Source organism: Lotus japonicus, chromosome 2 (genome assembly GCF_012489685.1).
Source record: "Lotus japonicus ecotype B-129 chromosome 2, LjGifu_v1.2".
In the NCBI taxonomy this organism is placed as follows: Eukaryota; Viridiplantae; Streptophyta; class Magnoliopsida; order Fabales; family Fabaceae; genus Lotus; species Lotus japonicus.
The window spans coordinates 65,572,598-65,634,330 of NC_080042.1; the positions used below are offsets into that span (position 1 = coordinate 65,572,598).

General features: G+C 36.8%; 5 protein-coding genes and 2 long non-coding RNA genes across 22 annotated transcripts; 4 read left to right on the forward strand and 3 right to left on the reverse strand.

The window, feature by feature from the left end:
• Positions 1-2,807: 2,807 nt before the first annotated feature.
• LOC130738898 (uncharacterized) lies at positions 2,808-6,853 on the reverse strand. 2 transcript variants are annotated; one of them, XR_009019681.1, is made up of 3 exons: positions 6,040-6,853; positions 3,751-4,883; positions 2,808-3,404 (listed from the first exon to the last, which is right to left on the reverse strand). It is a non-coding gene; the product is annotated as an uncharacterized LOC130738898 (long non-coding RNA). The 2 variants fall into 2 exon arrangements; XR_009019680.1 differs by having other exon boundaries at positions 3,701-4,883.
• Positions 6,854-8,071: 1,218 nt separating this feature from the next.
• On the reverse strand, positions 8,072-9,834 carry LOC130738899 (uncharacterized). The gene is made up of 2 exons (XR_009019682.1): positions 9,540-9,834; positions 8,072-8,560 (listed from the first exon to the last, which is right to left on the reverse strand). It is a non-coding gene; the product is annotated as an uncharacterized LOC130738899 (long non-coding RNA).
• Positions 9,835-11,239: 1,405 nt separating this feature from the next.
• On the forward strand, positions 11,240-13,065 carry LOC130735564 (LOB domain-containing protein 40-like). Its single transcript, XM_057587504.1, has 2 exons — positions 11,240-11,518; positions 12,345-13,065. Exons 1-2 carry the CDS (start codon positions 11,293-11,295, stop codon positions 12,884-12,886), a joined length of 768 nt encoding a protein of 255 aa, XP_057443487.1. The 5' UTR covers positions 11,240-11,292; the 3' UTR covers positions 12,887-13,065.
• A 596-nt stretch (positions 13,066-13,661) lies between these two features.
• LOC130736861 (uncharacterized) lies at positions 13,662-14,432 on the forward strand. The gene has a single exon (XM_057588637.1). The coding sequence runs from the start codon at positions 13,662-13,664 to the stop codon at positions 14,430-14,432; it is 771 nt and encodes a 256-aa protein (XP_057444620.1).
• A 5,559-nt stretch (positions 14,433-19,991) lies between these two features.
• LOC130738900 (NADH dehydrogenase [ubiquinone] 1 beta subcomplex subunit 10-B-like) lies at positions 19,992-22,757 on the forward strand. Its single transcript, XM_057591074.1, has 3 exons — positions 19,992-20,363; positions 21,539-21,593; positions 22,494-22,757. The coding sequence occupies exons 1-2, from the start codon at positions 20,075-20,077 to the stop codon at positions 21,568-21,570; spliced, it is 321 nt and encodes a 106-aa protein (XP_057447057.1). The 5' UTR covers positions 19,992-20,074; the 3' UTR covers positions 21,571-21,593; positions 22,494-22,757.
• A 4,238-nt stretch (positions 22,758-26,995) lies between these two features.
• On the reverse strand, positions 26,996-29,895 carry LOC130738901 (zinc finger protein CONSTANS-LIKE 16-like). The gene is made up of 2 exons (XM_057591075.1): positions 28,613-29,895; positions 26,996-27,749 (listed from the first exon to the last, which is right to left on the reverse strand). Exons 1-2 carry the CDS (start codon positions 29,594-29,596, stop codon positions 27,528-27,530), a joined length of 1,206 nt encoding a protein of 401 aa, XP_057447058.1. The 5' UTR covers positions 29,597-29,895; the 3' UTR covers positions 26,996-27,527.
• Positions 29,896-38,292: 8,397 nt separating this feature from the next.
• LOC130738902 (carbon catabolite repressor protein 4 homolog 5) lies at positions 38,293-60,276 on the forward strand. Of its 15 annotated transcripts, XR_009019686.1 has the most exons (20): positions 38,293-38,464; positions 38,577-38,820; positions 39,508-39,671; positions 40,073-40,138; positions 40,235-40,287; positions 40,437-40,518; positions 40,750-40,796; positions 41,139-41,226; positions 41,430-41,522; positions 41,625-41,657; positions 42,471-42,568; positions 42,891-43,023; positions 43,223-43,308; positions 43,388-43,472; positions 43,571-43,651; positions 43,827-44,141; positions 48,897-48,982; positions 54,176-54,318; positions 54,436-54,477; positions 54,595-55,179. XR_009019686.1 is itself a non-coding variant. In XM_057591076.1 (16 exons), the coding sequence occupies exons 2-15, from the start codon at positions 38,589-38,591 to the stop codon at positions 43,637-43,639; spliced, it is 1,329 nt and encodes a 442-aa protein (XP_057447059.1). In that variant the 5' UTR covers positions 38,293-38,464; positions 38,577-38,588; the 3' UTR covers positions 43,640-43,651; positions 43,827-44,322. The 15 variants fall into 15 exon arrangements, 1 of the variants encoding a protein (XP_057447059.1); XR_009019694.1 differs by lacking the exon at positions 54,176-54,318 and having other exon boundaries at positions 48,884-48,982; XR_009019684.1 differs by lacking the exon at positions 54,176-54,318.
• Positions 60,277-61,733: the final 1,457 nt, after the last annotated feature.

A 61,733-nucleotide genomic window follows, 5' to 3' on the forward strand; every position in this document is an offset into this window, starting at 1 on the left:
TTTTGTTTCGAAGCTCTAGACCGTTACACTCCGAGATTCAATGAGGTTGAAAAATGAAGACAACGTAAATAAATCTTTTGGAGGAAAAGTAGTAATATTTGAAGGTGATTTTAGAAAAATACTACCTGTAATAACTAGAGGAAGCGAACATGAAGTTGTAGAAGCTACTGTAAACTCTTCATCAAATGAGACGAGTGATAAAGCAAGAGAAATCAAAGAGTTTGCAGATTGGATTCTTAAAATTGGAAATGGCGATCATCCTGATTTCAGAGAAGGAGAGTATGATGTTCAAATCCCGCCAGATATGCTCATCCCAATTAGTCTTGGCCCTTTAATGGAATTGATTAAATATACATATACCTTCCGCACAAAATGAAAGACCCGTAATTTTTTCAAGATTGAGCAATATTGGCCCCGACACTAGAGGTTGTTGAAATGATAAACATTTACATGCTTGACATGATAGCTGCATCAGAATGTGAATATCTGAGCTCCGACTCTGCCTTGCGATCTAATGAGGATTTTGAAATCCAATGTGAATGATTTACCACAGAATTTTTGAACGACACTAAAAGTTCATATATCCCTAACCACAAACTATTATTGAAAGTTGGTACTTCAATCATGCTTTTGAGAAATATAGACCAAGCATTATGTTTATGCAATGGTACCATGTTAATTGTGGGTGAACTTGGTGAATGTTTTATTGGTGCAACTATTATCACGATAACAAATGCTAATGACAAAGTGCTCATTTTAAGAATGGACTTGATTCCTTCAGATTCCAAATTTCCAATTAAATTCAGAAGAAGACAGTTTCCAAGAGCATGCTTTGCTGTGGCCATAAATAAAAGCCAAGAACAAACAGTATCTCAGGTTGAACTCTTCCTTTCGAGACCCGTCTTCACTCAGGGTCAGTTATATGTAGCTCTCTCTAGAGTACGCTTAAGAAAGGACTTAAACTTTCGTATTATGGATGAGTCGGGAAAACAACATATCAATACTGTAAATATAGTGTTTAAGGAAGTTTTTGGAAATGTTTGATGTATACAACACAATTTCATTTTCTTATTCCATTTTTCTCTTCATATATTATTACACGGTTGACTTATACATGATTGACTTATTTATAATTTAAAAATTACATATATATGAAAACTAATTTATTTATTACAAAATTCCAATGTAAAATTCCGTGCAGCGCACGGGTTATCGCACTAGTATCAGTCCATTTCCCTAGATAAATAAGTCAAAAAAAAAATAATGGTTATGAGTAAACACAAATTAATTTTTCAATTTTGAATATGTAAAAAGAACAAATATTTTATTTATTAGTTTTAAAAAAAAAATTAAATTCGTTAATAAAAAACACTACTGCCAATAATTGTTAAAATTGCACTTCCTAATTTTCAAGTTGCAATCAAGATAACCCATTTTTTCATTGTTCTAAAACCTTTCTCAAGTCTTAGTAGTATATACATATTTACAGGAATCCCGTGATTTCTCATTTTATTCTTTCTCATGATCCACAATATAAAAAAAAATGTAATGCTGAGATTATAATCCATTAAAATTTAAAAGATTTTTCCTAATTATTTAAGATACTGCATCAATCATCTCCTCCTCCATATATTAATATTAATATATATTAGAAAAGAATTAGATAACTTATCTTTTGTTGACACGTGTTTCCTAATTCCAAAACAGATCTTCAAACTGAATTTTAAAATATTTGCCCTAATTATTATCTAAGATTTAAACAAACACGCATAATCACATTCATGATTAATTGATATATCAAATATAATAAACATATTCCCCGTGCAACGCACGAGAAAAAAACACTAGTGACAGTCAATAGAAAGGAAAACTTGGGAGTTGAAATGTCCAGAGTCTAGAGTATGTCATGAGAGGATCAGGCAAGATTCTACTAGAGCTCTTAATTGCTCTCTGTCCTCCTCTTATTAACTTTTTTTAATTTTTAACATTATCAGTTGAAATATTCGTGTAGCAGCTTTACAAAGTGTTTCTCTCCTCCCTAAGGATTTGGTTAGAAGACACTTAAGTGAGTGGCACTCTAGTTCCTACGTACGTTGTTGAAAACTTTGGAGATGGACACTTCTTTTATTGTGGAAGCTGAGGGGTTCTTTGGTGACATCTGGATTCTATGGAACACTTAAACGACAAAGTTGAGGTTATGGCTTCTCATAAACAATTTGTTCATATTAAAATGTCCTCGGTTGGGGGGACGAACCTAGCTTTTTAACTACATTTGTTTATGATTGTCAAAATGCGGCGACGCGCAATGCCCTTTGGTGCAAGCTTGTTGACCTCTCTCGTGGGGTGGTGTTGCCATGGATGGTCCTTGGTGTCTTTAACGCTTAACTCAGTATGTTAGAGAAATTGAAGGGTGCTCCTCCTAACTTGCTCTCCATGAAAAAGTTCAAGGAGTGTTTGATGCGCGTGCTTTGCTAGACTTGTCATTCAAGGACCCTTCTTTCACTTGGGAGTGACCAGGATTTAAGGAGATGATGGACAAGGTAGTGTGTAATAACAAGTGGTGAAAGTCTTTAACAGAGGCTTCTATTTTTCATATGCCTTAGTTGAAATATGATCATAAACCTCATCTTGGTGATTAGACTCAATGTCCTTTCAAGTTCCTTTCTTGCTAACTGACTGACAAAGACTTCTTAAAAGTCTTCGAGGAGGCTTGGTCAAGTGAAGCCTCCTCGACAAATCAATCAAAATGTTCTACGTGCACAACTAAAATATAGCATGAAGACCAAGAGAAAACCATCAAATTATAAGCAAAGGAACATGATTATATATGGGCTAAATCAAATAGAATACATACTGGTGCCAACAAAGAGAGATTAGTTATCCATTGTGATGAATAACTTTATCAACATAGAAAATAAACGACAAAAACCGAAGACTCCGCGATTATCTCGTCGTCGAATCCGGCACCCAAGCCTCCTCTCCAAGTGCTCCTAGCTTTTTCCCTTGCTTCTAAGGTCTGGAAGTGAACAAGATTAATAAAAAATCAAAAAAATATGTTATACATGTGTTCTGCCCTGCTCGAGCAAGTATCTTTCTTCATGGTGGGTTTCCTACACCACCATTGCTCGCTCGAGTGAGATTTAGCTTCGCTTGAGCGAGTTCTTCCGACTTGAACTTGGCTCAAGTGAGTTTTTTTTGGGTGAGCGAGTTTCACACTGAAAAATATTTTCTTCTCTGGTTTTGGCTTGCTCAGTGCTGGCTCGAGCAAAGATCTTCTTTCCTGGAAGCACCATATCTCACTTGAGCAAGCATAGTTCTCGCTTGACCAAAAACCAAACCTTTCAAAGTGGGGTTTCTCCATTTTTGATGCTTCATTTAGGATCTTTTGCCTTCTTCATAATCACCTTTGTACATAAAACATAAGGATTAGAACCAAATTTTACATAAAAACTATACTAAACCTAGATATTTAATAAACTACACAATTGAGGGTTAAAATGATATCACAACAACGACTTGAGCGTGTCTTGACGGGCTGGGTAAAAACAATGTTGATGGTTCAGTTTTTTTTTAGAAAGCAAAAATATTAATAGATGGAATGATCGACTGTACTAACAAGACTCAAACAAAGTGAGTATAATAAACACATACCCTGCACAAAGATATAACTTTAAAAATCCAGGACCTAATAAACACCTACCCTGCACAAATTGTAGGAAAAACCCTAAGTGACATCGACAAGGTCTAAACCTGGATCAAGCACCAAACGACCAAAGAGAAGGAACATCCGTCATGGACCGAGATATGGCAAAGAAAAGCCACATAACCCAACAAAAGCATGACCCATCTCGCTATTAGAGGGGACACAAAACAGCACAGGACATCAAGTGGAAAGAAAAAGCTGCCACAAGATTGGGCGCGCTGCTGACAACCCCAATCAGCACAAGATTGTCCCATAACCTTCACTGACGACCTCGGGCAGCACTTCGTAAGCCCACAACAAAAGCGCCCAAACCAGATCCGTGACAAAACGACGACATCGACACACCGAAAGCACCATTCTTGCGTCCAAAACTCTACCTTGCAACACCTCACGAACATAGTTGGAAGAAGTACTAGATCTGCCACCGACACCAAATTTGCATAAAGGTGGAGGAGGAGAAACAACAATTAGCACTCCGCAGGCACCAGATCCGAAATAAAAGCCAGAACGCATGAAGCATCATATCTAGAGCAACAAGAATGGACGCGTCAAGAAAGAGATGAGATCGCAGACCAACAAAATCGGGAAGACCGCCGCCACGCTCCAAATACGAGCCTCCTAGATCTACGCCACATGCTCAGAGAACCACATGCCAGCCACCGCCGGACCTGAGGGAGAAACAGAGGCTGCATGCGCGTGAAGCTAGATCTGGACGAATCACAACTCCAACGAAGCCTGTGACGACCAAACTCACACCCTACCTAAACTATAAAATAAGAATACCTTCAGAAAAACAGCACTTTTATTGATGAACCTTGAAAAATACAAGACTTTTGGGTCAGAATTCATCGTTGTCCAATTGATAGTCTGAGAACGTCTCTAGGAAAGTTAGCCGCGCTAAGCGTCATTAAAAGCAATTCCTTTCCTTAGACAAGACATCCCAGAGTCTCGCATGGATTCCTCTGAATCTTTCCCGATTATTTTGACAAACTTAATTACAAAAACCCACTGCTTTCACCCTTATTTTACAGTCTGATAGAGTACGAGTCCAGTCGCACACGTCTTCTTCCATCAGCTGGTCTTTATTCTACTCGAACACTCTCGTATATTCACAACTATTTACAGCTCTTCCTGCCTCGGTCACTTTTTCATTCTAGTTCTTTCTCCTCGGTCTCCGTCCCTAAGTTATTCAATTAGAACAACCAACCAAAACAAGAGGGGTGAGAAGCAATCCAACACACTCGAGCAAGAGGAATAGTGTAAAATAAATAAGCAAGTAAATCAAGTGAAAAGTAATAGCATAATCAATAAATCATTAAAAATCTGATTAGAAATAGTTTCGGTCTCTAGACGAGGATGTGGGCCCAACATTCTCCAGGAAAGTCACCGAGAAGCCGCTCGGTTGGGACGATCATCAGGGGGCCTGCAGTGTGATTAGGCTCCGGATGGGACAAACCTCATCTTCCACCTGTTGGTAGGTCCCACCTAAGCACACCCCAAGGACCGCAACCATAAAGGTATCCCTTAGATCTCACAACGTTACCCAATGGCACAGCCTGGCCTTGACTGTCCAGTTGGGGCCACTGACCTTTCCTGCTCATAGAGTACCTGCAAGCCACTAGAAATCTCGTGGAAATATTCTGAGAATTGATCAAATAATAATTTCTTTAAAAATCGGGATGCCTCGTAAAAAAAAATGTTTAAGAAAAGATTCGGAGGCTCCTATCGAATTAATTCCCAGAAATAAATCCTGTTTACAATAAATATTTCAATAAAACAAAAAGGGACCCAAGGGAGGTCCAACACCTATTTATTTACACTACACTCCCTCATGAGTTGAGCATTCTCCCCCCCCCCCTACCTTTCTTCGGAAAAATCCTCCAATTGATAATTATCTGCAATATTAATATCGTAAGGTATTTTAGTCAATTTTTTCCACCTTAAAGTTATAAAATTCCATGTTATTCTTCTTAATTTCAATATTCGTTTTTATTAAATAATTAGGCGGCAAGGCCGACCATCGTTATATAATTTTAAATAAGGCGGCATAGCCGACCATATATTTTTGATAAGGCGGCAGAGCCGACCATTAGTTGATAAGGCAGCAGTGCCGGCCTTTATGTGTGTGGCGGCAGAGCCAGCCAATTAAATAAGAAAATAATTATAAAATTAACTATTTTAGCTTAAACTTAAAAATTTCATAACTTTTGTTCTAGACCTCTAAAATTCATTTGTTTCTTTCTAAATGTTCATTTTAATCCCATGAATCATAATCAACTCTTACTTTGCATTGAATCATTAAGAATAGTGAGTTATAAGGCCGGGAAGTTGCATACCTTCTCGTCTCTTGAAACCCTATCAAACCAAGTTAATTTTCCGAACCGAATATGTATATGGAACCTATGGAAGACAAGGATTTGAACTATGCAAGAAAATCCAAGTTCTGAACAGTTTTTCCGGTGAGCTCGCCGGAGAAGGTGGTGGTTGGCGGCGGAGCTCCGGCGGGAGGGTGGAGTTAAGGGTGGAAACCGGTTGGAAAAGCTTGCTCTCACTCCCAGGAACTCAATGGTATAGGTGGGTAGCTGAGAAGGTCTCTGGTTTGGCCAAAACGATGAACACCGTGAAGCTTTTCCGGTCAACAATGGCAGAATGAAATCTAGACCTCCAAACTTCAAAATTCTTGCACGAATAGCTTCCTGGTGAAATTCTAAGCAAAATAGACTCTTGGTTTGACAAAATTGATGGAGATTTGAGGGAGAACCGAGAGCTCAAAGTTTCGGAATTTCTTGAGCTCGGTTGGGTGTTTTGTGGTGGTTGTTGGGCGGATAAGAGGTTAGGGAAGGCTTTAGGAGGCTGAGGGGAAGGTTTAGCAAGTATTTGGAGGCTTGGGTTGCTCTAATTTGAGCTGGTTTGAACTTGAACTCGGTGGTGGTATTTATAGACAAAACCAGGGACCTGAATTTGAATTAAAACTATTTCTGATGTCACAGTGAGGTCCCTATAGAATAGGTCGGTTATTAACTTTGGTCCTTCAGAGTTAAATCAGTTTGCAGTTTAGTCCTTCCTGAAATAATTTTTTATTCTCATCCTTATCCTTTGAATTCTCTAGAACTTGATTTCATCCTTATCCTTATCTTGACTTTTATTTTTATTATAATATAATAATTGCATTAATAATAATACTAATTAAAATACTCCTATTATTTCTAGTTGAGGGAAAAATTTAGGTCGTTACAAAGCCAGCTCCGAACAAGCCATGACCCCAGCAAAAAACCGGCAACGAAGAGACAGAGAACCGGGTGAAGAGCATTGGAAAAGGGAAGGAGAAAAATGAAGTGACCTAAGCACGAATCCGGCAACAAGAAGGAGGCTAGGAAGAGGAAACAAAGGGGAGAAAGTGAAAGGGGATAATCGAAGGGGTTGTCGCTGCGCCAAGAGGGTGGCGCGACAACCGCCCAAGTAGGAAAAATGTTGACAAAGGGTTTAGGGAGAAAGTTTTAGAGAGGAGAGAATATTTCCTAATCTCGCAACTAATTGCGGCGGCATATGGCGAGGGACTGGACGGGTCAATAGATCATGAGCTTTTGCAGGAATCTAGGCATCTTTGGTTCTACCAATGCATTTTTAGCTGAGTTATTGGTGGTATCGTCGGCGGTTGATATGGTTATGAGTACTATGAATATGGCATCGTTATTGAGAGTGACTCTATAGAGGTTATTCAGTTGGTTTTCTACGACGCCAATGATAGCCACTTGTATTCTGATTTGTTGCAGTCAAATATTGTTCGTAACTGCGAGGAGATTATTTAGCCTATGTTGGGTATAGGTTTTCTAATACTCATTTTCTCAATTCTCTCATGGGAGAATGCCCTAAATTGCTTAGTCTTGATTTGGAGGTTACCCCTCCTTCTTTCGGTTATTAGGTAGCCTTATTTTAATTTATTGAAACTCCAAAGAGGGTATAATGATTTTAAAGGAAGATTAAGAAGTGTTACCAAAAAAAAAATTAAGAAGAGAGTTACCAAAGGAGTTGAAGAGACACTCTCACAAAACAAGAATTTAAATTTTTTTTGTTGATTTGGTAGTATTACAGTGATGAAAAAATTTTGATGTGGCATTTTATAGGGAACCAAGACTTCACAAGATGAAATTCTTTGTGGTGAAATCAAAACATTACTTAAGAAGAATAGGATATGAAAGTATGAAACTATTTTTGCTCTTACCAATTGATGCATTTTTTTTACTTTTTTTTTTTAATTTATCTTGTACGATTAATTGCAGAGATTTGTGGAACCCAAATAACAGCGACAGAGTAAGCATAGATGGTTAGGTTAATGATAATTTTCAAACTTAGAGTAAATAATTCAAATATGCAATCCGGTTGAATGCGGGTATATATTATCGTAACAATTAAGGAGGCTAAAATGTCACTAGAAACACCAAACCTCCACTTTTGTCTATTACTATCATTTTTGGATAAACAAGTGGAGGCAGAGGAAATTGTCCAAAAAAAGTGGAGGAAGAGGATGAACACCTAGGCCCTCTCTACATGCACTTCATCTGATAATGTTGTTAGACAAACATTTTAACCGCATGCATCTTTTGATAAGATCAACGAGCACAATCCTCATATATAGCAAATCGCAAAAAGAAACAGACAAAACAAACATGTTAAAACACCATCTTTTATAAGATTAAAATATATTATGCTAGAGGGAAGAAAACAAAAGATCAATTTGGATATGTTATATATATTGACATGTGTGTGAACAGAAGGGGTAAATAGCCAACTTGGTCCCTGAATGTGTCAACCGCCTTCAACTTGGTCCCTAAACTTTTAAAATGCCTCCCGTAATCCCTGAATGTGGCAAAATGCATTCAAGTTAGTCCCTGACGTTAAAAAACTTAACAGACGTTTACGGAGAGGCTGACTTGTCATGTTAATTTTCCACTTAGAAATTCCACGTAAGAAAAGTGATTCGACCAAAACATTAAATCTTCAATTCAGTCCCTATAGTTTTAAAAAAATTCTTTCTCTCCCCATCTTCCTCTACCTCTCCCCACCACCATCACCCTCTCTTCCTCCCACCTTCCTCCCCAACCGTCCACCCACCCCACCACCACCATTCTAAAATCCCAACTGAAAAACCATAAGCCAAGAAACCCCAAATTTTCAAAGATGTTAAAGGAAAAAAAAAAGGAGATGTGTATTGTCTTTAAATCAAAGTATCAAACCACCACCGATCTCCACTTCTCAAACCTTCGATGACACATGTTCTATCCCCAACACCACCCACTTACTCTTTATTCTCAAGATTTGATTTTTATGTAACCCTTTATACCTCTTTCCATTTTCTGGATCTGGGTTCCTTTATCTCGCTCCACAATTGAATCTTTCAATCTGACCATTTAGTTTTGTCAGTCAGCAACGAAGCAACGTTCTCAGACGGAAATTCTCTTCAATCTCTGAAAGCAAACCCACCCTGATTCCCTCATCCTCTGTCTCTCTTTCAATCTGGCAATTGATTTGTGTTCTCGGTTAATCTGTGATTTCTTCTCCATTTCTATTTTATTTCATGTCTTGTAAATGTACCTACTTTTTTTCCCTTCCTCTTTCTGGGTATTTTAGGGTAGGTTTTCATTTGAAATAGCTAATTTTGGCTGCTGAACTTCAATTTTTATTTGTGGTTCACTGGATTTTGTTTGACGGATGAAGCTTCATTGTTATGGAATTTGGAATATGAATTTGAAATTTTGAATACATTTGGTACTGTTGATGCAGGATGTTAGGAATTTAGAAGAGTTTAAGGTGAATTACAAGGAGGTGAAGGACTTACATTATCACATTTTTAGTTCAATTTGTTGGGACCGGTGCGAGACGAGGAACATAAAGGAGGCAAAGATTTAACGTGGTTCGGCCTGAATGCCTACGTCCACGGAGGAGGAACATTGTATTCTCATTAATACAAACATTACAATCACTCAACTCTCTATCTCTGGCCTCACACACACTCAGAGCTCTCATACAATTGCTCTTCCAACCTCACCACACTCTGGTGCCCAGAGGCACCCTCTGGTGCTCTCTCGCTGGCACACTCTGGTGCACTACACTTGCACTTGCACTTGCACACTTTTCTTCTTCATGATCAGCACCTCCATTTATAAGGCTTCATGAGCAGCAAGGTCCAAAGGGTTGGTGGTAGTTGCTCTTCATTCAAAGGTCACCCACCCACCTTGACTTTAAAGGGTGGTTCTCCTTAAGTGATGCTGAATTCTTGACTTTGGTGGCATGGACGGTGGCCACCATTGTTGACAATCTCAATGGTTGTGTGAACTGATTTGGCCTCCATGATTTACTGCCTTGGTTGGAAGGGATATTTTCCAACACAATTGATTAGAAAATGTGCAGTATTGGTGCCCAAATTTGTGGAAATGATTCTGGAAGAGGGTTAAATTTTAGGGTTTAGAGTGGTGGTGGTGGAGTAGGTGGACGGTTGGGGAGGAAGGTGGGAGGAAAAGAGGGTGATGGTGGTGGGGGAGAAAGAATTTTTTTTTGAACTATAGGGACTAAATTGAAGACTTTAAAACTTTCTCAACATTCAAATGCCACATAAGCTTCAGCCTTAACAAAAAAAAAAATCCACGTCAGCATTCTGTTAACGTCCGTCTACTTTTTTTAACCCGGGGACTAGTGTGAATGACTTTTGCCACATTCAAGGACTACGAGAGGCATTTTAGAAGTTCAGGGACGAAGTTGAAGGCGGTTGACACATTCATGGACCAAGTTGGCTATTTACCCGAACAGAAGGTTGGATAGGTAGAGACGGAAATAACAAGGAAGCTATGTAGAAGGTGGATCATTCCAAATAGCAATAATAGGATAAGCAGTGTTGGTCAAAACCATTGGCTTCTCCTCACCACGAGCGCCCACAGGCCTCTCTTTTCTTTACCTCCTTTATCAAATCAATAAATAGTTAAATACAAGTATACAACTTACACCGTTACACGTTCTAATAGCCACCCAGCTATCTTTGAAGCCCACACTTCACGGGAAAAAATTGATCTCAAATGTTAGGCTAAACTCTAAAGGTTCACTTAAATTTATTTAAAGGAGTAAAGTTAACAAAAAGAAATGATCTGATTTGTTTAACTCGTTTACGATTCTTTCTTGCATCAAATATGAAATATCTTGGTTAAATATTATCAATTTACTATAAATAACTAAATAAGTAAGGCTAAGAATGTAGTATCTGACTCAGTTACATGTCATGCAAGTGATGCAAGGAGTGTGAACTAAAAAACACAAGTTTTGTGCTATATTCTCTGCTCCAAAACCAGGGTACGTAACTCCCACAAAACCGGGCCATGCATTTCAGCATCGAGAGGGGAAGGTGGGTGGGTCCCTCACCAACAATGTCTTCAATTCAACAAAACCACAAACTGCCATTTTCCTGGAAACAAAAAAAACAACTGCGCACTCTGTTCCAAATTAAACCACGTCTCTCTCTCTTTCCCCATTATATAATCTAACACTCCACCTTACTCTTCCTACTTCATCTTCATCTTCATTTGAATAACTCTCTTTCATGCATGTGTTCTTCTCCATTTAACAAAAGGATTCAAACCATGCGATTGAGTTGCAATGGTTGTCGTGTCCTCCGCAAAGGGTGCAGCCCCGATTGCCCCATTCGGCCCTGCCTCAACTGGATTGATTCCCCTGCTTCCCAGGCCAACGCCACCTTCTTCCTTGCCAAGTTCTATGGCCGTGCCGGCCTCCTCAACCTTCTCACTGCGGCGCCCCAACAACTCCAACCATGTAATTTCTCTTCCATTAAATTCAAGTTGGCAAAATTGATTTTAGATTACTTTCATTTTGTTTTGTACCATTGATTGAAATTATGACCTCAAAAAAAATTTATGACACAACCGGCTCATTTAACATGCTAGTTAAGCGGTTCAGCCCACAAATCAAGTTTTTTTAGATTTGGAGTTTGAACTTGAACTTAAAAATGCATAAAATGAACGGTGTAATATTTTTTATGATCTTTAATAGATTTGGCAAATGCACAACGTGTTAGTATAAGTCTCTTAGATTGTTAATTTAAGTCTACTCTTAATAAGAATTGTAAAAATGTTTCATGACATGTGACAATGATAAGACTCTTGCTTGTGTGTTAATACCAACTTTTATAGGCATTTTGTTATAATTATTTTTTATAACATTTTTCAAACTCTTGCTTGTGTGTTAATACCAACTTTTATAGGCATTTTGTTATAATTATTTTTTATAACATTTTTCAATCCAATTCCATATTTTTCCAGTTTTTTATTTATTTATTCCACCAAACCTGCAAGCCAACCCGCAACACGCTGACAAATTGGTTTCATTTTTTTTTGGCTCATCAAAATATAAGATGGTATGGCTCAACATACCCTCTTAAACGCACAATTTTGTTAATCTATCTATCACTTTACATCATATATGACACTCATTATCGATCTTTCTTCTCTATTTCTCTTAGGTATATATGCCCTTTGTTTTATAACAGTGTTTCTGTTTAGACCTTTTTATTGATCTATGAAACATTTTTTTAAAAAGAATAATAATTATGACCATAGTTTTATCTCTTTGTTTCTTTCAGCTGTTTTCAAATCTTTGCTCTACGAAGCTTGTGGTCGGATCGTGAACCCAATTTTTGGCTCAACCGGATTGCTCTCGACTGGGAGTTGGCACTTGTGCGAAGCTGCCGTCAATGCTGTTCTCATCGGTACACCAATTCAACAGGCTCTTTCCGACTCCTCATGTGACAACTCTACTAACCTGCAGCTCCAAGCATGCGATATACGCCACATAGCAAAGAGTGGGCGATCATGCGACCTTGACCAGCTTCAAGGAGTGAAGACTCGCACCAGTCAGTTCAAGCGCCGAGCCAAGAAACCAAATTCGGGATTGGAGAAGGGTGTGGTTGAGTTGGTGGCGGGTTGTTCTGGAAAAAATTTAGAAGGCTCAGTGAGTCGTGACTCGGAGTCTGGGGTGAGTGAGCATAGAAGCATTGGTGGGGAAGCTGATAGCAGATCATTTGAGTGTGTGGAGCCAGCTCGAGTTGATGATCAACAACTAGAGCTGGAGTTGACTTTAGGGTGGGGTTCAACGAAAATAAGTAGAGATGCTAGTTTAGTTTAGGTGGTGAAATGTGATTTTTTTTTTGTTTCACGCCTGTTACTTATTATAGAGTTTTGAAATTTTCATCAGGTGTAAATTATAAATATGATTTATAACACAATTTATATCATATTTGATCAAGAGCTTTGATTGTTAATGAGTAATGAAATGACCGAGACATCATCAAGTTGAAGATCATGGCTATCTTGCAATATTGATTTACAAGCTTGTGACATTCAAGCTTTTCCACTTTGTTAGAAGTATGCGTAGATAATTCTTATAAATAGTAGAGTGTTGGTGATTTTAGAATCATCAATGTATTTTAGTAGTAATGTGATCTACTATAGGCTGATGCAATTACGCGTTAGGCTCGGAATCGAGTCAGGTTAGTGCGGAGTGCACGCTCGGTGAGCCAACGCATAATTGACTGCGAATACGAACCGGGGTCCAAGGGGCGGAGCCCCTGGCTGGGGTCCGGCTGAAATTGTTTGAAAAATTATGACTTATTTTCGAACAGTTGTGATCATTCGTGCAGCCTCTTATATAAGGTTACTTGCAGCCTAAGGAATTTATACAGAAAACCAGAAACAGAATATCTCTACTTTTCGTTATCTGTTCTCTTGTGCCAAGAAACAGATTGATTGTCAAGTATTATCCCAACAAAGATTTCGTGAACCCAGGCAATTATAGGGTCGAAATAATTTGTTCGGAAAGTGGACGCTCACGATTCTTGACTTTATCCAGGATTATCACAACCAGATTTCTAACAAACGAACAAATTATTTTTCTGATAATCATGGCTGGAGAAGGCGCTGTCAAGGAGATGACTACCAAGTTCGGGAAATTGGACAAGTTTCAAGGACAAGACTTCAGGCGTTGGCAGAGGAAGATGCACTTCTTGTTGACAACATTGAAGGTGGTATACGTCCTGTCTACACCGATTCCTGAACTTCTGGAGGAAGAAACTGTTGAAAATATAAGAAGCAGATCAAAGTGGGAGAATGACGACTACATATGCAGAGGACACATTCTTAACGGTATGTCTGATCCTTTATTTGATATTTATCAAAATGTGGAATCTGCAAAGGAATTGTGGGATTGTCTTGAAGCCAAGTACATGGCAGAAGACTCATCCAGTAAGAAGTTCTTGGTGACTGATTTCAACAATTACAAAATGGTTGAATCAAGGTCTGTCATGGAACAATACAATGAACTTCTACGAATTCTTGGACAATTCACACTGCACGGATTGAAGATGGATGAAACAATATCTGTCTCAAGTATCATAGACAAGTTGCCCCCTTCATGGAAGGATTTCAAACACAATTTGAAGCATGGAAAAGACGACCTGTCTTTGGTCCAACTTGGAAGTCACTTGCGCATAGAAGAATCTCTAAGAGCGCAGGAGAGTGACAAGGGAAAAGGAAAAGAAGTTGATGGTCCCTCGGTTAATATGATCGAGGAGGGTAGTAAGAACAATAACAACAAAAACAAAGGAAAGAAGCGTGCTTTCAAGAACAACAAAGGAAGTTTCGGTTCTAACAAGAAACCGAAACTAAAATGCTAGAAGTGTGGTAAGACATGCCACTTCAAGAGGGATTGCCGTTCTGGAAAGAAGCATGATAACGCGAATGCAAGTGGTTCGGGAAAGGGGTCTAAGGACCAATCCCAAGAACAAGGTCAGAAATCAATTCATAACTTGAATATTTTGATTAAACATTTAGTTTCATTAATTTCTGAAGCATTTTATGTGCAGGATGATGCTATTGCGTGGTGGATTGATTCTGGCGCCACAACACATGTATGCAAGGATCGTTTCTGGTTCAAGACTTTTGTTCCAGTGGAAGATGGATCTGTCCTCTACATGGGAGATCATCACTTTGATCCTGTTGAAGGCAAAGGAAGCGTGGTGTTAGAATTCAGTTCTGGAAAAACTATTACTTTGTTTAATGTTTTGTATGTTCCTAAATTACGTAAGAACTTAGTTTCTGGTCCTGTATTGAATAAGCTTGGATACAAGCAAGTGTATGAATCCGATAAATATGTTTTATCGAAGTCTGGTGTGTTTGTAGGATTTGGATATTATAATAATGGAATGTTTATGATGAATTTGAACGGTGTTCCTAAAGATTCTGGTTCTATATTTATGTCTTCTTTGAATGTTACCAATTCATCTTTATGGCATGCTCGTCTAGGACATGTACATTATAAAAGAATGCTTGAAATGTCTAAAGATGATTTAATCCCTGTTTTTGATGGAAATGTAGAAAAGTGTAAAACTTGCATGTTAACAAAGATTACTAGGCAACCTTTTAAAAGCATAACAAGAAAATCTGTCATACTTGAATTGATACATAGTGATTTATGTGATTTGCATGCTACTCCATCATTAGGACATAAAAAGTATCTTGTCACTTTCATAGATGATGCATCTAGATTCTGTTATGTTTATTTGTTGCATTCTAAAGATGAAGCCTTAGATAAATTTAGAGTTTATAAAACTGAAGTTGAATTGCAACAGAATGGGATGATTAAAACATTACGTACGGAGGTGGTGAATATTATGATCCTGAATTCTTCCAATCCGTAGGAATCATTCATGAGACTACGGCACCTTATACACCTCAACAAAATGGTGTGGCTGAAAGGAAGAATAGAGTTCTTAAAGAAATGGTGAACGCCATGTTATCCTATTCTGGTTTGAGTGAAGGGTTTTGGGGAGAAGCCATGTTAACGGCTTGCTATTTGTTAAATAGGGTTCCTAATAAAAGGAACAAGACTACCCCATATGAACTTTGGTATAAGAAATGACCCAATTTGACATTTCTACGTGTTTGGGGTTGCAGGGCCGTGGTTAGACTCCCGGACCCTAAAAGGAAAACATTGGGTGAAAAGGGTGTAGCTTGCATCTTTGTTGGATATGCTGAGCATTCCAAGGCTTACAGGTTTTATGTTATAGAACCTAATGACTCGATTTCTATTAACACAATTATAGAATCGAGAGATGCCATATTTGATGAGAATTGTTTCTCTTCTATACCTAGACCAAAGGACCTTATATCTAAGTCGGATGAACCTATAAAGGATGATCATTCAACTGATGTACCAAGTGAGACACTCGAACCTCGGAAAAGCAAAAGAGTTAGAAAACCTAAATCTTATGGTTCTGATTTTCAATTATATTTAGTTGAGGGATCAAAGGATCAGATTGATAATCAATACTATTATTGCTATAGTATAGAGGAGGATCCAAGAACGTATGATGAAGCTGTGAAATCTCGAGATTCTGCTTTTTGGAAAGAAGCAATTGATGAAGAGATGAGTTCTATCATGGAAAATAATACTTGGGCATTATCTCATTTACCACCAGGTTGTAAACCATTGGGTTGCAAATGGATCTTCAAAAAGAAGATGAAAGTCGATGGTACAATTGACAAGTTTAAGGCTAGATTGGTAATCCAAGGCTTTAGACAGAAGGAAGGGATTGATTACTTTGATACCTATGCTCCAGTTGCTCGTATCACTACTATTAGATTGTTGATTGCTTTAGCGGCTATTCACAATCTAGTGATCCATCAAATGGATGTCAAAACAGCATTCCTGAATGGTGATTTGGAAGAAGAAGTGTATATGAAGCAACCTGAAGGATTTGTAATGCCTGGTAATGAGCATAAGGTGTGGAAGCTAGTTAAGTCGTTGTATGGGCTGAAACAAGCTCCGAAGCAATGGCATCAAAAATTTGATGAGGTTGTTTTGTCTAGTGGTTTTATTCTAAACCAAGCTGACAAATGTGTATATAGCAAATTTGATACATCCGGTAAAGGAGTTATTATTTGTCTATATGTGGATGACATGTTGATCTTTGGCACGAACCAAAATCAAGTTGATAAAACAAAGAATTTTTTGTCATCAAAGTTCTCCATGAAGGATATGGGAGAAGCGGACGTTATTCTTGGTATTAAGATTAAACGGGAGAATAAGGGGATTGTAATTACGCAATCTCATTACATTGAGAAAATACTCAAGAAGTTTAATCATGAAAGTTGTTCTCCGGTTAGTACTCCCATGGATCCGAGTGAAAAACTTATGCCAAATACAGGTAAATCTGTAGATCAGCTTGAATATTCAAGAGCTATAGGCTCTTTGATGTATTCTATGATTAGTACTAGACCGGATATTGCTTTTGCGGTTGGAAAGTTGAGAAGATTTACTAGTAATCCTAGTAGACATCATTGGCATGCGATAACTAGGGTATTCAAGTACTTGAAGGGTACTATGAATTATGGATTGTCATATGTGGGATTTCCTTCGGTATTAGAGGGTTATTCGGATGCTAGTTGGATAAATAATGTTGAAGACTCATCCTCTACAAGTGGTTGGGTGTTCTTGCTTGGGGGAGGTGCCATCTCGTGGGCTTCCAAGAAGCAAACATGTATAACTAGTTCTACAATGGAATCAGAGTTTGTAGCGTTAGCTGCTGCTGGTAAAGAAGCGGAATGGCTAAGAAACTTGGTATATGAGATTCCATTATGGCCTAAACCGATATCACCAATTTCTATCCGTTGTGATAGTGCTGCCACATTGGCCAAGGCTTATAGTCAAGTGTACAATGGAAAGTCTAGACACTTGGGTGTTAGACATAGTATGATTAGGGAATTAATCTTGAATGGGGTGATATCCATTGAGTTTGTTCGGTCGCAACAAAACTTAGCTGACCACTTGACGAAGGGGTTAGCTAGAGACTTAGTGAAGAAGTCGGTAATTGGAATGGGATTAAAGTCCATTTAAATCTACTAGCTATGTTATACCCAATTCCCTTCTAATACAACGTTAGAAGCTGAATTCAATGTGGAGAGATCATAGTTAGAGATTGGAGCACTTGTGTTTATCTTCCCAAGGTATGTGCTCAGACCTGCAAGTGATGGCTAGGTTGAAGTATATCTTCTTAATGGTTCTTTTGGAAAATTGTAAATGCAGGTGCAAGATTAAAAGGATCACCTATGTAAGCATGAAGTTTTGCCGCTTTAAGAAGCTTGGACTTGTCTTCCTATATGCTTATTAATGGATAAGGACACATGGCTTGTAAAGTGTCAAGTATGAATAGTAGAGTGTTGTAGAAACATATGTGTACAATATCTTTAGATATTCAAATGGGTTGACGGGTTCAATCTTTAAAGACACCCCGATTCTCGAGTATTTGGAATGTGTATTTGTACTAAAGTGGAAATTCAATCGCAAGATATTTTCATTTATGCATTTGTTTGATCGTTATATCTGTGTGTTATAAATTTGTATATATTTTCTTATACAAATTGAGTAGATCAAGGATTACACTAAAATGGGGGGGATTTGTTGGTGATTTTAGAATCATCAATGTATTTTAGTAGTAATGTGATCTACTATAGGCTGATGCAATTACGCGTTAGGCTCGGAATCGAGTCAGGTTAGTGCGGAGTGCACGCTCGGTGAGCCAACGCATAATTGACTGCGAATACGAACCGGGGTCCAAGAGGCGGAGCCCCTGGCTGGGGTCCCGCTGTTTGAACGGTTGTGACCCTAGTTTGAAATTGTTTGAAAAATTGTGACTTATTTTCGAACAGTTGTGATCATTCGTGCAGCCTCTTATATAAGGTTACTTGCAGCCTAAGGAATTTATATAGAAAACCAGAAACAGAATATCTCTACTTTTCGTTATTTGTTCTCTTGTGCCAAGAAACAGATTGATTGTCAAGTATTATCCCAACAAAGATTTCGTGAACCCAAGCAATTATAGGGTCGAAATAATTTGTTCGGAAAGTGGACGCTCACGATTCTTGACTTTATCCAGGATTATCACAACCAGATTTCTAACATAGAGCAATTCTAACCATGAAACTAACTTAACATTAGAGTTAGACTTAATCCAAATTCTAAGACAGTTCAATATAAATCACTTACACGGCAACTCGGCAAGTCACCCTAAATTTCAATTTTGTTTTTTGGGGTTATGCATATCTTAACTCATAAATGGAAAAGTAAGATTCAAAATGTACGGATATTGAGTTGAACTGAAATTTTAACACACATTTCACCAAAATATCCTGACTCTCCCCCAACAAGTAGTATCAGAGCCGATGGTTGGTGTAGCCATGGTTACGGCTCCTTGTGTCGAAAGTCTTCCTAGCAGTGTAGCTAGGCTGCGGGTTCCGTTGACGCGGTGAAGCGAACGGCGGTGCAAGAGTGGATAAGCTTTCGCGGAGGGGGGACCATGATAATGTGGAGGTGACTCGCACTTGAGGGGGAGATTGTTGAGAATTCAAGTGCGGAGTTGGAGTCCCACATTGGTTAAATTTGGGTGAGAATAAGACTTTATAAGAGATGTGACCCATAAACCTAATGCCTTAAGGTTTTGGGTTAAGATGTGGCGTTGATATCTCTTGGTGTCTTGCTCCTCGGCCCATGGGCTCCCCTGTCTCCCCCAACAACGAGATCATCGTTCCTCCTACGATATTTAGTATGGTTAATAGTGTAATGACCATGATCTCTTGTGTTTCAATGTTTGGTGCAATAGAATTAAGGCAAGAATGAAAGACACCAATTATATAAACACCTGACATAAAAATTGAAATGGTAGCAATCAAATGGGATGATAATTATGACATGGTAGAAATTTGAGATAAGCAAGTGAAATATTTTTTTTTTTTGAAAGCAAGCAAACTATTCCTTTTATTTGAGGAAATGACATAAGAAAGAAAATGACATCAACACAACACAAACACAAACTTTCTCTTTGAGATAGGGAGGCAATCACTAAGGTGAGAGACATGCTTCATTGGGAGTGAGACATGTACGTTGTTTATGTGGCAAGGGAGGATAATAACACTGCTGATTGTTTTGCGAAGTAAGCAGCTCGTGATGGGGCTCTCCGGCGTGTCCGGAAGCTGCCTCCTTCTTTTGATTTTGCGTCTATATCTTGATGCTTTGAGTAGCTAGTTTTCTTCTTTGTCTTTCTTTACTCTTGTAACAAAACAAAAAAAATTTATCTTTGAGATTTTTTCCCAGAAAAATTGGGCCAAGAGAACTGGTAAGGCCCAATCGAACACAAAAAAAGATGGCCCAACCAAACTCCAAGTGACAATCACTCACAATTCACAAACACTGTCGAAGAAGCACGAAGGTTTGGTTTCCATTGCGATTTGCGGAGAGTGAGCTTGTCGGAAAGAAGAGAAAATGGGAAGAAAGAAGGGGTACGTTGAGTTCGATGAATCGCCGCCGGACGATTTCGATCCGGCTCATCCGTACAAGGACCCGGTGGCGATGTTGGAGATGAGGGAACACATCGTCAGGGAGAAGTGGATCCAAATCGAGAAGGCTAAGATCATTCGGGAGAAGCTTCGTTGGTGCTACCGCATCGAAGGTGTCAACCACTTTGAGAAGTGCAAACATCTTGTTAACCAGTACCTTGAATCCACTCGTGGTGTTGGTTGGGGCAAGGATCATCGTCCCCACTGTTTCCACGGTGAACTCTCTCTCTCTCTCTCTGTGCTTAATGTTCAAAGATGAATTCTCTCAAATTTCTGAATGTTGTGTGTGTAATTTCTCTCAAATTGTGATTTTGGTTGCGAGTTTTTATGAATTCTCAAATGGGGTTGGTGTAATTTCTGTCAATTTGCGGTTTTTTGCTGCTTCATGTTCAGTGTGGTCAAGGGTATTGTGAATTCTCAGGTGGGGTGTGTGTAATTCCTCTCAAGTTGCGATTTGTTGACACCCCATGTTCATGTTTTCTTAATTTTGGAGTCGGGTGTGTGTAATTTCTATCATGTTTTGATTTTTGTTTGTTGCTCCATGGTCAAAGGATTTAGTTTTAGTATGCTGTTTTTGAGGGCTTTTGTTTTGATTACGTGAATGGAGTGGTTCAATTAAGCATTGGTTGGTGGATGTTTGGCCTGATATTGTGAAGCAAATTGTCAAGTAGGGTGTGTATGATTCTCTCAAACTGCCTATTTTTGTTGCTTGATGATCAAAGGGGTCTTTGGATATTCCATTCCTCTTGCTCAATTTGAAGAATTAAGTCTGATCAATTTGGCACGCTGTTAAAGGTTTCATTTTGCATGTTGAGTTTGAAGGATTAATTTTGATCAATATCTCATACTGTTTGTAAAGTTCATTTTCGTGTTCAATGCACAAGGTGTGTGTTAGAATAGAGAAGTTTATGTGGAAGCAATTTTTTTAGCTTTTTCGTAGCTGCAGGCTTTTAGTCTCTTATTGCAGGATTATATTCGATCTATTTTGGTTATTGAGTGCAAAAAGATGATAGATTTGGAATTGCAAAGCTGGCTCAATTCAGCTTGATCATTCTTTACGTATGGAGTGCTTGCATTGCTCTATAAGATAAAATAGTGAATGAAGTGACTCCATTAACCTTTAATTAATGGAGAGTTATCTGATATTATCTGCTGAAAGATCTTAAACGTGTATTTTTTGTTTGTTATTTTCAGCTACTGAAATGCAATTAGAGCAAACTGAACTGCATCATAAAATACCTATTTTAGAACCGTTTTATTTTGAGGGAATGATCTGGAATTCATTTGATGTTTCCCCTAATAACAATCTTTTGAATCATAGTTAGTTTTCTTCCTCTCTGACCTTAGGGCTTTGTGATAATTTCTCATGCCTTGTCATTTTCTGAACCAGGTCCAAAACCTGAGCCCGTGGAATCTGAATGACTGTCCTGTGGATAAATAAAAAGGTAATTCAAACTTCTTCGCTATCTGTTCCTCTTTTTAATATGAACAATTCCTAAATAAATCCTACTGAAAAGTAGTTGACCTTACAAATGAAGAAGTCTAGCCTACAAGTAGTCTCTTTGTTATTACGGACTTTTCATGATTCCATCTTCACAAGAACTTGAGCTCCTAGTTTGAAGTTTGTATACTCAACGTGTTGTTTGCACCCTATACATTGTTGGAGGAAGTATATCTGCTGTGTTAATCATTTTTTTAATCACACCAACATATAAAGAGCTAAAATAACAACTTCGTAGAAGGTCATGATTTGGTTTTTGTCTTATAGAGCTTTCAGCCTTAATCCCCTCATTTCTGGATTTAATATTGGTCCAGATGGCTTGTCTGACACTAATGAAGGGAATTACTCCTACAAGTAAATGAAAAGAAAACATGGTGCAGTTATTGCTTAAAATACATGGCTATTGAGTCGAAATAGTGACTAGTGAGCATCTCTAGGAGATCCTAATTAACCTTGCTACCTGCCCTGCCTCCAAACTTTATTCCTATAAGTGATGATTGATGGTTGATTACAATGTTGTTAAATCTATTAGAACTAATCATTGGTGTTAATTTATATATTTACTCAGGAACATTAGCTGTGTAAATTTGATAAATGCAATGTTTTTTTGAAATTTTGTGTCAAAGACTAGAATAACCCTGATTCATCTTGTTTATTTTCCCGTATTTTCCTGTATGGCTGGAAAACTAAAAACTATACAGATGCATATTTGATCAAATCAGTTTCTATTGTCATGTATACATAAGTGGTTTTTGTAGACTGTTATATTCTTTATTTGAAAAATTACTTCATTGTTACTCTTATTTGTGCCTCGGAGTGAAGATAAGTTTCGGTCCTCTTGCAGGGAAGATTTATTACCCAACTGATCATATCGCTGAAATCAGATAATTGGTGGAGAAGTGCCTATGTAGCAGTTATTGTGTTCTTGTTCTTTTCCGTTATTCAAACTTCATTTGAAGTTCAACTGTATTTTGGCCTTACGTCGGCTATTTTTGCTTGGCTTATCAGGCTTGTGTTGCTTGTTAACCTCTAAATGTAAACAAGTTTGAAAAGACTTATGAGCAGAAGTACATCAGTTTATGAAATAAGTTTCTCAGCATTCTCTCTATGATATGTGTTTCATCCCAGTCCATTCCTAGTATTCAACAGAAAGACTGTTTGGATTTCGAAACCTAATGTCATACAAGGTTTTTTAATTATGAAATTTGATGGTCGTAATAGTGGATTTGTTAGGGTGACAAGAATTTTTATCACACATACCTCACTCTTGTAAGGAAGAATATGAACTGTACAGTTGCAACTTGCAACAATGGTGTTGATGGTAACACAGTTGCATGTTAATGCAGATGTTACTGCTGAGGCATGTTAGAAGGCCCAGCAGCTTATTGAGCTTCCTACTCTGACATTGAATGATAGTAACTGAATTAAGATATTTTTGAAAGTAGGACTTATGATACAAATCCCCTATCATACAAGCTTGAAAATCTGAATATAGACATGATCAAGAAGAAAGCAGGGCTTCATTAGAAAGAGAGAGAGAGAGAGAACAAACCTGGGCAACAGTAGAGAGGCGGTAACTAGGGTCATCCTTGATGAAAGAAAACATGGTCTGCAAGCAAAAAGAAAACTGACAAAAATAATGTGAAACTTGGAGCTCCCTTCAATCCAATGGCTGGGCTAAGCAGGCGGTGGAGTTGCTCCCACGCCATGCACCTGGCCAAACTTGACATTTCCAAAATGCAGAAGCTGCATTGCAAGATGTTTAACTCTCAAACGTTAAGGTTAGCCGAATGCATGAGATGACAGCTCTTGCCTCTCCTCAGCCCTTCGTATTGGATTGAAAGGAGCTCCTCTTTACTTTTTATTAGTCCCTCCTCCTATGGTACTTCACCCATGATTCCTCATCATATTGCTCATTTTAAGTAGAGCCAATGTGTACAAGATGGTCCCTCCTTCCTTGCTCCTTAATACTCCTTAAAAAGGTTGTAGTTGCACTCTCCTAGATCTTCAACAATGGCTCATGGGTCCATACTTTCTCTTTCTCCATGAGAAACTCTGTCCTGGTTCATGTTGCTGCTAATGTGTGTATATATATATACACATGCACACAAAGCACCAGCAATGAAAAGCTAACATTTATAGTAAAGGTCCAAATTAAAATTTATTGGCAAAGTATAAAAGAATACTGCCATTATCCCATTTTCAAATCAAGGTTTACCCAAACAGCTTTGTTTTTAGTCAAACAAGCGTATAGGTAGGGCTTTTTTTTTTGTGAATAAACAAGCGTATAGGTAGGTTAAATAAATTTTAAATTAGCTAAAATGTCTAGTAAAATACAATTGAAGAAAAAGGAAAATTAACTTTTTAACTTCTAATTGCGTCAAAAAAAACTTTTTAACTTCTAACTAAATCATAATTTGGAAGTTAAAAATATTCTTCACTTCTAATTAAATCATAATTTGAAACTTAAAATTATGTCTAAATGCAATTTACCCATAGATTGGTCAAACAACCAATTTGTGGATGACATTCAATTTACACCTCATAAATCAATTGCAAATTGTAATCCAAACATGCGATTAAGGTAAATACTAACTTAAAGGCATGGTTAAGATTTTAAAATTAACAAGTAGTCTAATATACAGACAATTAGATTAGGAACTCTAAAGCGAGTTGATAATGTCAAGTGAAATATTGTGTCTATTTCTTTCTTCATAAATATTCAAGGGGTTCACTTATTTAATACATATGAAGTGAAAAATATATATAAATTTTAATTTGAGAAAACTTGAGAGAGTTTACGATTGAGAAGATCATGAATCATAGGTAAACATATTTGAGTAACTACACCAAGGAGTAGTTAGTTCGGCCGGTACATGTCTTATACTTCTTAAGTAAGATCTCATATTCAAGTCTTGTGAATAAAATAAAAAAAATTCTTGATCGGAGAGGTAATTCTATCGTAATGTAAATGTTCTTAAGTTCTTTTTTTTCTTAAACCAGTTCTTAAGTTGAATATGATTATCTTTCTTTAGATGATACCTTCCAAAACTGTATTTTTGCAATAATTAAGTCACAAAAATAACATAGACCAGTTTAAATTGCACAACATTTTTCTAAAATTTTGGATGTACATCATGAACTTAAGAGATAACAGGTAAGTGCATGTTTGGATCAATTTGTTTTGTTTCAAAAGAAATTATAGTGATATAGTTTCAAAGAGAGTTTTTGTTGATTTTTTTTTTTAAATTGAACCAAAAAAACTGGATAATTGTCCAAACCAATCAATTGTCAAAGTACCAAAGAGGCTCAGCAGTTCCTGCAGGATTCCCACGAGATGACTGATTCATAGAGTTTTATGATCACACAACACTTTTTATAAAAAGTTTTTCTTTTTCTCTATCTCTCATCATTGTACAAAGTTATTGTATAGGTAAAATTTCTATACATATATATTGCCATTTTCTTTTCCTCTCAAGAAAGTAGTTAAGAATGTTGAACAATGGCTATATATGTCTAACAAAGAAAACTTTGTTTTGCTTAATTTATAGCAGAAAGGACAAAATCAGCTGCTTTTATGTTGCATCCGAACAAGAAATCTGCAATGTCCGAAATGGCAGTACCTCTTCAACAAGAAAGCTCGTTCTATCCAATCCTAAAACAATGCTTTTTGTGACATGACATTGTAGTTGAGTTCCGAGGAAGCTTGTCTTCTGAATTATAGTATTTGTCCAGCTCCAATTACCTGGGATTCGGATTCCCTATCAGATCAGTGTTGTCGCCTTGTTGGTTTTTGGCATTTATTCCATTCAATATTCTGTGTGCATTTGCAAATATATTTTGTTATCCTCAATTCCTTTTTTTTTATCAAACCATAATGGCATAATTTACCATTTTTATATGTTTTGTTCCATTATGCTTATGTCCGGTTGGTGTTCGAAGTGGGTGGTTTTTATTTGAACGTCCCTCTCTCGTGATCAAGATTTAAAGGCTAAGATGTTTGATCAAGACTTGCCCAGAGATTCTCCAAGTGGCGAGCCGCCCTATCCAGGTGGCGAGTCATCTTGTCAAGGAGCAAGCCTTCCTTCCAAGTAGCCTAGAATCCTCTTTATTTGGTGTTTAACTCGACACTATTAGCCCATTGATATATCATTGCATTCCAAGAATGGACATTTGGGCCGCATTTGCTAAGACCCAAGTCCATATAGAATTAGGTTTAGGGTTTAGTATTTCGTACTATAAAAGGAAAATATTGATTGTAATTAAGAGGGTTTACTTCGTTTATACAAAAGCGGCTAGATCTGGATCCTTCCCTTTCCAGTAGGGTTTGGAGTTTGGTCATCGCTATTGTTTACCTTATGTCAATAGCTTGTGTTCACTGTGAGACCCTGGTAAAACGTTTCCCAAGTTCCAAGGATTCTGTTGATGGAGACTTGACTTGGAGTTGGGGGCTTCGCGAACGTGGCCCGGAATAGGGCGGTAGATAAGATCTGATAGGTTTGGAGCCTAGCCACTGTTACAATTTACTTTAAGTGAATAACATTCATCAAAATTCACATATTTTTCTTTTAGCTTAAATATATTTGTGGCCCATGTAAAAATATCTATTTTTTACTTTTAGTTCATGTAAAATTATTCATCGGTTTTGGTTACCTTAAAATTCACACTTCCATTTTTCGTCTACGCATTGTGGTAGACCATTTGCTGGTGGTTGATGGTCATCCCAGTCAAGAATGTCATGCCACCGTCCCATGGCATGTTGACCCATCGGCAACAACGGATTGACAGTCGATCAATCGGCTAACTATTGGTTAACAACTGATTCTTCAGCTAACGACTGATTGACAGTCGATCCATTAGCTAACAATTGATTGTTATTCGATCCAACTGTCTCAATTAACACCTTATGACTCAGCTAACTAGAATCAATTGCCACATTTAAACAGTTAAAATCGACTAATCAACTGCTGCAAAAGTTAGCTAAACTTTCCCTATTTCTTGGTTGTAACTTCAATTTAATGTGACTTCAATTTTTAATTGGTTGTATATTAAGCAATAAGTTGTTCTAAGTTCTAACTGATGTATGCTTAGTAAAGTGTGTGCATATGCAGTAAGCTATATGTGCATGCTGCCTTGATTATCCTATTCATATTTTCATTATCGAATCTTAGAAATATTGTGAACTTTTGCGATGCATTAATCTTTCTAACTTCTCCCTTCTCTTATATAGATGTATAACTTGTAGATATAGGTACCTGATATTAAACACTGATAATCAGTAGCATAGAAAAGTTAAAGTAATGGTAGCATCAGCATAAATAACTGAGTTTCTGATCATAACGAACATTGTGAAAGCCTTTTGAAATTTGATTACCCAAATGCTGAGAAGGACTGCCACTTCCATTAGTACTAAATAAAACCTGCTAGAGAAAGTCAAAAAAATATCCCAAGCGAGAGAAACCTGACCTAGCAGGTTAATGTTACTTTAGTACAGGCTATACATGACAACACCAAAGTAATCCAAGAGAAGCTTGGACTATGAAACTACTTACAAAAGCTTCTTCCATAATTGATTCTGGCTTCAGAATTAATTTGAGAAGAGTTTCTCGGAAAAGTGAATCACTTTGAAGCTTGATGTCACATGCACTTTATGGAGGCTATACATGGTAACACCAAAGTAATCCAAGATAAGCTTCCATCAGAATCAATTCAAAAACTCGGAAACTACTCATCAAAGCTCTTTCCTACCATTGATTTTGGCTTCAAAATCAATTGTAGAAGACTCTCCGAAGATGCACTAATTTCTAGGAAAAGTGATCACTTTGATGTGAGTGGTTATTGAGCTTGAAAAGCAGTTGTAGTGGCTCCAACAAAGGAATTAAGTCCTCTTGACAAATCGACCTTTCATTCTTGGTCTTTTCTCTGCGTTCAACTTCCTTACTTCATACCTTATCTTCTTGGCAAATAAACGTGTTCTTCTCTTCTCTCGGTACCGTGAGACTCTTGCTTCTCTTCCTCCATCTACACCACCCCCTATTGCCTGCCCCGTTAAGCTCCTTACTTCCCCATAGCAGCATTGGACATTTGCGCCGCTCGAACCCTTCACAAAAAACTTGAACATGTCAATAAAGTATACAAGTAATGTATGTTTGAATACTCAGTAAATTTTCATGTTTGAGGGAGAAGTGATTATCAGAAAAGTTATTAGAAATAGCTTTTGTGGCTAAGAGCGTCATAACATGCTAGTAGTTTTGTGTCATGAAGTGTGAGATTCCTTAATGTAAAAATTCATTCTATATTTTAACTTGTTGACTTGATTGCAATTAGGGTTCAAAATTAGAGTAACAATGCTATTTAGTACCAAAAACATATTGTGAAATGCATAACAATAAGTTGAGATTTGATTTTGAAAATAATTGAATATTCCACTTTTATTCTCTCAACCAATCATACATTCATACTCATTCTTATAACTTGTATAAAAAAATATTCATATACTAAAGAGAAATTTCCAAATTAAAGATGGTATCATGTGATTTTCAAAAAAAAGATGGTATCATGTGATATGAGCACGACATCATATCTCGATGGTATTGTCATATTTGCTTCAACCACATTAACCTGAGCTTGTGAGATTTTGTTACAATATTATAGTAATATATATTCCTCAGTTTTAACTAGGATGCATGTTTAAAAATCGTTCTATAATTGATTTTAAAAACAAAATTAATTATGGACTACTCACACAACACAATTGATCCAAACATATTATTTGAAGAGTCACAACACAATTGTAATTGAAAATCCTGATTGCAACAAAAAGCAACAAGAAAGATATGCAATTGCATGACTCTTGTATTGACCCATGCAATAAGGAGACTTGTGCTAGCTGAATTGTGAAGAGTAGCATGCAATTAATGCATTGCTCTATAAGCAAATTAATAGGTAGAGAGAAGAAATTACCAAAAAGTCTGGCCAGCAATCATCAGAGTTGAACTGAGGTGGGGTTGGTGTTGTCCATGGAGAACCTTGGCTATCCCAAGCAGCAATCACTTCCTCATAGTTTAGCCTCAAAAATATCTTCTTCTTAGCACCGCGACTTTCCACCAATGGAACCGCCACTTTTTCCTCCTCTTCAGCTGCTACCAGTGATTCTGATTCAAAATTCCAATCAAAAACCTCACTACTATTCATTTCAAGTATTGAATCCAAATGACAAGCCACATCAGCATCCAATTCTTCATCCTTAACCTTCACCATTGCACCTCCAAGTTCATCTTTGCAATTAACCAGTTCTGATCCCTTCAATGAATCTTCACCAAGCAAGCTTTCCACATCAGCAGCAAACTCAGCAAGATCCATATCTGATGGGAGAAAATGGGAGGAAAAATTCTCCAAGTCAAAGGCTTTTTCTTCACCATCACCACCACCACCAACATCACTTTTTATGGTGGTGTTTTCCAGCCTCTCATCCTTCACATCTTTGTATATACTGCAAAGCCCTTCATCAAATCCATCAAACACAGGCACAAGACATAGAAGCTCCTCATCAGTCTCATCATGAAGCAGAGTTTCTTCACTTCCTAACTCAGGCACAAGAGGAAAAAATGTGTTATTATTGAAAAGCACTTGTTGATCATTTTTGAGTCTTTGTTGTTGGTGCTTGTTGTTGTGACGTGGGGTTCTTGCCTTGCGTGTGAAGCCACTGTGCCATGCCTGAGCCTGTGACGATTTCTTCACCTTAGATGATGAAGCAGATTGAAGCCTCACCCTTTCATGCCTGCTAGCTAATTGGTTTGCAGAGTGAACAGAGTTATCACAGCCATGGCAGAGGAAAGCATCATCAGCAGCACAATACCACCTTGCTCTCACCTTTAAGCAGCTATCACAAGCTCTTGCTGTTTTGGCTCCCAATGCACTTGCAGCACCTTTCATTTCACTCATCATTGAACTGGTGTCTGATTTTAAACTGAATTTAACTATATAATGTATAGTTAGTTGCCAACAAGCTTTTAAATTGCAGTTGCGGCCGCGTCACGGTTCTTCGTGTTGTAAAAAACTGTAAATAAACGTGGCTGTCGCGGCCAAAATCACAATCGTGTTGCAGTTTTGGGAGTGAGTACAGTTACCAACAAGGTGTCAGAGGAATGAGTATAGAAGGGGTGTTCAATAGTTCATGTATTTATCTAGATTAGATACCCAAATGGTTCAAATTCAATTATTGTTTATGTAAATGTTGGGACTTGACATTGTGGTGAAGGAGGAACAGCTCTTGCCCATGTAATTTGCTACAAGACATTGGGTTTAAATTTTAGGGACCCATGACTTGGTCTAATCTAAGTGTTCATTGGTTAGAGATTTCATGTTCATCTTGTTCTCTGAATTCTCATTGGCTATCTTCTCTTTTAATAGATTTCTAATGGTCCCAACAGTTTAAATGTGTCTGTTTACTAGTGTTAAAATTTGAGTAAGACCTTTTGTTGTGTTGCCTCTATAATAATTCAATAAGAGTTCCAAAATACTTTTTTGTGGTCCCTTATGAGGTTGCTTTCACTTCACCTGTGGCTGCCTTCAACTTCTCTCAACTTCACTTTGTCCTGGTGCATTTTCCACCAATAGATGCAGCCCTGTGCCTGAGTAATATATGATTCTGGTTGACTAACTTGTGTAGCACCAGCTTTAGAGTTTGTAACTTCTGTTTCAAAGAAATTTGAGCCATAGACAACATCATGTTGTGTGTCTTCCTTTTTGTCCAAATTTGGTTAAATTTAGTGTTTTGGGATTTCATCTTTTTCCTCCTTTAGTTTTTACCTAACAGTGCTGCTTCCATTTTTTTTTAGCATTAACAACCACCAACCGCAACGTTCACTACAAGAAAATTGTACGTGACCAATTTTTCGGTTACTAAATGATTAAATTCGTTGTTAAAATGGTCAATAGTCAATTTAGCAACTGATTTTTATCAGTAGTAATTTGTTAGCCACTAAGCATCGGCGAACAATTTACCAATTTTTATCAGTAGCTAATTTGTTGACCATTAAGCGTTAGCGGACAATTTTGTTTTTGAGCTATCTAAACATTTTCAGAAAATGTGAAGTAGATGAAAAGAAAATGTAAAGTGGAAGAGTTCTTACTCTTAACATTAATCTTAATATCTCATGGATAAAAGGAGATTATGAATTAGATTTCTAACCAACTACCTACTATGAGGATGAAATGGATTCCCTGCCATTTGATTCAATTTAAAAGATAATTTATTAGCAATCATATTAGTCACCATTTACATATAAACCAATACCTGCCTAGTGTTGAACTCAAATTTCAATGCATGAAAGGCAATTTTGATGGGTGACAGAGATATACAAGTAGATAAGTATGCACAAATCCACGCTGAATATTGACATTTTAGTAATCAGTCCAAAGAAAAGTTCACCATAAAATTTCTACATTATTTTGGGCCTATAAAATTTCTATGTACCAGGACCACATAGTCGGCATAGGTGAAGCCAAGAGTGCTGTTTTTCAAGTTTCAGTTGGTTTTGCAATATCATAAACAGTAAGCAGTCTCTTCCGAGAGCAGCTTCTGCACTATATTCTAAACTTTTCCTTTCAATGAGTTCTCTGTCACGGGTTCCACCTAGTCATCTTGTATTATCACGGTTATGGTTAAAATAGTCATTATAAAGTGTAGAGCAATCAGTATTATCATTTCTGAGCTAACTTTTGAGATATAGTTAGATCTAACAATATTTTAACCTAAGCAGAGCAATGGTCATCTCTAAGCTAGCTTTTCAATAGAGTTAGAGTTACACCTAATTCGAATTCTAATACAGATTACCAATGGCGAGGGTAAAGGGTTAGAGAGGCATACATAGACATCCGCACAGAAAGAACAAATTTTATGTGCTATACTATACGATACAAATACAGTAATTCGTGGCATGTGGCTAATGGATAGAGGAATCATAGTACAATGTTCATATCAAACTGAGGATGATATTTGTAAAATCATCAAATTTGATGGAACAGTAGGAGCAACTGACCAAGTTATCTTATGACACCTGTTGTGTGTTCAGATGACATTGTGAATGTAACTGATCGATGAGATATTATGGCTAAGATTTATAGCAGGATATTCATGCCAATTATCTGTTGCTGATAAAGCCTAGGAACCATAGCTATCACTATGAATATAATTTTGATGAAAATGTTTCCCTGTTGTTACTATGGGAAAAGAATCTTCTAAACTTGCACTGTATCTGAGAACCTCATGTAGCTCTACAATCTTGTTCCCACTTAGTTTTAACCACCACCAACCTGATGCTACGATTTGGCCTGACTTTTTCTGCCTTAAAAGCTACTTTTAAGTAAAAGCTAAAAATAAAAGCTTTAAAAAAAAGTAAAAATTATTTGTCAGTTTTTATTTTTTATAACTTAAAAGTTACTTTTAATTTAAAAGCAATTATGTCAATTTGTAAATCCACAATAGTGGGTGGTCGCCTCAACGCTAAGGTGGAGGGTCAGGTAGCATTGATGGTGGAGGTCGGTGCTACCTAGTGCTGTGGCGGCGACTGTGGTGGAGGGTGGAGGCGGCATGATGGTGGTTATCAAGGAGGAGGTGGCGGTAGAGGTAGTGGTGGTGGAGGTGGTGGTGATGCCAGAGGGGAGAGTGGTGGTGGGGGTACCGATGGTCGTGGTAGTGGCTGTGACAATGGTAGTGGTATAGTCGTATAGGTGTTGGTGTTGGTAGTGGTGATAATGGTATAGGTGGTTGTGCCGGCAGTGGTGGTGGTGGAAATGGTGGTGGCGATGAATACGGTGACAGTGGTGGAGAGTGGTCCTAGTAGTGACGATGGTGGTGGATGAGGTAGTGGCAATGATGGTGATGGTGGTGGTGGAGGATGGTTGCTATGGTGGTGGTGGTGATGGTGTAGGTGGGTTTTACCTAATGGTGACAGCGGCAAACAGTAGTTGTGGTGATGGAAAGCAATGGTGACAGTGATAGTAGAGGTGGTGGTGGTAGCAATGGTGGTGGAGGGTGGAGGTGACGATGGAGATGATGACAAAGGTGGAGGTGGTAGTAATGGTAGTTGCGATGACAACAACGACGGTGGTGGTGACGCTAGCTGTGGTGGCTGCAATGGAGGTGATGGTCGTGGTAACGATGGTGGTGGTGGTGGAGGTGGGTGTTACCTGATGGTGGCAGTGGTCGTGAAGGTGGCATCGGTGATGGTGGTGGCGGTGACAATTGGGGCAGAGATTGCGATGATAACAATAGTGGAGGGAGGTGTTGGCAGTCGTGGTGGAAGGGTGGTGGCAGTGTTGAAGGTGGTGGCGACGACGGAGGTGATGGTGGAGAGACAACATTATAAAAGCACAAAACAATGACCTTCATAAAAAAAATAAGTTACTTTTTTTTAAAAGACCCCTCTTAATACTTTTTTTTCTAAAAATCTCCTTATTTTATTGTTCTTTACAAAAAAGGTGACCTCTAATATACACCACTTTTAGAGTGGTGTAATTTTACACCACTTTTTTTAACCTGCTATAACAGGTTAACACATCTTTTTTAAAAGAAATTTAATATCTAATAAATTTTTAATGATATTTTTTTTAAAATAAATAATTTGTTGACCTGTTATAACCAGTCAAAGTAAGTGGTGTAAAATTGCACCACTTTAAAAGTGGTGCATATTAGAGAGACCCCACAAAAAAATAAGTTACTTATTTTTCAAAAATTGTGTTTGACCCAACTTCTTCTTTTACGGAGAAGAGAAGAAAAGAAAAAAAGATGGTAAAAGATAATTGAAGGTTCACATAAAACAGTCTTAGACTGCGGAGGTAAAAATGAATTTTATTTAGGTTCAGACGATATAAAACGTATATCAGACGATGAATCACGTTCAAAGCCTAATCCAATCTTGTCATAAAGTTCTCTGTTGTTTCCATAGAGTTTTACAAGGTTGTCATGACCGAGAGTAAAATATGATATATCTTCAATTAAACCCTTGACTTTTTTCTTTAAAACGACGACTTCTTCATTTTCTTGAACTAAGAGTTCTTTTTCCTGTTGACACACCTCGTGCCCTTTTTGAAGTTTGGAAAATTGTTTCTTTAAGTTTTTAAATTTTGCTGATAAGGCATATGAATGAGCAAGTCCTTCATCATATTCTTCTTTAGAGATTTCAGATTTTACCTCATCTTCCTCAGCATTTGATTTGTCTACTGACGCCATGAAAGCAAAAAAGGATTCTTCATCATCGTCTTCCTCTTCTTCATCGGAGGTTCCCTCAGAATCATCTCATCCTACCGTAAGAGCTATCTTCTTTTTGTGGAAAGACTTCTTGAAGTGTTTTTTGGTCAATTTGGGGTATTCTAATTTAATGTGCCCTGACTTTCTACATTCATAGCAGACGATGGGTTCTCTACCAGTGATTGGACTATTGTCTCTTTTGGATGTTGATGAAGTCTTCTTGTACTCATACTCATTTTTGTAATCTCCTGTGGAGATTCATTTTCCTTTTTGTCGGTTGAGCCACATTCTTTTGAACTTTCTATTTAAGAGAGCTTGCTCCTCATCTGAATCTTCCTCAGAGATTTCCACCTCATCAGATGATGCATCTGGTTTTAGAGCTTTTGGCTTTGAAATCCACAAACTATTGCTTCTTGGCTCTTTCCTCGTCCTTAGCAAGTTCTATTTCATGCACCTTTAAAGATCCCAACAAATCTTTTATCTTCAGGGTGCTTAGGTCTTTTGCTTCTTGGATTGTAATAACTTTCGGTCTTCATGTCTTAGAAATACATCTCATAATCTTAGTTATCTTATCGATGTTGTCAAATTTTCGATCAAGATTTCTCAGATCGTTTACAATAGATTGGAACCTTCCAAACATACCGTCTATACTTTAATTTTCCTTTATTTTAAACGTTTCATATTCTGACACGAGTGCGCTGATTTTGGCTTGTCTTACATTAGTTATTCCTTCGTATGCGATAGCTAAGGCCTCCCATATTTCCTTAGCAGTTGCCAGGCCATTACTTTGTCAAGTTGAGCTTTACTTAAAGCACATTGAAGGAATAACTTCGTTTTGAAGTTGAGCTGGTCTTCTTTCTTCAAAGCACCTGTCCAATCCTCATTCTCGATTGGTTCACCAGCACCATCTTTGGGAACAATGTTTCCATCTTGAATGATTTCCCACATCTTGTAGCTTGAGGACCTAATGAACAGTTGCGTGTGATTTTTTCAGTAGGGATAGTTTGAGCCATCGAAGAATGGTGGTTTGTGCCTGGCTGAGCCTGTGGGGATAGCTTGATCTTCTTTCATGAATCTTCTCTCCACACCTGTTAAGATGTTATTTCTAGAGACGAAGCTCTGATGCCAATTGAGATGTAATAAAATAACACAAGAAAGGGGGCTTGAATTATGTTGTGTTAAAACTTTGGTTTTTCAAAAGATTATCAGTTTTAAAGATCTTTTTGAAAAAGTTAAGTTCAGTGGATAAAAAACAGAATAGTAAACGATAGAGACACAATCTTTTTATACTGGTTCACCCTTACACAGTAGGGCTACGTCCAGTCCTTGGTTTTACCAAGATTTCACTACCACCAAGTATCAAGGAATTCTCCTTTACACGTATTGTCAATTGAAGGTATGAAAAACGGTAGAAAGGGGGGTTTGAATAGCGTTTTTAGAATAAAACTTCCACCTTAAGATTTTAACAAATCTTTCGAGACACAAGTAAGGTGCTTAAGATAAGAGATTAGAAAAGCACACAAGGATTTTATCCTGGTTCACTTGATGAATCACTCAAGCTAGTCCAGTCCCCCCGTGAAGGTGATTTCTTCCTTCTTAGAATGAAGGCAATCCACTAATCAGATAATTGTTACAACTGCACTTGAAACCTACAAGTGACTAACAATACACTGACTTAGCTCACACTAAGATTCACTCTCTTAGTCTTCTCTAAGATCCGATCAACCTTAATCTCCTAAAGGTAACCTAAACAACTGTTTAAGAAATATTGTTTACAAAGAAATTGCTTCTTAAAAGCTTGTAGTAAACACAATGAATTCAATGAAGAAATAATGCTTAGAAGATTTGAATATAGCTTGCACGTGTAAGGTTCTTCCGACCGCATCTTTCAATCTTCAGCCTGTATATATACTCCAAGGATTAGGGTTTGTACATTGCATGGGAATGCTACCGTTGGAGGGCAGATCTGGGATTTCCAGCTTCTGCTGTGGCTGAGAATGTTAGGTTAGGTCTTCAGGATAGTACATTTGCTTTTGTACTTTGGATAGTGACTTGAACTTTAACCTAGTAGACTTCTGATCAGAGGAATGCTTCGTGTTGGAACTTGTGAAGCTTGTTGATCAGAGTCAGAGGGAAGCATGGATCCTCTGACCGTTGTACCTTCTGATTCTGAACTCAGAGGAGAAGTACTTGGTCTTCAGAGCCATTTTGCTTCTGGACTTCAGAGTCTTCACTTTTCAGCTTCTGGATCTTCAGAGTCTTCTACACCATCAGAATATCTGAACCTTCAGAGTGTCTGGGTTATCAGAACGTCTGGATCTTCAGAACTTCAAGTGAGTTGAGTCCACGTCAGAGCTTGATTAACTTCAGATTGTTTGCTTCTACAAAGTTCTCTTCTCACAAGAGTGATAGTAGAAAGTTTCTGAGCACATGAACTACAAATTATTGAAGTTTATTTGACTCTTAAGAAATACTTTTAGTTCTAGATCTAGAGAGAAAGGGATGCAGAGGTTTGACTCTCTCAAACAGTGTGAGAACTTTTATACTTTTTTGCTTGATGAAGATTTCTGATTAAGAGAAAAAGTTCTTGCGTTGATGATTCTTTTTTCTGAAAATCTTAAAGTCCTCCTTTTATACTTCAAGTGCATCTAGGGTTTTTTAAGAGTCGTTGGAGCGTGTAGAGCACAACAAGTTCTAGCCGTTTGATCAAACGATGTTTTTGTCAGGTGCATTAAATGCATGACACTGTTTGACGAAGACATTTTGCCAGATGAATGTAGTCTGTCAGTTGGTAGGCAACATTGGTCTTTGCATAAATCTGTTGATGAGAAGAAATGACAACTTGATAGTGACAACGTTGTACTTCGATTTTGGTAATTGTGCCTTGTCATATCACGTGATCTTCTTCTTCTTCAATCACCACTGTCTTCTTCTTCTTCGACAAAAGTTCCTGAGTCATCAAACTCAATCTTCATTTTTTGCACATCTTCTAGCTTGATAGGAGTGGGAAATGAAATGTCACCATCCATACGTTGAATTGTCTAAAGATACGAAACCAAAAGTCTGTTCTTTTCCATGATTATTGAAATGAGGGATCCAAAAGACAAATTTCCTTAAGGTTTCTCCAAAAACTTGATCAGATAGACATATATCAAGTGGGCAAGGTTTATCATGGTTCTCTTCAAAATCTTGTAGAGAGCATACTTTGCATGCTCATTCACATGATTCCTTGCACTTTCTTTCGGCAGCAGCACCTTGTTGATCATAGTGTGGTTGAACCGGCAGACATCAACCAGGTTATTGACCTCCACACAAAGAGGTTCAATAACATGACGAGGTGAATTTTTGCCCCATCCCCAATCCATACCTTCTCGCGGGTCCCCACTAGTCCACGTGAAGACCATTAACACATCACTAAAAATTGAACAAAAAAACTAAATTAAATATAAAAAAGAATTTCTACTTTGACCACAAATGAGAATCTAACATGTCAAATTACGTGAACATATATAATGAAAGGTTTTGAAGTCCCATTATGTGAAGTCTACAAAATAAGAAATTTGAAATAGGGTAATAGTGATAAGAAATTTAGGGATTTTACTTTTATACTTGATAAAAAAAATTGACGTTATACTTATTCTTTAATCTGGTTGTATTATTATTTTTTTTTTAAATAATTGGCTATGTTTATGGTCCTTTACAAAAAATTTATGAGGTACTTGACTTTATTATTAAGGGCACTATTGAATTTTTACGTATGTATACAAGGCGGTGATCCCGCAGGGCTGGGAGGGTGATCCCCACCCCATCCCCATATTTGCCTCGGGGAGATTTTTGTCCCTATCGCCTTCCCCACGGGGAAAGTTCTCCATGATCGGGCCCCCAAATGAGGCAATCCTCACATAGGTACGATGTAACTCGTTATGCCGAACATTCAATACTCTTATAATTAGTGTGTTTCTGATTGTGGTCATGTAGTGGATGTCTTCAACAATTCAGTGGATGTATCTATGTTTTGGACACGAGACGCTATCTTTAGAATCCGGGCTTTAATATATAAGGAATAGAAAGTGGAGTTTCGTCATATCCTAAAAGAAAAGAATAGTGCAACTGATCTTTTAGACCGCCAAGCTTCAGGGGAAGGAACCTCGCGTCGTGTGTGGACAGGTCCTTTGACGAATATTATTGCATCATTGTATTTAAATGCGCTTTTGTAATTATGAGTAGCTCATTGTTAAAAATTGTAAAATTATTAAATACAAACGAGTTCATAAATTATAAATGGATTCTATCTCTACCCGCTTGCTCATGGGGCGGGTATTTGGATATCTAAGCCCATGTTACTGCTATTTGAAATTACCTAAATAACCCTCATATATAATAATATATCTACTCTAACTCTAACCCTGTACCCATCGTCGCGTCATTCACCTGCACCTGGCCTGGTTTGCGGCAAATCGCCACCGTCTCCGTCTCCCGCAGGAACCTTGCTCCTCGTGCCGCAGCCTCCACATCGCCGTCTCCGCCGTCGTTTCACAGAGCATTGCCTTCTCCTCGATAGTGTGGGTACTTTGATTTTGCCTCTTCTCCTGAACAATCATTGCACCTAGTCCCAGTAAATTCTCAATTTCATTATGATTTTTGATCTGAGAACTGAGATCGTGTTTTCCATAGGTACCTCGTGTCATGAAGCTTTCGGAGCGAATACGTAACCGGACTCGTACCTCGCCGCAGTTACCCAGCGGCGACATAGTGCGCCGCCGTAAACGCCAAAGTCTGCCGCCACCTGGGAATTCTAGCGGTCGCCATCATCGGTCAAAGCGGATGAGACATTCTGAGTCCGATCATTCGGGCTTAAACTGCGGAGTGTTTTCTAGGAGATGGGTTTTCTCTTCCAAAGATTGTTCTAATTGCATGGGTAAAAAAACAATTACTTCAAATTCCATTTCAATATGAAGTTGTTCTGCATTCAAATTTCATCCAAATTCCACTGTCAATTGTGTTTGTGTGCTTTGTATTATTTTTTCTAGTAAAGGGAACGAATTTTGTTATGGATGTTTTCCTGTTAAGCAAAATATTAGCAATTTAGTGTCACATTTCTGTTAGAGGTCTTCACATTATGTGGAATAAGTGAAGAATTTGATTATGGGATGTCATTTTCCATATTGGGGGTGGGTGTCGGGAGCGAGCAGCGGCTATTTACCTACACAATGTGAAAAAGTGGGGTGTCATTGTCTTGCTTGTGGATACTGATTTGTTTCAAATCTCCATTAATTTTCACTCTGCGATTAAGATGGCCAGTGTTGTCAAATCGCGATCGCGGACCATTGCAGATTCGCAGTGAGCCAAAAATCCGCTATTTTGGCCACTATTTAGCCGTGAATAGCGGGAATAGTGCGCTATAGTGGGCAATAGCGGCGTTGCGATTAGCCAAAAATCCACTACGCTATAGCGGGCGCCGCTATAGCCGCTATTTGATAACACTGAAGATGGCTAAATACTTTAACTCTATTTTGTGCCAGTGAAACAGTTTGCCATTTAGACTTGATAGCGGATTGTGTTTATCTCGTATTGACTATTCTTAACCTTTTCCCTCTTATCGCAGATAAGGTTGTAGTTGTTTCATACAATATACTTGGTGTTGAGAATGCATCTAGGCATCTGGATTTGTATTCTAACATTCCACGTAGTTTCTTAGCGTGGGACAGGCGGAAAAGTCTCATACTTGAAGAAATTAATCATTATAATGCAAGCATACTGTGTTTCCAGGTAGTTTAATAATACTTCTCGGCTGCTTGTTATCTTGTTACAAACTTACAACCATTTTACATTTAACATATCATATATGCATCTTTATTGAGGTTTGAAGGGTAGAAAGAGAAGACTTACAAGATATTAATTTAACTAACTTATGTTTTAACTTTTAAATATAGCTACGACTCTTAATAACTTGTATTTATGCAATGAAGGGGATTATGAATCTGTGGTATTTCTCTAGTATGTTCCTTGACAATATGTTATGCTGATATTATGTCTAATATGCCAGTTAGCACAAACATCTTAATGTTACCTAATTAGTATTTATTCTCTTCTTGAAATTGTAAGTTAACATCATGTACCCTCGAATTTGGTTGTCAAGAATTGTTTTCTTATAAATCATGTGGCTGCAGGAGGTTGATCATTTTAATGATTTGGATGGTCTTTTCCAGAACAATGGCTTTAAAGGTGTTTACAAGGTAAATTATATTCATAGTTGAAATTTCATAGAAGGTTTTGAAGTCCCAATCATTAATCAATTTCCTTACCTGGGCTATTATTATCATTCATTGCAGGCTCGCACAGGGGGAGCACGTGATGGTTGTGCTATATTTTGGAAAGACAAATTGTAGGTTTCCATACCCATAACTCATTTAGAAAATTGGGTTTTTGTATCCATTGTTAGATTGTTTTATATCTTAATACTTATCCTTTCACAATTGAGTAAATAGAGTTCCAAATTTGGCCTGATCACAGTATATTTTAAATTTAATGCAGATTTAATCTTTTGCATCAAGAAGATATAGAGTTTCAGAGATTTGGCCTGCGTAACAATGTAGCTCAACTTTGTGTTTTTGAGGTATTTAGGTTTTGTGTTTTATTTTTCTTATTCGCTTCCTACCTCTGTTCCATATTTGTTTTGTTCTGTTTATTTAGAAAGGTTTATGGTCCTTGATGAATTTTTTTACCCTAGGTCATAAATTCTGTTGTATGTAAACGTGTTTTTTTGTTGGTGCAATGAAACCAATTACTTTGGGTATTGGTTTTATGTTATTGTTACTCTTCATTTTATTTTATTATCTATTTACAGGTAAACCGTGATAGACCAGAATCCGACACATGTGAATTAACAGCAGTGTAAGTTTTGTATGTCTAAAATGGGTAATATGAACACAATTATTTGTTGTCTTTGACATATCTTTTAATGTAACACTTAGGATAATTTTATTCAAATATCTTGGAATGCTTAATATGTTAAATTATGGCATACTAACATATTACTAGATACTATTATTTTTTTAAACCTTTATTTCATTTTCATTCTTTAGCAGCAAAGCTAGTTTAAAAGTTAATATTTTGGAAAGAATAATGTATATACTGATATATTCACGTTCGGTCATACACACATGGTGCCTATTTCATGACCGTGGATTTTTGCAATATTTTGTGCATAGTAACCAATTCAATCTACATCGACAGGACGCCATCTTCCGGTAAAAAAAGATTTATAGTAGGAAATATACATGTGCTGTTCAACCCAAATCGTGGCGACATCAAACTGGGCCAGGTACTTTCTGAATTTTCTAAACTAGCTACAGACAGCATACTGATTTTGTATGTGTACTGTGGTTCTTTTATTTTTATTGGGCTGGGCTCGTTGCAAGTCATTTGCATCACTCTAACAATACATTTTTGACTATATACAGTTAAGTAAGTTGTCTAATCTATTTTGTTGATTCTGGTAACTTGATACATGTCATAAATGAATAGGTCAGACTCTTACTTGATAAAGCCTACAAGTTGTCACAAGAATGGGGCAACATCCCTGTTATTATTGCTGGGGATTTAAATAGTCTTCCACAGGTAATATCGTGTTTTGTACTCAGTTGATCAATTTCAGATTAATGGTCCATTGCGCTGGTACTTCATTGTTTCTATTTTTTTTTTTTAATCTTATGTTGGCAGAGTGCAATATATAAGTTTGTGTCTTCATCCAAGGTGAGTTTGGCATCTACTCGTCATGGTATATTCTCAAGCCATTTTAGCTTATTTTTGTGCAGTATCTGAGAGAAATTTGATTATATGGACAGTATCACAGACCTTGAGTAAGTCAGCTACCTGTGTTTGGGCTATGGATTACAGGTAATTAGGGGAACGGAAAGGGAATGAGGGAAAGGGATGCAAAATCCCTAGTCTGAGAGTGTCAAAATAGATAGGAAGGGAAATGAATTTGAAGAAATCTATTCCCTTTCTGTTCCTCTCAAAGACTCCGTTTTTTGTTCCCCCCAAAGTTGGGCGTGGAATGGAGTAACTCAAAGGTGATGAGGTTCCATTCCTTTCCCTTATTGATCTTTCAAACATGGGGAATGTGTATTTTGTTAAATACAAACCACCTATTACTAAGGTGTATAGGAGAAGAGTTATAGGAGTTTCAACCCCTGATTGTTAGTTGTGTCCAATGGGTCTTTGTAACAGTTAGGTAGTTAGTATATCTATAAAATGAATAGAGCAGAGGGGTTAGTTAAGCAGTTATTGAGTTTTGCTGGAATTCAGTTAGGGAGAGTACTAATTTCTCAAATGCCAGCATTTTTGTTGTCATTTTCAAACAATATTCAATAATCCCATTTTTCCATCTGATCCAGTTTCTATGATCTATGTTCCATCATTCCTTTTCCTTCCCCTTCCCTTTCCATCTTACCCCACTTGTTCTGTTCCAGTCCATTAATGGAAAAATAAAATCCAATTAGAGTTAGGGGTGTGATTTTGAGTTTTCAGTATTTACTAATGAAATTACCGCTTCATTTATTGCAGCTAGACATCCAATTTCATAATCGCAAAAACATGTCAGGTCAGCTTGAAATCCAGTCCAATGATAGGATCTTCAGATCAGAGATTGGTGATGATGCTAGGTTGTTTTTGAATCTATACAATCTTTTGTTTTCAGTTATCAACTATTATGACTTCACCTCCCTGCTCCTTCCTAAAAAGACAAGGCAACTATCAATGATGAAAATGATTCAAGAGTATTTGTTTTTTCACACTTTTGATTATTTATTGGCATGAAAATGTGATTTTTGATTGCTCTGAGTGCAAATTAAAATTAATAGAACTGCCTTTAATATTATTTCTCCTATTCTGGAGGGAAGGGTTGTAAACTTGTAATCATTGTTTTTGTCAAATGTTTGGTGCTAGGTATTCTGTGATAATTATTTGGGTATGTATCTGTTGCAGCATTTCAGTGTCGGTTTCAAGGCAATTGCTACACAAATGGAATGTAGAAGAACTAAGGCTTGCAACTGGTGCAGAAGGAGTCACTCATCTTCAGCACCATCTCAAGCTATGCAGTGCTTATAGTGGTGTTCCGGTATGATGTTTTAACCTGTCAACTATATGATTATAATCCAACTTAAAAAAAATTGTTAGTTACCTATTTGTGTAACTTTTTTATACTTGATAAGTTTATACTTGAAATATTGATATGGGAAATTCCTTGAACAACTTTCATTGGACATTTGTGATATTCCCCACATAATCTTGCATTAATCTCATAGTTGATTCTGCAGGGAAACCAGAGAACAAGAGATGATATTGGTGAGCCCTTGGCGACATCATACCACTCCAAGTTTATGGGAACAGTTGATTATATCTGGTAGTTATATTGTTCCATACCAACCATCAGAATTATTTGCATTTACATATTGTTCGTTACTGATGCCGGTGATATGCAGGCATTCTGAGGAACTTACTCCAGTTAGAGTTCTCGAAACCTTACCGATTGATATTCTTAGAAGAACTAGAGGACTCCCTAATGAGGTACTCTACTTAAAACCTGGTCTTATATGTAATTATGCTTATGGATTGAGTTCCATGTTGAATAATCATTATCTTTATGATTCTTTCGTGCCTTGTAGAAATGGGGAAGCGATCACCTCGCTGTTGTGTGTGAATTGGCGTTCACAAACAATGATAATTTGTCATGATTGCTTCATCAGGTAAGTCCAACCCTGTACTGAGTGTTCTCATCCTCCAGAGTTTTCTACGACATTATGTATGAGGTCCGAGCCTTAGGCTAATAACTAGTATGGAAATTGAGGAGAGTCAAAGCATTGCCACCATGATAGATCTCATTAAATCTTACAGCTGATGTCCTTTTTCTATCCCTTTCAGGACCTCTCTTGCTCTGATAATTCTTTTCATAGTAAAGGGCTTCATGAGACCGAACTGTGAATTTCACCTAATGATTTGAAACAAACATCATGTTGCAACTGATCTCAAGTTCTCCTTCCTAGTTGAAATGTTTCTTGGAAGTGCTTTACAATCCATCAGGGTATTTAACCAGAGCAAACCTGATTTTTAACCACCGGTTATCAGGTTCAAAGAACAGTTGGTCTATATCTAAAATATATACATGCTGAGAGTCAAATTGAGTCCCATTATCAATAATCCTTTGGAGCCTTTTCACCATATCTGCAACACCTTCAGGTAAGAACTTGTATTCTACAAAAATCTTTTGAATTATTTATCAAATCAGGCAACGTTGTTTTTATTCGTGTTTTGGGGAAAGAGGAGGCTGTCTTGTTCAAGTCTACCTCACTTAGTTATACATTCCAGTTGTTGTTATCATGTAGAAGGTACAATTTTTTGCAAATATTGCTTTGAAATATTCATCACGGTGCACATTTTTTTTAGCCTAACATGTTAACCTTTGCTTGGTCTAGACTTTTTTTTGGGACAAACCAATAGTCTTACTCCCTATAATGTTTTAATGTAACTCCTTTAGATAATTTATTATTTCAGTTCAGCAGTATGCTTCGGACTGAAAATCCCGATTCGTCCAAAATCAAACACACACTCACATCTTAAACCGTTTTCGTCCGAATGGTACTTCATAGTACTCGGGTTGTGGGTTAATCCGGCGAATAGGTTGCCCGAGCGGGTTGATTCTAATCTAGCCAAAAGGGTCAGGGTCTCTTAAGCGTGTCGTTGGGTATTTCTGCCTTCCATTGTGTGGTCAGTTGTGGTTCAAGGATGTTTAAAAGGTGTCAGAGCATTAAATCTCTCACATTTTTGTGAATATATTTGTTTAAATGTGGTTATTTTGTTTCCTTTCTTAACTTCATCTTTTTAGGTAGTTCTTATTTTCATTTATTCCTTCCTAACGTAGGATTCTAATTTTATGATTTGGTCAATCAACTTTTGTATTTCCCTTTATAGAAGAGGAATCTGTGTACAAAGTATCTAATAATATTTCCCCTATTTTAATTTGGCACCATGGCTATTCTATGCGCCTTTTGATTTACAACCATGGTTGATCGGTCCTCAGCCACCAACAATATTCATAATAAGAAGAGGGATATCACAATTTCCTAAGGCTCGCAACCCCCTTATTAGAAGCAGAGAGTCCTTTTGCACGATTCCCGTTATGTCCTAATCACCACTTTTCAACTCAATGGGTTTAACTATTTTCCATGGTCCCAATCTTTTCAGATGTATATCCGTGGCAGAGGAAATATTGAATACCTCATCGATTGGCGACCTAAGCCTGACACCATTGAGGCATTAACCCACATCATGCCTAAGGGGATGTTGAAAACTCCACGGTGATGACATGTGGTGAATTCCATGTAGGAAGACACCATCAACAATTTGCTATTCCACAACCACAAAATTAAGGGAGATAGCATCCTAGAAATGTTACTCTGACCTCTGAAATAAATTCGTATTTATGAACTCCCCTTTTCCGTAGCGAGATAAGAACGTGACAAAATACTTCCACCTTGAAGTGGGTATAGCAAGACCTGGATCTCTTCAGCACTTGAAAGTGGAAGTCAGTCGAGGATGTTGAACATCATTAGCAAACAATGGAAGAAGGAAGAATAATTAAGAGTTGATCTAACTCTTTTTGAAGTGGGTATGGCAAGTATGTTGCTAGGGAAGATCAAAGTTGATCTAACTCTTTGAGACCAATGCCTTTGTTGAAGAAGCAATTGCCTTAAGAGTTCTACGAACTAGAAGAACTCCTCAAATCTCTAGTGTGACCACTACGACAAACCATATCACACCCGAGAAAAGCAAAATCCATGGGAGACTGTCACATCTAAAGGGTAGCAAATTTGGTCCTAAAGCTCCAAGACCTTCCTTGCAGCTCGTGAGGTTGAGGAGACTCCTTTGACTTCTTAAAGAAAGGTATTAGTTGTGGTACTCATAAGTTTTTTAATTTGTTTATGTGGTACTCCTAGTGGTTCTGTGCCACAAACAAGTAAGCTCCCATATTTGCACCTCAAATATGTTTGTACCATGGATCATTCATTCTAGTGCTTCGATCATGGGACCGACTTTTCTTGTTCTAGAAAAAAAAATTAGAATTCTAAATGGTAATTTTTTTAGCTATTGTAGGAAAGTGGAGGATCACCCTATCTAAACACATTTGTCTAAAAAAATGTTTTACATTTACCTAAACTGTCCTATATCCTCAGTCTATCAGGTCCAGATGCAGTATGAAGTTCACGGTCAATCATTGCATTTTCAGGATCAGAGTTCAGGGAAGATGAGTCGCAGTGACAAGAGGATGGATGATCGTCTATTTTGTGTATGCTTTCGAGAATAAAGTAGATCAGTGGTATGAGTCCATTTCTTGTGGTAGACTAAACAATGCTCTTTATATAGAGGAAATCGGGGGAGTCGACAGGGTGTCGTAGATCATTAAAGCTCTTAGAGTTGGTGAATGTTTTTTTTTGTATTAGTTATTATGTTTCCTTTCTTAGCTTTAGACATTTTCAAGCAATTCTTTACATAAATGTATTCATTCTTAACTTAGGATGTGTTTCCTGATTTTGTCAATTACTTTTTGTAATTCCCACTAAAAGAGGAACCGTGCAATCAAAATATCAAATATTTCTCCTATTTCAACCGATGGTATAAGAGTGGAGGAAATGAATGATGGTGATGGATGACACAATGTGACCTTGACAAGAGAGATATGAAGTTGTCAGTGGATAGCAATCAGTGATGCAAAGTCGGAGTTGATGTGGATGGTGGCTTCGGTTCACCATGGAGTAGGGGGTAGAGTTAAAAATAAAAAAAATGATGGAATGAGGAGGTTCTCCGTGGCTCGGGTTCACCTCGATTTGGCTTGAAATTCGACTCAAGGGTGAGCTTAGAATTGGGCTTGGGAGTTGAAAAGCTTCATTGACGCGCCTTTGCCCAGGGCGTCTCTTGCCCCGTTTTGACAAAACACTCCTCCGTAGTGACAATTGTTGGCTTGATGCTATTGTTTTTCAAAACCCTAATGGTTGAAGTGGCAATAGGCTATGGAATGGAAGAAATTAAGATTCACATAATGATGATTGTCTTCACTGTCTCTGACTAGTCTGCCTAGACTGATATGCCTATATGAGCCCGACTTCTTCTGGAAACTGTACATTGCTTTTAACTTTTTTTAAAAATAAAATAGTCGTAAATTGATGAGATGAATTTGCTCTATCAATGAGTTTGTATTTTGAGTGTAGATACAAAAATATCTATTTTTAACCTTGAAAACACGTGAATCGGTCGGGTTTGGGTTTCAATGGGTTAACTTTTCCTCAACTGAACCTGCCGAAGCTAGCTAAAATAAAATGATTTTTTCCGATGACTCGACGACCTACCTCCAAGCATTTTTTTTTATTCGGGTAGTTCGGTTTGATCTAATTCTCGTTATTTTGGACGCTACTTTTGATGGCTCTTCTTCGTATAACTTTTTTTACTTTTCTTTTTTGCACTTCATAACTATTGCACTTAGTTAATTTTGATGGTTTTGATTAATGTGGGGTTTGACTTTAAATTAGGTTTAAGTCAAAATGTTGCAATACTCTTTTTTGGCACTGAATTCATTAGTTGATTTTAACATTTACTTTGTGTGATTTGGTTGATATAAGAGTTGAGGAGGAGGAAGGAATGGCAGAGTGGTAGGGAAAAGAATTTTTAGGGTACGGAGAGATTTGAGTTCATTGTTACATTGCCTTTTCAATTTATAGTAGTTGTGAGAGGCTTTCATCATGATGCCTTAACTGCTAATTCATTTTTCTTCTTTTTTAGTTTCAATTTGCATTTTCTTTTTTTGGTGATTGTTGTAAGAGAAACTTACAGGATGATGTAAGTGTAAAGCTAGTGAGATTTGAGCATTGAGCACCATGACACTACGATAAGAACATTTTTATTGTTCTTCTTCTTGTTATCCTTGTTGTCTTGCTCCTCATCGTCATTCTCACCTCTGACCTGCTCCCTCAAACCCTGCCCACCATCGTATGCCGCCGCCACAACATGATTCGAAACTCTAGCGGAGCCGAGCCATATTGACTATTTTTGTCCATCACACACTCCGTCAAAAATTGATGCAAAAGAGAAGTCTGAAACACAAGCGGAAAGCTGAAGCACAGTTGAAGCAAGTCTTATCGTGGCTGATAAAGGCGAACAAGTGCGATTGGAGAAGGAGGCAGTATGAGAATTTCGCAAAAGAAGGCAGAGGGAGCTTCCACGAGAGGTGCAGTTGGAGATAGAAACAAGGTGCAAAGAACTGGATCATGAACTCTTGGACAAAGGTGGTCGAGTATGGCAGCGGCGACGGTGGAACGTGAAGCGGTGGCTGCGCTGGTTTTTGCTTACCCTAGTAGAGGCTTTGTAAAGAGTTGAGCTTTTCAAGAAAAATTGGTTTTTTATAGCCTAGTGACTAGTGAGATTTGAGTATTGAGCACCATGACACTATAATAAGAACAATTTCAATATTCCCTTTGAGTTAGATTTTGGGGTAGAGTTTGGTCTCCCAAAATAGGGATCAGAGGGAGTGTTTCTTAAGTAAGTCCACACACAAGAGTTAGAAAAATTGTTTTTTTTTATAGCAAGTCATTTCAATAAGTGAGGAGATATAAAAAGATATCATACTCCTTGCTTTTTTATTCTTTGGGGATGTGTAGAAAAGGGAATTGAGCTCATATTTTTAGATGATTTAAGATTAATCAGCCTATTTACTCTAGTGCTGCACATAAGCCGGGTTAACTTGACCAACCTCGCCCCAAATTAAAGAACCTGATTAACTCAAACGGATTTTTGGCTTACTGAATTTCAGCTTTGATAAAACCATACCTGATCCAAGTACATATACATTAATTTTATTATAGTGAACTTTAAATTAAATCTAACAGTAGATATAACATAAGTCTTATCTGACTATCAATTGATTATACTAGAGTGGGTATGCAGGTCAACTTTATATAATCCACAAATAAATGGGTCGGACCGGCTGATGAATCATGAATGGACTGACAACTGATATCATTGTTCAGCAGGTAAGTAAACAAAACATAAAATCTTTATAAATTTTTGAAAAAATAGGAAGATACTAAAAAAATCATGAAAAAAGAAAAGAAAAATGCTGCTACAAATATTTACTAATTATTCAAGTAATACAATTTAAGGAAGAGCAAACTTACATTATTAAAAATATCAATTTAGGTTGGCTTTATATAAATCACTTTTGTTAAGGGAAGGTCCTGTTTATTCATATTTTAGGATATTTTTTTAAATATTATAATTAGGTTTTAATAAATATATAAGAATTGTTTTGATATATTTTCGCATGTTAACAATGATACTCGTTGACTTCTGTCTGAGTTATTTTACAAAACTGCTTTAGTGTTGGGTGCGTCTCTCTCTATTTATAAGTATATGTATATGTGTGAATACCTTTCTATGGTGTAAGTTACTGTGTGATATATGAATGTTGTTCCTGGTCTGTGTGCGTGTCTGCTGCGCGTGCCCATGTTCTCGTGTGTGAATATCTTTATATATGGTGAAACTTGTTGGGTTATATGTGTTTTTTTTAATAGGAATTATGTTCTTACCTCAGAGACAATCAATTTTATTAACGGATACTGTTGGGCTATACAGAAAATAAGTTCCCAACTACGAAGGATCTCTCCTAGTCCAAGAACTTTAGCTTGGAGTCGGAGAAAATAAACTCTCATGTGCCTCACGTAATTCCCCTTTCAATTTATACATCTTCTATCTCTTCTAACAGATTTCACATAGTCCCACCTCCAAATAATATTTGCTCACCACCCTTGTCAGCCTTAACCTTGCAGGAATACATTTTTAGGGCTATCTTATCAATATCACCCTCTGTAACAGTTGCCATGTCTTTCAGGATAAAATGAGGATATTGGCCTGTAATGAAACTTTGCTCCTCGTAAGTGGCTTCTTCAATTGGTTACCTTTCGATTTGCTTCATGTCTCTGCAATGAAGTTCAGCAGCAGCCTTCATCTGTTTAGGCCCCCGTTTGGAAGAGTTTATTTGCGCTTATCTGATAGCATAAACTCTTATGCTAGTGTTTAAGAGAGCTTATGCAACTTATGACCTACCATAAGATGTTTTGAGCTTATTTTCATAAGCTTCTCAGGATAGCTTATGAAATAAAGCTTATGCTTATATATTGCTTATTTTCGATTTATTTTAATAAATATTTCAAAATAGCTTATGAATAAAAGCGCTTAATTAAGTTGTGTTTCCAAACGGAGCCTTAGTTTACTTAGTGCTTTATCTCTTTCCACAACACTTGAGCAACAACATCCATAGGAGTTTCTCCGGTAAGGAACTCACTTGTCTCTCCATTATGAGTATTATCCTTATGATGGTGTGCATACCGGTATGGTCTAACACTCACAAGTCTAGCTCTCGGTTGAAGCGTTTTAGCTTGTTCATAATCTCTTTTTGGAGGTAGCCCAGATGGTTCTTCAATCACCTTGTCAAATTCATGGATAGTCAATTCTAATTCCCCATTTTGGTGAGGACCTAAGTCTTCTTTTTCTTTTGTCACTTCATCACTTTCTCTTACCATTAGACCTTTTATCATTTCTACCTCCTGTAAAATTCCATGTAACATGGGTTTGTTATTAGAATCCCCTATTTTATATCCTTTGAGAGTGACTGGTTTTCCACCCTTCTCATAACACACGGTTCTTGTCTACCATTTTGTCTTGACCATTCCCTAAGTCTCTAGACTTTCAACTCGGCAATTACCAAACTTTAGTACATAGGCATTCACGCATTGGTTGTGCTTTCCAACCTAAATCATCAAATCAGAATAGCTTCCCTTAGAAAAACGTTTGGGGCCATCTCCAAGACTAATTCTGAATGGTTTGGTTTCAGTCACAAGGAGTCTCAAAGAATCAACCATGTCTGCTTTACGACTCGCTCTGAGAGGAGGAAGAAAGATACTTTCCCTATCTTTCACATTCGGACTAAAACCATCATTCATGTAATTGTCTATGATGTTATCGGAGCTTTTTAGCAGTATTGGTCCATTATGTATTTCTTTTAATTCCTTCTTTTTAAGATAAGCCTTAGCAGCCTTAATCTGAATCGAACGTACCAAGCCACAATCTGGTGCCTCGAAATTGGTATTGAATTTCTACTGTATACTTCCCCCATTTCCTTTGACAAACACATTTGAAAATGCTCGTGGTTTTCCTTTTTATCTTGCTGGAAGAAGGGGTGGGGTCCTCCATAATCTTTTCACAATATTGTTGAGGAGAATTCTCTAGACATTTGGTTATCGTACATGGAACCAAAATTTCTCTGACTATTCTTTTGGGATTTTCTATTTGGTAGTTAACCCCACTATCTTCTTCATCATCTGTAGCTTCTGCAGGTCTACATTATTCACAATTTGGATTTATTTTTCACGATGTTTTATATTTTCTTCTTTGATTGAATCTTTTCCTTTTCCTTTGCTTTTCGATCCTTGCCTCAGAGATTTCCTAAGAGAGCTTGACATGTTGAGCCACATAGTGAAATTTGATTAAGTACAACGTTATAATCTATGAAGGGGGGAAAGATAATATTTTAAGGATAAGAAGGAACTCAGATTCACATATGTCAAAAAAAGCTATTAACCTTAATTCAAAACAATTATCAAGAAGAGGGACAAAAACATTGAAATCCAAAGCAAATCCTACAACGTAAGGGGCAAAATAAAACTTCATTATGTAAAAAAATACTAAAATCTCTAATACCATTGTCGTGAAGTGTGTTAGAGTTGAATTGCAAATGTCAAGGTGAACCTACAAACCACTTTGATCTCAAACTCCTGTAAAAGGTTTGACAGGGCTAGTGTGTCTCTGATTAAATGACAAGAATTGCATGCAAAGGCACAACTAGGTACATACTAATCAAATTCAGACCTCATAAGACTTGTATGCCTTTTTTCACTCTTCAATTATGTAGAAAGCATTTTCTTATAGTGTCAAGACGAAATGGGAGCACAAAAATACATTTAACATTAAATAAAAATCCATAAAAATAATAGATAAATAATTGGTTGGTGTAAAAGTCTCTCACATATCAAGGTAACCAAAAAGTAAAATATTAATGGTCGTATAAATTTATCTGGAATCTCATTATTGTGATTTAGCGATGGATTGACGATGAAGTTTGCATTTTATAAATTAGAGACGAAATTAGTCCTTCTCTAATGACGTTACAATCTTTTATAGTAATATTAAATATCAAAATCATTCTAAATGGTTGATTTTATTTTGTATCTTTGACCGGTCTAAACTCCTTTGAGAAATTGTGATAGTTTTTCCTAACAAACGACTTATTCGAGGTTCAAGCTTGTGTCCTCACCCTTACGAGAATTTAGTTTGTCTACCTCTAGACCTACACATTGTTGATTAATTAGATGATTTAAATATACCTACACATTTGAAATTGTAGATAAATATTTTAAAACGAATAATATATTCCTATCTTATAGTTAATTTTTGACAAATTAATACTTATAAAAATTTCAATTTCTAATAGTTAAAATTTCACAAAATGATTAATTTTAATAGTAATTAACTATTTGCAAGTTTTAATAAATAGTATATTCTTTAGTGATCAATTTTCAATTAGTAATTAATTTACTTGACAATATAAACTATGAATAACATTTAAGTTTTTGGATGAGACAATAAGTAATAATATTACAAATAGTAATATATAATGTATGCGAATTATAATTAATATTTTTTCCAAATCATTTATTAATATATATGTATACATTGATGAATATTATAACTTAATCCATAATTAATACAATCATGAATGCTTCATAATGCAGTTTTTCTATAAATATATTATATTATAAATAAATATTATAAAATGGATTTATAAATTTTAAATCAAATAATATTAAACATGTTTTTAATATTTTAACAATTACTTAATGATTATTTATGTTATTATAGACTAAATTTGACTTTGTAATGCATGAATGAATGAATTTTGACTTTGGTTTTTAACAAATACAATTAACTTAAGTCAAAATTAATTCATTAGTGCTATAAATAACATAAATAAACATTAATTAGTTTTTTAAATATTAAAATAATATTTAACATATTATAATTTTTATTATTAATATATTATAATATTTATTATTAATAATTACTTTATAATATTTATTATTAATATATTATATTTTATATAAAAAATTACATGATGTAACATCAATGAGAGTATTAATTATGAAATAAGTTATAATATTCATTAATATATACATATATATATTAATTAATATGTATATGAATATATATATATATATATAGATATGGGAAAACTATTAATTATAATTTACTTATATTATACATTACTATTTTTTAATATTATTACTTATTGTCTCATTAAAAACTTTAAAATGTTATTCATAGTTTATATTTATATTATTAAGTAAATTGGTTGCTAAAACTGTTTACTAATTAAGAAACTATTTACCAAAACTTAGAAAAAGATAATTATTATCAAAATTTATCACAATTATTATCAAAAATTACAATTATTAGAATTATAATTTATCATATATTAATTATAAAATAGATATATTTTAATTTTATTGCAATATTTATTGACAATTTCAAATGTTAATCAATAATTTCTATGTATAATAATAGTATTAGGTATTGAATAAAATATAAGATGTGAACATAAATATAAACAAACATGTTTAATATATCATGTGTATTTTAAATGACAACTTGGTTCTTATCCTCTATTATCTTGTAAGGTTACTTATCTTATCAATAATTATGGTAGATGAACTAGATCCTCGTAAGGGTGAGGATACAAGTCCGAAGTAGTTATTAAAGGTCTATCACAATTTCTGAATTTTGTTTAGATCGCACAAGAAAAATTAACAATTTATAATAATTTGAAAAAAAATCACTATAAAAGCTTGTAACGTCACTAGAGAAGAATTAACTTTGCGCTAATTTCGTCTCTAATTTATAAATTGAAAACTTAACCATCAATCCATTGCTAAATCACTATAATGAGGTTCCTAATAAATTTATTCTGCCTTTATTATTTTACTTTTTGGTTACCTAATATTGTGAGAGACAGTTAATATTTTATCTATTATTTTATGAATTTTTTATTTATTATGAAACACGTTTTTTTGCCCCCATTTCTTCTTAACACTATAAGTAAAGGCTTTCTACAGAACTGAAGACTAAAAAGGCTTAGAAGTCTTCTGAGGTCTGAATCAGATTAGACTGTATCTAGTGCCTCTGCATGCAACTCTTGTAATTTGATCAGGACACACTAGCCTTGTCAAACCTTTTACAAGAGTTTGAGATCAACGTGGTATGTAGGTTTACCTTGATATTTGCAATTCAACTATGACATAGTTCATGACATGAGTTTTAGAGGTTTTATTTTTTGTTTAAATAATGAAGTTTTATTTTGCCCCTTTCAATGCAGGATTTGGATTGGATCTCTTCTTGATACTCCTTTTGAATTAAGGTTAATAGCTTTTTTGACTTATGTGAATCTGGGTTCTTTCTTATCCTTAAAATATTGTCTTCGCCCCCTTAATAGATTATCACTTTGTACTTGATCGGATTTCATTGTATTTCTCAGCATGTCAGGCTCTCTTAGGAAATCTCAGAGACAAGGATCGAAAAGCAAAGGAAAAGATTCAATGAAAGAAGAAAATATAAACATCATGAAAAATCAAGAGAATTCTCCACAACAAAATGTTTATTGTGAAAAGATTATGGAAGATCCCACCCCTTCTTCCAGCAAAATAAAAAGGAAAACCACGAGCATTTTCCCAGGTGTTCGTCGAAGGAATTGGGGGAAGTATACAGCAGAAATTCGAGACCCATTTCGAGGCGTTAGATCGTGGCTTGGTACGTTTGATTTAGAAAAAGAGGCGGCTAAGGCGTATCTTAAAAAAAGAAGGAATTAAAAGAAATACAAAATGGGCCAATGCTGTTAAAAAGCTTTGATAACATAATTGACAATTGCATGAATGATGGTTCTAGTCCGAATGTGAAAGATAAGGAAAGTTTCTTTCTTCCTCCCCTCGATGATTCAGAGTTAGCTTGGGATGATGAAACTCTAAATTGGGACTAACCCTAAAATTCTACAATTCTAAATGATGAAGTTACAGTGTATGTCTATGTTAATCAGTTTAAGCATATTGCATTATTATTGAGGCTTTATCCTCCGACCTGCATTGACAAGAGAGTTCTTGCAATTTCTTCATATTGGAGTGAATTATGTATGGATTTTTTTCATCATTTTCATTACAGTTTTCTCATGATACCAGTAGAGAATAGCTGCAATTTATAACAAAGTGTTAACAGTGTGGTTCTATGTATTAATTTATTAGACCTAACCAGAAAAACGCTCGCGCGCCCACCATATTGAGTTTTTCAATGTTTTCGTTACAGTTTTGTCATGATACCAATAGACAATAGTAGCAATTTATAACAAAGAGTGTTAACTTTGTGGTTCTGTTTATTACTGCGTTAGACCTAACCATCAAAACACTCGCGAGCACACGCATACACACATACCCACAATGTGGTTCTTGTTGGAAAAATTAGGAAGATAGCTGCGCCGTGGATGAACCATTGCCTTGAAAGCAAAAATTCCGGCAGACCTCCGATGCAATCTAGTGCCGGTTTTGCTCCCCAAGGTTAACACAGCCCCATGTAAGACATTGTGCACTCAGATTCTATACATGCTAGAGTCTCTATAACAATGCTCATAAGAGAAAATGAGAAGAAGACATTAATCTATTATCCATCATCAAACGGAGAGGAAGATACTTCTTTTTCTATCACCACCATTCTCTTTCATTATCCTCTTATAAGATTGTGAAGCGTCTTTTACTTCCAACCGTTTTGCACTTCTCCAACCCATCAAAAATAGTAGAGTAAAGTACACTCATCCCCCTCAAGTTTTGTTAGAATAACACTCCACCCCATTCTTATCTAAAATCTACACCCCACCCCATTTTATATAGAGGCAAATTTAGTGACGAAAAATATTCTTCATTACTAATTAGTTATTATTTAAATTGTTAATCAATAATTTCAAAAAATATTTTCAATATAATCCAATAAATGTAAAAATGAAAACATCACAGTCCTCCTCATTCTCTCAATCGCGTTCTTCCTCCGTAAATTCACAATGCAAATTCTGCAATAGCACACATGACCGGTTGACAAACCATATCTCGAACATAGTGAAACATGTTTGTGTTTTCATATTTGGTAATAATTCAATTTTAATCAAAATAATCTATTTATACCTCCAATTTTTAAAATTGGATTGTAGACTTAAAAAGCAACACAAATGAGTGAAGAAAACAGAGAAACAAAATTAAGAAATATGAAGTGGATCGGAGGTTATTAGAACCCAACGATGCGGTGGAGCACCGTTTTTAACAAAATCCAACAACATCTTTAACCAACAAAGCGTTCGCTCACAACTTAAAGAGGTGAAGTTCACAACAAGTAGTTGAACAAGTGGCTTTGGGGATGTGCGATTCACGTTCTGGGGTTCAGGTCGCAACAAAACTTTGAGGCATGGTGGTGCCATGGAGTTTCACATTCTGGGATGGTTGTCGTCGTGTTAAAGGGAGTAAAGGTTTGGTGGTGACCGTTTGTGGTGAGAAATATGATTTGGAGATAGATGAGACGTGGACTTAACAGACAGAGTGGATGGTTTTTTTAAATTTAATTCAGTAAAATTATTTTCATAAATTGATGTATGATAGTGTATATGCATTTAATTTATTTAAATTTTAACTAATTAGTAATTATTTTTTATTAGTGACGAATTTGTTTTCGTCACTAAATTTTGCCTTTATAAAAAATGGGGTGGAGTGTAGATTTTAAAAAACAATGGGGTGGAGTGTCATTCTTGCAAACCTTGAAGGGGGTGAGTGTATTTTACTAAAAATTGTATTTAAAAGATATTAAGAGGATGATTGAAACTTAAAGCACAAAATGAAACTGGTGCTCTCCAACGTATCATCCCATTTAGAGGAATAAAGCTAGTATTCACTATCTTCCTAATTTTTCCAACAGTTCTATTCATACATATGGAGTTTTTCAATTGTTTTTCGTTAAAGTTCCATAAGGACACTAGTAAGCAATGGCTGCATTTTAGACACCCATAGAGTCTGATGGACATCCCCTAGAAAATCGCTAATATCCACACAAATGTGTTCACACAAAGTTAGACAAACACCCCCTATGAAGAAAGTATTAATATCTAGCACACAAAAAGGTATTCAAACAGTGTCAAACGAACACCCCTGTGAAAAATCTAACATCCACACACACCTAGAGGTGTATTTTTGTAAGGATACACACATCCACCCACCTAAGTGCTCTTTTGGCATTTCGTATTTGACCTGAAAAGATTGTGACGTTTAAGCTAATTGTAATTATTTAATTCACTTCCACCGCCACCACTGCGCCACCACCACCATCACCAATTGCACTGTCATCATCACCACTACCACTACCATCCTTTGCCACCGCCATCGCCAACTCCATCAATACCGCACCACCATCATCACTACAACCACAATAGCCCACCACCACAACTTCCGTCACCACCACTACTACAACAACCACCACCACAACCATTGTTGGCACCTCCGCTCTTGGCTACCACCATTGCACCCACTACCAACCATCCTACAACACTGCCACCAGTCCACCACTACTACTGTCACTACCATCACCGCGACCAACTTCACCACCCTCCTCACAATTGCCTCCACCACTAACACTTCCACCACTACTCTATCGACACCACCCACCATTTCCATTGCCACTGCCACCACCACATCTATCACACTTCACCGTCGTCGCTACCATCACCATATACCAAACGCCACTCTCCACCACCACCATATACCAAACACATGATTGTACCAATTTAAACTATATGATAAGTTATAAAATGTATTGGTTGAACGAGGCCTAATTCTCCAAGACCCGTACAGATTCAGTGATTAGAAGACTACCTCAATCGACAACTAAAGAACTTAAGACACCTATGTCCTCATACTTCGGGTGCGTTGGCTTGTGGGCTTATGGGCGGGACCTAGTCCTGTAGGACCTGCCCAGACATAATGCTTGTAACGATCAAGAGAAGGCTGGGTAAGGCAAGGTGATGACAGAATGTTGTAATCCAATGTCGAATGCATAGCTAGAATATGGAAACTTGACTCTTGCATGAACTAAGGCACGCCTTATATGCATCAGACTTAGAATCTTTATCATGTAAGGGCTATCAGGCCGAAGATTTATGAGACCCAATGATCCAAAAAGATTAGTGTTTCGGTCCATCCCCCATTATATAAGGGACATCATTTATTGTACAAAGGATCATTTTTCTCATTTATGATATGACAACTTTATTCTCTGGCCTATTTCGTATTTCTATGCTCTGCTAGGGTTTCCTTTTAGAGTGTCTTGTCTTAGTCATACCTAGGTCAAGAACATTGACGCTGTCTTGCAGGTTTTGACTCGCTTGACTCTTTTGTTGACGTTGATAGGGTGAAGAAGAGTGAGTAATGTTTTAAATTATAGATCTGACGCAGACTCTTCTGTTGACGTTGAGAGTGTGAACGAGTACCTGGTGCCAGTGGACGACACGACGAACGAGCTCCTGGCAGAGATCAACATCCTGAACCAGTGGTTGATCCAGAGGTCCAAGTGGAGTAGGAGGCCTCACGTTGTCCTGCTCAGTAGGAGGAGGTCCTAGATCCAGATTTTGGTGCTAGTGGTGGTGATCTGGTCCCCGTAGGTCCAAATCTACACCAGGGAGTGACAATAGTTGACTTACTCAGGTAATGGACACTATACAAAAGGCACATAGACAAAATGAGAACCTGCAAGCTCAGGTGAAGTATTTGCGTCAGATTTGTGATTTTGCCGCGGGCGCCGTATTGAGACGGGGGATCTGGTGGAATTTCAAAATTTTGCTCTAGCAGTGGCGGCTATGAACATACCGAAGCATTTGCAAACTTTGACACTTGATGTCTATGTTGGCGGTTCAAATCCGGTGGATCATCTGTGGTACTTTAATACTAAAATGGTGATAGGTAGGGCGACAAATGCGGTTAAGTGTAGGCTTCTTCCTTCAACATTCAAGGGAACGACAATGACTTGGTTCATCAAGCAACCACATTATTATGTTAGAAACTTCACTGATTTATCAACCAACTTTTTGACTCAATTCTCTGCAAATCAAGACCAAAAGGCGACTACAACAGATTTATTTAATGTTCACCAACAAGGCGAGATGATCAAAACATACATGATGCACTTAATGAAGGATGCCAATCCTTTAGTTTGTGTTGCAGCTTTCAAGCATGGCTTGAGAGCGGGATCCCTAAACAATGACCTAACCACCTTGCAAAGGGCACGTCCGAGCCCCGGGCAAGGGTGCAAAAATTTATCATGGAAGAGGAGGACGACACGTTGAAGAAACGAGCGTGAGTATTGGCGACTAAACTTGGAGGCCAGAAGTAGTCGCCAAGTCCCAAATGTACAAGAAAGACCAAGGGAGGCGAGGAAGATCGAACCTCCATGACTAGAAAGGGTGGGGTTGGGCCTGGAATAGGCGAACCCAAGTGGTCCAACCCTCGGTAGCACCACCCAGGGCGACTGCGGAACAACAACCCACTCCACTTAATGCTACTCTGTGTCACATTCTTCGAGATGTGAGTCCGACCAATCTCGTCCAATACCTATGTCTACCTAGTCGACCACCGCAGAATGTGGATACTATACTCTTGGATTGTGAATCATATGATGATCAATGGAATATTATGCTCTTGTATTGTGAATCATATGATGATCGATGGAATATTATGCTCTTGTATTGTGAATCATATGATGATCGATGGAATATGAATGTTGTTTATCTAATTAACATGATGCACACTTGAATCTTATGCTTGTTGAGTTATACTTATAGATGGTGATCAAACGAGGAGCCGGACGAGGTTGAGCTTTCTTTGCAATGAGTCACTGTGGACATCTATGAGTTGGTGATCATGATCACTTATGCCGAAAAACATGGTGATTTATAACTTCGTTGTTTGGCTAACCGTGGAGCAAAAAGTCTGGAGACGTTGAAGGTTTAACGTTGGCGGATTTAGGATACTGTTGGAATGCGTCCCATATGAAATCAATTACTATTAATTGTTGGAATGGGTCATTATATAAGTGGCAAATCGACTGTTGGAATGAGTTGTTGTCCCGCCTGCTTGTATGGAGTTAGTGTTTATCCGGTGTCAGCACCCAATTTTATCCTTCATTTATTTACGTATATTACAATTATTATTATTATTATTATTATTATTATTATTATTATTAAAATTATTGTTATTACTACTAAATGAAAAAAAGGAATTTCTTTCATGGTGAATGACTCTCTGGCCGAAACAACATACATTATGATGTAGAATAGAGAAGAAGGGGATGGGGAGCCGAAATTAAAAAAAAAAAAATTGGAGACAGAAAGTGATTGCATGATTTTGCTTAGGAGTTCACCAAACTGCCCATCACTATGACTAAGCAACTTGCCAACTTGCAAGCAGTACCTTGAGTCTATAAAAGGGAGAATCAAAATTGAGTAAAGGGGAGGAGAAAGGAACCGGGAGGCAGAGAGGAGTGGTTGGGGAAGAAGGAGAAGAGTGAATGGAGAAGGAGAGCAAGAAAATTACAAAGAGAGTAGAAAGGGATTTCTTATAAAAAATTATAAGAAAAGAAGGGGAGAGACCGTCCAAACACCAAGAGCCTGTGATTTCCACCATTACAACATTGTTGTCCATTTTCTTCAAAACTCAAACCACACAGCCTTCCCCAACTTGATCCAAGGCATCACCACACCTTCTCCACTACACTTAGTTGCAACCAGTGGACCTTCACTCTGTTTTTTGCCCCAAATTCTCCAAACACGTTCTTGGCTAAAGAGGTATTCTTCACTTACCTTTCTATGCGTGTGTGCGATGGATCACCCATAGGTGTTTGTTATCATGTGTATGTTTTGGTTAGAGATCTTTAATCCAATCGTGGTTAGTTAAATATGATCCTCTTCCATCGTTGATAAATACAAAAAAAAAATCACTTTATCTTTATTTTCTAATTTTGAATTCTAGATTGTATTATAAAAAACTAAAAAAATCAAAGAAGATTTCATTTGCCACCTGATATATGTCTCGTAGATATTAGTTTTTTTTTTTTGTTACACTCGTAGATATTAGTTTGTTTTTGTTTTCTTGTACATTCAAAAAATATGCTTTTATTTATCATAAAAATCTAAAAAAACTCTTTATAATAGCCAAAAATAAATAATAATTCTTATTAGTAATACGATGGAGGTAATAGAATAGCATGTCTATCTTGTATCTCTCAAAAAGTCATTTACTATCCATTTGGTAATAAAAAATAAAATAAGTTATGTTTCTTAAGAATGATGTAATCGAAGAGCATTTCTATTGTTTAGCTCATAAAAATAATCACTACCCCATTTGGTAGCATCAACTTCAAAATAAAATAAACAATATTCTCTCAATTCAATTTTTGGTAATAGAAATAAAAATTTAGTGACTGTCCATTCAGTAGCATAAATGATTTTAAAATTCAACAAACTCATTTAAACTCAAATTAATCTTTCAAAAGAAAACTTTCCGTTAAGTTAGAACTACGTAGCTTTGATGTCTCCTCACAGAAAAT

What these genes read in the sequence shown, in the direction of transcription:
- LOC130736861 (XM_057588637.1), top strand. Translation starts at nt 13,662, where the DNA reads ATGGCTGGAGAAGGCGCTGTCAAGGAGATGACTACCAAGTTCGGGAAA.
- LOC130735564 (XM_057587504.1), top strand. Translation starts at nt 11,293, where the DNA reads ATGTGTTCTTCTCCATTTAACAAAAGGATTCAAACCATGCGATTGAGT. An exon ending in GCCCCAACAACTCCAACCAT is followed by an intron (nt 11,519 to 12,344) that starts GTAATTTCTCTT and finishes TGTTTCTTTCAG; the next exon opens with CTGTTTTCAAATCTTTGCTC.
- LOC130738901 (XM_057591075.1), bottom strand. Translation starts at nt 29,596, where the DNA reads ATGATGAGTGAAATGAAAGGTGCTGCAAGTGCATTGGGAGCCAAAACA. An exon ending in ATTGCTGGCCAGACTTTTTG is followed by an intron (nt 27,750 to 28,612) that starts GTAATTTCTTCT and finishes TTTTTTGTGAAG; the next exon opens with GGTTCGAGCGGCGCAAATGT.
- LOC130738902 (XM_057591076.1), top strand. Translation starts at nt 38,589, where the DNA reads ATGAAGCTTTCGGAGCGAATACGTAACCGGACTCGTACCTCGCCGCAG. An exon ending in AGATTGTTCTAATTGCATGG is followed by an intron (nt 38,821 to 39,507) that starts GTAAAAAAACAA and finishes CTCTTATCGCAG; the next exon opens with ATAAGGTTGTAGTTGTTTCA. An exon ending in AGTTTGTGTCTTCATCCAAG is followed by an intron (nt 41,658 to 42,470) that starts GTGAGTTTGGCA and finishes CATTTATTGCAG; the next exon opens with CTAGACATCCAATTTCATAA.
- LOC130738900 (XM_057591074.1), top strand. Translation starts at nt 20,075, where the DNA reads ATGGGAAGAAAGAAGGGGTACGTTGAGTTCGATGAATCGCCGCCGGAC. An exon ending in TCGTCCCCACTGTTTCCACG is followed by an intron (nt 20,364 to 21,538) that starts GTGAACTCTCTC and finishes TTTCTGAACCAG; the next exon opens with GTCCAAAACCTGAGCCCGTG.